The sequence below is a fragment of the Sturnira hondurensis genome, unplaced genomic scaffold, assembly GCF_014824575.4.
Source record: "Sturnira hondurensis isolate 20B ecotype Veracruz unplaced genomic scaffold, ASM1482457v3 Scaffold0022566, whole genome shotgun sequence".
Classification (NCBI taxonomy): Eukaryota; Metazoa; Chordata; class Mammalia; order Chiroptera; family Phyllostomidae; genus Sturnira; species Sturnira hondurensis.
Window position 1 is genome coordinate 5361368 of NW_028095197.1, and position 69293 is coordinate 5430660.

At 44.5% G+C, this 69293-nt stretch overlaps 3 protein-coding genes, 1 long non-coding RNA gene and 1 pseudogene across 5 annotated transcripts; 4 read left to right on the plus strand and 1 right to left on the minus strand.

Moving 5' to 3' along the window:
- Positions 1-5903: 5903 nt before the first annotated feature.
- LOC118979729 (60S ribosomal protein L29-like) lies at positions 5904-6551 on the plus strand (annotated as a pseudogene).
- A 13637-nt stretch (positions 6552-20188) lies between these two features.
- SPINK4 (serine peptidase inhibitor Kazal type 4) lies at positions 20189-27818 on the plus strand. 2 transcript variants are annotated; one of them, XM_037036183.1, is made up of 4 exons: positions 20189-20308; positions 25052-25092; positions 26300-26412; positions 27678-27818. In XM_037036183.1, the coding sequence occupies exons 1-4, from the start codon at positions 20248-20250 to the stop codon at positions 27721-27723; spliced, it is 261 nt and encodes an 86-aa protein (XP_036892078.1). In that variant the 5' UTR covers positions 20189-20247; the 3' UTR covers positions 27724-27818. The 2 variants fall into 2 exon arrangements, with proteins under 2 accessions (XP_036892078.1, XP_036892077.1); XM_037036182.1 differs by lacking the exon at positions 20189-20308 and adding an exon at positions 21232-22063.
- Positions 27819-31673: 3855 nt separating this feature from the next.
- Positions 31674-32429, plus strand: LOC118979880 (uncharacterized). Its single transcript, XR_005065000.1, has 2 exons — positions 31674-32040; positions 32198-32429. It is a non-coding gene; the product is annotated as an uncharacterized LOC118979880 (long non-coding RNA).
- On the minus strand, positions 32390-43292 carry BAG1 (BAG cochaperone 1). Its single transcript, XM_037036181.1, has 8 exons — positions 43207-43292; positions 43116-43170; positions 41632-41760; positions 39052-39134; positions 37059-37172; positions 34420-34527; positions 33341-33403; positions 32390-32650 (listed from the first exon to the last, which is right to left on the minus strand). Exons 2-8 carry the CDS (start codon positions 43150-43152, stop codon positions 32561-32563), a joined length of 624 nt encoding a protein of 207 aa, XP_036892076.1. The 5' UTR covers positions 43153-43170; positions 43207-43292; the 3' UTR covers positions 32390-32560.
- A 425-nt stretch (positions 43293-43717) lies between these two features.
- Positions 43718-59086, plus strand: CHMP5 (charged multivesicular body protein 5). Its single transcript, XM_037036180.1, has 8 exons — positions 43718-44017; positions 44839-44943; positions 46568-46614; positions 49782-49875; positions 50010-50081; positions 53904-54012; positions 56432-56544; positions 58388-59086. Exons 1-8 carry the CDS (start codon positions 43949-43951, stop codon positions 58436-58438), a joined length of 660 nt encoding a protein of 219 aa, XP_036892075.1. The 5' UTR covers positions 43718-43948; the 3' UTR covers positions 58439-59086.
- The last annotated feature ends 10207 nt before the right edge of the window (positions 59087-69293 follow it).

Consider the following 69293-nt stretch of genomic DNA (forward strand, 5'->3'; position numbering starts at 1 on the left):
TTTTCATATCCAGATAGTAATACAGGTTTGAAAAGCTCAGAAGTTTTAGTTCCTAGGCTAGTTACAACACGGAAAGAATAATTTCCTCATGCCTCAATCTGATTTTAGTAACTTAGCAGCTTGATAATAGTGACTTTCTTTTATTTCATCACTCTGTTCCTCAACTGACAAGTACAAAAAGTAAGGCATGAACTTATCATCATTTTGACCTCAATTATGTTGACTATGTACATATATATGAACAGAAAAGAAAGAGAACTTGGGAAGAATTCACCAAATGTATGAACATGTTGTCTTCAGGTGGTCAGATTAGGGTGGTATTTATTTTTTCGCAGGTATTTTTTTTCCAAATGAATTTGAATTATTTTGTAGCCGGAATTTTGTTTGTTTGTTTATTTGTTTATTTATGCAAAGAGAACACACACCTTGTGGTCTGACCACTGTATTGGGAGCAAACCAGACTGACCTTAGCAAGTCCCCCCCAGGGAATGCACCTCCAGATAGGCCTGGTCTTGGTCAGTGTCAGGAACCTGCACAAAGGACTCTTCAAGTTAACTCCTTCCTCAGAAAATAATAGAAGGTGGTGAGGCAAGGACCCTTTTCACCACGGCTTCCTGTAGGAGTGGGGTTGCAACAGGGATGCCCCTTGTCCTGAGCACCTAATGTGGAGATACAGGGAGCTCTTAGTCTTTCAGTCAGAGGTCATCTGGGCCACCTGTTGTAGGCTGCTGGGAAGCGAGTTGAGTCAGCACTATCCGTGTCCTTGGGGAACAAATATGAGACTCTGGCACTGGTGACATGCACTGAGTGGTGACCGTGGAGAGTGGAAAACACAGTAGGGCCAGCTTAACCATGACTGGATGGAGACAAGTAGGTTGATGTCCCTCTTCCCACCCACATGAGAGTGGTCCTGCCTTTTGGCCTTTGCTTGGGCCTTTACTGCCACTTAAAATGCCATCTCTCTTTCCCATTTCTCTCTGCCTGATTCCTGCCTGACCTACTTTTGGAGTATTTAGGTGGAATAGCAAGAAGTCTTCACCTTGGTGGATTCAGGCATTGGGTAGTGGTCACTGGTCTGGCCTCCTCTCTCCTGGCCCTCTGGAGGGCACAGGCAGGCACCCACTGCTGTGGGGGGGGGGGGTGCATCGCACCAATTCTGGGATCAGGGGGGAAAAGATAAGCTGAAAGGCAGTGTTGTTGTTTTCATATTTTGTTTTTGTTTTGCTGTTGAAATTTTCTTCCTACTCTTTTGAGTTCTTTAGCTGAGACCCCTGTAATAAAAGACAAATTGACTGGAGAAAAACAAGCAGAAGTTTTTGTGTTTTTTTTTGTTTGTTTTTTAAGATTTTTTTTATTTATTTATCTTTAGAGGGGAAGGAGAGAGGGAGAGAAACATCAATGTATGGTTGCCTTTTGTGCATCCCCTGCTGGTAGTTAGCCTGCAAGGAACCAGCCTGCAACTGAGGCATGTGCCCTGACCGGGAATTGAACCACGATCATCTGGTTCTCAGGCCTGCGCTCAATCCACTGAGCCACGCCAGCCAGGGCTAGCAGAAGTTTTTTTTCAACTTGTATACTGTTTGTATACATGGGAAATACCCAGGGGAAAACAAGTAACTCCCTGAGATGGCTTAGAATTCAGGATTAAATACCACTTTAATGAGGAAAGGGGTGGGTGATGCAGGCCTCTTAGGGGAGAGGACACGATTTTGGGGAAAGGATCAACAGGCCCTTAGAAAAGTAGATGGGCCATGTGATGGTGTGTGAAAAAGTGTATCTTATGTGGTCAACTTCTAGTGTTCTCTCCTGTGATCATCTTCCCTGGCTGACAATACCTCTGGGGAGGGGACCTATGACAAATGAGTTCCTTTTGGAGGATCTATCTTTAGACAAATGAGGACAGTTCAGAGAAAGCCTCTCCCTGCATTTGCTGTTTTTCAAGTGCCTTCAGTTCAACGTCATCAATACAGTAGACCCCCTTATCTGCGGGAGCACGTTCCAAGGATGCCTGAAACTGAGAATAGTACCAAACCCTGTGTATATACACTATGTTTTTTCCCTGTACATAAATACCATGATAAAGTTCAATTTATAAATTAGGCACACTAAGAAAGTAACAACAATAACTAATAATAAAGCAGGACAATTATAATGATATTCTGTAACAAAACTTAAGTGAATGTGTCTCTCTCTTTCAAAATATCTCTTTGTACTCACCTTTTCACATATTAGAGGAAGCACTTTATGGCTTCTTTTCGACCTTTGACATACATCACTATCTTGTGCTCTGCGGCTATTATTTAGTAAAATAGAGGCTATTGAACACAAACACTGATACCTTGACAGCTGATCTGATAACCAAGATGGCTACAAAGTGGCTAGTGGGTGGGGGAGCATATATACTGTGGTTATGCTGGACAAAGGGATGTCACACCCTGGCGGGGCAGAGTGGGACAGTGTGAGATTTCATCATGCTATTCAGAATGGCGCACAATTTAAAATGTATGAATTGTTTATTTCTGGAATTCTTCATTTAATGTTTTCAGATGGCAGTTGACCATGAGAAACTGAAACTCTGAAGACAAAACCACAGAAAAGGGGCGACTGCTGTATAAAAGCAGCGTATTTGGGGGCGGTATGTTCTGCTACTCTGCATTGTGGTGATTGATATTGTGGCTTCCTTCCCCTAGTTCTTCACACCTGACCATGTCCATGGGAAGAGCTTTTCCCTGGGTCCTCACCGAGGCCCTCACCCATGCCCAGCCTACCTGCCATCTCACTGTAGCCTGAAAAACTCACCCCACAAGTGCCCGGGGCACGACCTGTTGGAAAGGGAAGAGATTGCAAAACTAGACCATCTATGCAGCCTCTAGGTGCACTTACCCCAAACGTCTTTGCTTCCCGATGGGTGTGGCTGCCGTGAACCCTCCCTCTACGCTCTTGCTTGACCATTGCTGAAGATCAAGGGAAAGGAACTAAAAGCTCTCCATACAGAGCCCTGGCTCTGTGCCCTGTGGCTGGCCACGTGCCTGGTCCAAAGCAGAAATGGAGCATCCTCCTTGCCTGGTCCAGAGCAGAATATCCCTCTCCTCTCTAAACCCTGCACATTCCCTTTTCCCCAGTCATACCCTACCCAGTTGTGGCAGACATCTAGGTGGGAAGGATCACAGGTCTGGCCTCATTACCTGTCCTTGACCCCCTGATGACATACCTACCAGCTTACCTGGCAAATCAGTCACTGCTAAGTGAGGACTCAGAGAGGAAAGAAGGCATTTGTTGCCTCTGCATCTTCCCTTCCCACTTGTTCTGCCGGCTCTAGCCTGGAGGACACTCGGTCAGCCTTTGGCCGGGACACCACACAGAAACGCGTTTTCCTTCTGTTTACATTCTTGTCAGAAAGTGTGCTCATTTTAAGGCTGTGCTTCTCAAATAGTAATGCACATAGACGTCACCTTGGGATCTTGTTAAAGCACGGGTTCCTCCTTGGTAGTTCTAAGGGGGAGCCTGAGATTTTTCCTTTCTAACAAGCTCCTGACACTGCAGTGGTGTAAGGACCCCAGTCTCATATTCCAGGCTCAGTGACGTGCCACCTCATCTGTGAAGATGATCAGAATTCCAGTGTCCGAATTAATCACTGGGTTCCACGTTTCCTTAACACCTGACTAAGACCATGCCGTATCTGCTGATTTACCCATCTGCCTGCTAGCCTGGGGGCTGCTGGGACAAACAGTTTTTTAGCCCTGATACCTAGACTGATAGATGCTCCACATTTTTTTTTTAAAAAATAAATGAATAAATATTTTAATGGCTTTTGAAGGCAATTTACAAATGCAGGTTGTTAATGGCTAAGACAACATTTCCCAAGCTGTGTCCCTTGGGATACTGGTTGGGGGTGGGGGGTGGGGGGGCAGGTGTTAATAGATATTTGGTAAACAATGCAGGGAGGGATGGGAAGATTCTGTAATCACTTAATCTGGGAAATACTGGATTAAAAATAGACATCCAAAGGGTTTCTCAAAGTTTTTAATAAAGGAATGGTCATTGCCCATGTCCAAGAGAGGAATCCAATAGGCAGCAGGGCCCTCACTGATGTGATTACAGAGAACCTTCCTGAGAAGCAGCTCACAGTGCTAGTACCCGAGGAATATAAGGACAGCTGTCACTCTGGGTGTTCATCCAGGGCCTGTAGATAAAAAATGAACTCACAAAGGGGACCTAGAGGGGAAACAGCTACCTGGTGAGGAGAGATGATGTGAGAACTGAAAAGAGAAATCCCCTTTTCTGTTCCCCCTTTGGACCAAATCATCAGACTTTTAATATTTTATTAGCCACTATGGGGCTAATAGATGTCTGGATTTCTCAGGGAGGGGACACAATGGTGAATTCTGACTCCCTCTCCTTCCTCTGACACACTTTAGTGGCTGAGAGAGGGAGGCCAGGAAACCAAGGGAGAAGAGAACCTGGAGGATTGCTCGGTGCTCAGTCGACTGCAAGGAGGCTAAGGTCGTGCAGTAAGATCTAAAATCGGGAAGGAAGAGCTTTATTCCCGCTAGAAAGCAAGGGAGTTGAGGTGCAGGGGGGCGTGAAAAGGACCACAAAATGCAAGTGCAAGTCTAGCTGAGATTAGGGTTGAAATAAACTGACAAAAAGAAAGGATGAGTCTAAAGAAAGGCCCCAAGCGAGTCTCAGAATTCATTTACCTTAAAGCAGTGGCTCTCGTTCGGAAGCAGTTTTGTCCCCCTTATCAGACATTTGACCATATCTGGAGACGTGTTTGGTTGCTACAACTGGGGAAGAGAAATGCTACTACTGGCATCTACTGTGTAATCACCAGGGATGCGCTTTTTTTTTTTTTTAAGATTTTATTTATTTTTAGAGAGAGGAGAAGTGAGGGGGAAGAGAGGGAGAGAAACATTGATGTGCAAGAGATACATCAATTGGTTGCCTCTTGCATGCCCCTGACTAGGGGCACCAACCCAGATGTGTGCCCAGACGGGGAATCAAACCAGGGTTCTTTCATTTCACAGGCCAGCACTCAATCCACTAAGCCACACTGGCCAAGGCTATTTCTTCTCATTTAAAACTTTCAGATATTGCTTTGATTCAGCTGTTTTAGCACAAGGAATTTGGGAGAAATTTATTAAGTAGAAGGATTTTTTTAAGTACAAATAAATAAATATGAGTAGAGATGGGAAGGATCCCAATCCTGGCTATATAATTAGAGAAATTTTGCACAGATCCACAGAGAGACATATACGAAGGTATTTTAGCCCTGGCTGGTGTGGGTCAGTGGATCCACTGCTGGCCTGCAAACCAAGGGGTCACTGGTTCAATTCCCAGTCAAGGCACATGCCTGGGTTGTGAGCCAGGCCCCCAGTAAGGGGCGTGCAGAAGGCAACCACACATTGATATTTCTCTCCCTCTTTTTCTCCCTCCCTTCCCCTTTCTCTAAAAATAAATAAAATCTTTAGGAAAAAAAAAAGAAGGTATTTTATCTACATTTATTTGTGATGGTTGGAGAGCTAGACCCATTGAGTCACTTACTAATTAATCACTGGAATATTCCATGACAGTAATGAGCAATGAACTAGATATCCACGTAACAGTGTGAATAGATTTTTAAAACACAACAGTGAATCAGGGGTAGAGAGAGAGAGTAAGGAACAGAAAGAAACCTCCAGCATAATGCAATTGATTGAAATTAAAAATACATGCACACAAAATAATGCCTCAAGCTTTCAAAAACACTTAAGAATCTTAGTCATTGCAAACTTCACAGTCTCTTGGGCATTAGGCACTACTGCCACCTAGTGGTGGAAATATAAAACTGAGGTGTTACTCAGTTTTTTAAAGGGGATATAATCGGTTGTGCATACTATGAAATGTACACATTTAGTTTCTTTTCCAGTCTCAGGTGCTTCAAGAGCCACGGGCTTGGGTTCAGAGATGGCCAAGTCCAAGAACCACACGCACAACCAATTCCAAAAATGGCACAGAAATGGCGTCCAGAAACTCCGATCACAAAGATACAAATCTCTCAAGTCCCTAGGCCCCAAGCTCCTGAGGAACAATGTGCTTTGCCAAGAAACACCACAAGAAGGGCCTGAAGAAAATGCAGGCCAACAATGCCAAGGCCATTAGCACACGTGCTGAGGCTATCAAGGCCCTGGTCAAGTCCAAGGAGGTCAAGCCCAAGATCCCAAATGGCCATAGCCACAAGCTAAGTCGACTTGCTTACATTGCTCACTCCAAGCTCGGGAAACGTGCTCATGCCCACATCACCAAGGGTCTCTGGCTCTGCCAGCCAAAGGCCAAGGCCAAGGCCCAAACTAAGCCCCAGACTGCAGATGCAGCACAGCTCAGGCTGCAGCTCAGGCTGTCTCAGGCTCCCAGAGGTGCCCAGGCCCCTGCGAAGGCTCCACAGTGGAGGCCTCTGTCTGCTGACATGAGGACGACTGTCTGACCACATGAGGACAGAAGGACTGGTGTGCCCTGGGGGCTGAGGTCCTCCTGTGGTTTGTGCAAATAAACCTGAAGCAGGGTCTGTCTGTTAAAAAAAAAGAAAAGAAAAGAAAAAGAAAGAAAGAAATGTGCACATTTAAAAGTTTAATTTCATGAATTTTGACGATTGTATGCATCAGTGTAGTCATCACTCTGAACTATATATAGAACATTTCCATCACCCCCGAAAGTTCCTCCTGCCCTTTCTGGGAAACCATCCCCCCCCACACCACCCTAGAAGCAACCACTCATTTGTTTATATCACTAAAAACAAGCTTTGCCTGCTGTAGAACTTCACATACACAGAATTGTACAGTGTGTACTCTTTGTGCTTGTCTTCTTTTGAAGATAACAATGTTTTTGAGATTCATCCATGGAGCACACATCAATAATTAATGCATTTTTATCGCTGAATGGTGTTCCATTCTGTGGATGTTTCACAGTTCATCTATTTGTTCACCAGTTGATGGATGTTTGGATTCCTTCCACTTTTTGACTATTACAAATAAAGCATCTATGAATATTTATTTTTAAGCTTTTGTATAGACATATGTTTTTATTTATCTTGGGCGGGATTGCTGGGTGGGCAAACAAATAATTTTTTAAGAAACTGCCGAAACAATTTTCCAAAGCAATTGTATTATGCTACACATGTGCCAGCAGTGCACTTATATCAACAGTGAAAGATGAACAACCAAATTTATTTAAATGGGCAAAAAGACTAGAACGGAATTTTGAAGGTACACAAATAACCAAAATGCACATGGAAAAATGTCTAGCCTCATTAGTTTTTAGGAAATTGCAACTTTAAATCAAAATGAAATATCCCTTTACACTCGCTGAAACACGAGGCAAAATGCTGAGTGAGGATGTGGAGGAACCGGAGGCTGTCAGGCCGCCACACAGGCGCACGTGCACAATGATGTCACACAGGCGCACGTGCACAATGATGAATGACAACGGCTCTCTCGGACCACAGGCTCCGTTCCCGGACAACACAAGGATTCAGTGTACGATTCGCACCCTTCCACAGGCTGTTGTTGTTCAGGAAAGCTGAGAAGTCAGAAGACAAACTGATGCTCTCTGTCAGTTGGGTGGGACCGCTGACGGTGCCAAAAGCTGTGGGCAGTTACTGGGGCAGGCCCTTGTAACCCTTCTTTACCTCATGCTATAGACTGAATTTGTGTCCCCCCCAAATTCGTATGTTGAAACCTAACCCCCATGTGATGGTATATGGTGGTGGGGCCTTTGATTATGTCATGAGAATGGATTCCTCATGAATGGAACTAGTACCCTCATAAAAGAGACCCCAGAGAGCTCCCTCTGGGCCTGTGAGGACATAGCAACGAGGTGGACCATCTATGAACTAGGAAGTAGGCTTTCACCAGATACTGAACTTGGACTTTCCCAGCCTCCAGAACTATGAGAAAGAAATGTTTTATTTTGTTTTGTTTTTAAAGATTTTATTTATTCTTAGAGAGGGGAAGGGAGGGAGAAAGAGTGGGAGAAAAATATCAATGTGTGGTTGTCTCTCAAGCTCCCCCTACGGAGGACCTGGCCCACGACAGAGGCATGTGCTCTGACAGGGAATAGATCCAGCGACCCTTTGCTTTGCAGGCCAGTACTCAATCCACTGAGCCATGCCAGCCAGGGCTGAGAAATAAATGTTTGTTGTTTATAAGGCCTTCAGCCTGTGGTATTTTTGTTATAGAAGCCTGAATGGACTAAGACACCTCAGTTTCGCATTCAGGAAGCAAAGCTTTCAGAAGGGCATATTAGCAGAGACCGCCCCTTGACCCTTCTAAGGTGGATAAGAGTATCCTGAAGTCAAAACAAATTGGAGCTGCATGGTGGGTCCAGGAGGGATGTGGGCAGTGTTTTCTGGACCCACGTGCTGCCAGGAATGGCCCAGAATGTGGGTCTGCTGCAGCTTTGCCATCCAGCTCCCCTCCTTTTCCTGCTTCTCTTCTCTCTCTTCCTCCTTTTCATAACAGCATATATTATGTTTTATCATGAACCAGGCTTTTATTAGGTACTTTTTCTAATGCAACAACACTGCAAAGTAGGCTTTATCAATCCATTTCCCAGAGGAGGAAATGGAGGTTTCCAGGGTTGAGGAACTTGCTCAAGATCGTGTAGCTAGTAGATTGGTTTCCTGTGGCTTCTGAAACAAATGACCGCACACTCAGGGGCTTAAAATGATGCAGATTTATTATCTTACAGTTCTGGAGGTCCACAGGCCATCAGAGGGCGTCAGGGCTGTGTTCCTTCTGGAGGCTGTAGGGGAGAATCTGCCCCCTGTACTTCTGCAGTGTCTAGGGGCTTCCTGCATTCCCTGCTTCACTCTGACCTCTGCTTCCCGTGGCACCTCTGTCTCTCTGATTCTGACTCTCCTGCCTCCCCTTATAACGACACTTGTGACCCCATTCAGCCCATCCTGATAATACATGATAATATGGTATCTCCACCTCAAGACTCTAACTTAATCTGCGAAGTCCCTTTTTGGCATGCAAGGGAACATATTCACAGGGTTTGGGGATTCCGAGGTGAATGTCTTTGGAGTGGGCATTACTCTGTGTACCATAGCTAGTGATTGGCCACACCAGGATTCAAATACAGTTCTGCCTTAGTCTTAAATCAGTGCTCTTTCTGTAAACCACACTGACCCTTCAGTTCCTCCTTTCCGCAGAGCAGCCCTGGATCCTTCACAGACAGAGCGTCCCGGAGAGAAAGGTATGGCAGAAGACCCTAGAACTGGACACAGGAGGAGGAGGAGCTCCTGGTGAGTACCCAAGGACCCCTCTCCAAAGCTGGGGAGGAAGAGTGGGACAGGAGACTCCATGGCCAGGGCATGCTCACTCAGAGGAAGGGCAGCAAGGGGAAGGGCGGCCTGCAGGTCCAGGCAGGAAAAATTCATTGGAAATGGGACAGCACAACCCCTGGGGCCTCAGCTGTCAATACTCCGAAGCACAGAGCACTAGAAGCAGCTCATTTCTCTCTGCCTGTGCTTGGGCAAATCCCCAAAGGCTGCTGCAGCTCCGAGCACTCTGGAAAGACAGGCCACTTGCCTCCAGTCTCAGCTGTGTAACCGGGATCAAGGTACTCACCACTCAGGACCTCAATTGCCTCAACCATAAAACTTATTTCATAGGGTTTCCATAAAAATTAAATGAGTTAATCTGTGGAAATGGCTTAGAACAGTGCCTGGCACAGCACATATATTATGTAAATATTGGGGAGCCTGTGCAGGTTGCAAGGGGGAAGGGCAGTCTTGTGGGTCCTCAGTATCTAAATTTAGCTCGGTGCGGCAGGTGGTTATTTCTAGGAAAATATCAGCAGGGGTCACGTGGGTCATGCATGCTGAACCTGGCCATGCTGCAGAACACGTGGGGCGGTGCCTCCCACCCTCTGTCTAGACCCCTGGATTGATCACCTTCTGGAACAGTCCTGTTTGCAGGGATCTCTGGACCTCAGCAAGGCTCAGCTACAAGAAGGTTCCCTCCACCTGTGCTCTCCACCCAGCAATTTCAAGGAGTTTCTTCCAGAAGTCTCACTTGAAACCATGTATTTCTTTCTGTCCATGCTGTTTTAGTTTACTGGGCCAGGGATGAGCTGCTGGACATATACATTGGAAACCAGAATCTCAGGTGGGCAGGGTAGAAAAATATGGTAAAATTATGAGATTTACAGTCAGACTGATTGAAGGCCAGCTCTGCCATTTACAAGCCTTGGGACTTTGGACATGCCACTGCATCTTCCTGAACTTTGGTTTATCATCTGTGAAATGGATATAATGATAGGGCCCACCTCATAGGGTTTGGGGAGCATTAGTTAGTACATGTAAAGTTTTTAGCAAATGCTTGGGGTAGATAGTAGTAAACTCCCAACACATAAGGACCATTTCTTCTGGCCTGTCTAGGCGGGCAAACTGCACAATTTTCCCATACCAGCCCCCAGTGACAGGGACTGACAAGCTTTCAGAGTCATCCATTCAGCTCCTCAGGGGAAGGAAAGGCCCTGTGGGAGGCTGGTGGTGTCTCCTCCATGACAGGCCTGGTCTGAGGAGGCCAGGAGTAGGGCAGGGTTGACAAGAAATCTCAGCTCCTAGATCTGGGAGAGTCAACAGGCAGCGAGAGAGTAAGAACAGGATACAAAGCCCCAGTGGACCTTCGGATGTATCTGATGGCCCAAGGGTTTGGCCCCGGAGGATGGTGGAAACCTCTGTCCCAGTGAAAGCGAAAGTGAGAAGCTCCCTGCCACCTGGGGATGTTTCTCAGGCTTTGCAGGAGGTGGCACTGCTGGGGGGCGGGAACCTCTAAAGATTCCCTCCTCCACCAAACCAGTCCACAAGACCATGACAGCCACCATAGCTGAAATTGCAAAAGCTGGTGTTCGTGCTGCCTGACTCTACCAGAATCGATTAATAGAGACGAAGATTGAATCTCTGGGGGCGCTGTTTTCTGATGGCTGAAGATCTGAGAAGATGGCAGGTTATGTACCCTCAAAAACCATCTTAATATCTCATCTCAAGCAGACCTTTTTATAAGGAGAAGAGAGGGTAAGTAAGGGGTTTGGGGAACAGGTTAATTCGTCAAGAGTTGCAGTCCAGGGGAGATTTTCCCAGCACCTCTTTGTCTGTTGATCCACAATTCTTTACCTGCGTCACAGGAGTTCCCTCCTTGGAACACAATGGCTCAGATACCATCTCCTTGGCTTGCAGATGCCCTGGACCACAAAGACTGGTTGCTGGTTGACCTCCTGGAGTCAGGCATCCCAGTTCTTGGGATAATAGCTTTCATTGATCACTTAAGCCTATCACCCACATCCATTGATCACTTAAGCCTATCAACTAAGGTTAAAAAATCTTTAACTCTTGAGTTCCCCTGTCATAGCCACCTGTGAGGAAGTGCTTTCTGTATGCCAGAAGCTTGGTTATAGCACTTAAGAAAAATTATCCCCTTAATTCTGTCAAGTAGCTATTGTTTGTTATCCTGCTTTATAAGAGAGGCAACCAGCCCTTGGAGAGATTCAGGATCACCCAGGGTCACACAGCTGGTGAGTGGCAGAGCCTGATAAACACAGGGGCAGGCCTGCTCCAGAACCCTGCTTTTTCTATCTTGCCAGTGTCTCTCTTTAGCCTTGCCCCTCCTCAGAGGGACCCCAAATCCTTGTAGGGCCTTGGAATTCTAGAGAGGAAGGGGAAGAAAGGGAGGGCCGAACAGCATTAAGAGGATGCTGCCCCAGTGAGGGTCCAAGGACTCCTCCAAGCTGGGAAGGAAGAAGCAGGCAGGACAGGCCCAGGCCACACTCCCCACAGAGGAAGGGTAGCAGAGCTCTTTGGGTAGCTTGCAGAGCTTGGCAAGAGACAGTCACCAGGGAGGGATAGACAAAAGCTGAGGCCTCACCTGTCAACACTGATGCATAGCAAATATTTATCAAGTGTCTTTGAGCCTAAGAACTGGACCCTCCCTCACTTGTCTGGACCAACACCCACAGGCTGCTGACAGCTCCCAGCTGGGAGTGAGCACAGCTGTCTCCAGAAGGTGTGAACACCATGAGGGGCACACTGAACACAGAGGAGGGAAAAATTTTGAGGACTCCCACGACCTGCACTGAAGCCTTCAGCCTTTTGGGTTCTTAGGTCCTACCTTTTCCCAGGCCACACAGTCACTGACTGTTATCCTGCTGCTTTGGCCCCAGCCTGGCCAGTCATTGAAGTGCAAGCCCTGGCCATATTGATTGATCCAAGAGATGAGCACACAACTTATCAGTGCAATCAGAGCCTCCCCTTGGGTCTTTTGTACATTGAAGAGGACTGTGGAGGAGCTCTCTCAGGTTTTTCTGTCCACAAAGTTGGGGTGATGCAAGCTTGCTGCAATCTGACTGAGGGTAGTAAGCCTGTTTGTAGCAGGAGACGGTAGGAATACATCTGGGACTGAACGCGACCTCAGGAGAGTGTGACAGCAGCCCCCAAAGGGATACACAGGGGTGGGAGTTTGGGAACAAAGCTCTAGATCCTATGAGCATGTTGTGTGGCCCGTAGAGGTTGCTGCTAAGGATGCCGGATACCTTGCTTGCCACCACTCCAATTCACTGGACACTACAGTGTCAATTATGTGTGACATGGACTGCATCCCCTGGAGATGAGCACATTGCACACAACCACCTGTGATAGCCCTGTCACTGAGGAGGAACTGAGAGGCTCAGAGGTGAAATGAAGTCACCAAGTGTCACCAGAAAGGGGCTGGGCCGGGAGTGGTTCAATACCTCTGGCCCACAGGTAGTGTGTGGGTTCCTGACTGTGCAGGGAAGATTTCGCAACATGAGTCCAGGCGATTCTGAGTACGTTTGTAAAAACTCTGGACAGTGAAGCAAAGGAAGGGTGTTACGGTAGAAGTAGCAACAGGGAAATGCCTAGGCAGGGTTGTTTTGGCTCCTTAGAAATGTTGTAAGAACTGAGCCCAGGCAGGGCTGCTCTTAGCTCACTAAAAAGTCAGGAAAAAAGGGGGCCTTGGAAATAAAAAAAAACAAACAAAAACAAAAAAACGGGGGGACCTTGGAGGCAGGTTCGGGGTGAGACAGCCCAGGATGAGCCACTGCTGCCCATTGCTCCCCTGGTTGCAAGGCTCATGGGGACCCTTAAAGTTTAATACAGAGAAGAGCAAATCCAAGCCTGAGAGGGAAAAAGGTTGTAGGTATGATCCAGAGAAAGCCTGCACTGGGTCTTTTTGTTGAGGGTCCTTATCTGTTTTCTACAGATGGGAATTTTAGGGAAGAACCGTAAAAAAATATTCATCAGCTTTATGCTGATGTGCCAAATGTTATTCCCCTGATGTCATTTGTTCTTGGGTATGGTTGGTGCAAATGGCACTAATTGGATTTCTGTTACCTATTTCCCTGAGTAGGGTGATATTTACTCTCTAGTTGGGGAGAAAAAGTGTCAATCATTTACTCTTAAGTGTCCTTGGTTAGGGAAGATAGGATTTTGAGGTTTACTAGGTGGCTGTAAACAGCTTGGCTGTGTAACTGTCTGTCTTGGTTTCCTTAGTCCACTTGTTCCAGCTTCCTAATCTGTCTCACGAGGTCCCACAGGCAGGGTCTGCCGGCTCCAGAGCCCAGAATCTGATGGCACCACTCTCTCTCCACTGACCTCTAAGGCACTGCCCAGGCCAGAGGGCAGCCAGCATTCTGCACACCAACTGGCCCACATGAGCCTGGGCACCGTTACTCTGAGTAGCGCTCCTGTATCCAGGCGAGTCCATGGGTCCCTAATTGGCCCAGCCTAGGAAGCCCTGGGCTCCTGTGAGTGAATCCATCCTACAGGTGAGGGATTAGCACATGGGGAAGATTTTGTGATATCGGTGGCTTTTGTAGGACCAGCAAGGTTGACCCTTCTCCTGGTAACAGTGTGCTTTGGAGACCTACTTTTCCCCATGGAATACACTCTTTGTGGGACTGTCCATGAAAATGTATTATCTTCCCTACTCAGGAAGTAGACACATGACTCTTGCTATGCTTTGGAGGCCCAGTTCTTTCTTGGGCCTAGTTCTTCAGGTTTTTATTTAACTTTTTGTGCAGCCCTGGCAGCAGGCCCTGTTAGTGCCCCACCTGCATCTCCTTGACATTCACCTTTCCTGTGCATACCTGCACTTCCAACCACAACCCTTGAAGTCCTTTGGTTGACAGCTTTCTCTAGATAACCAGGGACACCAGAGAGGCAGGCCGGTAGTGCCGGGAGCTGAGGGCCTCCCTCCAGCAGCTCTATGAGTGACCGATGGAAGTCAGTGGCTGTATACCCCAGCTCCCTCACCCCTCGGTGGGGATAGCTGAGATGCGTCCCACACAGTGTCCCAGCCATCCCTGGTAGGACTGCAGCCAGGCTTCCCACAATGGTAATCTCAGAAATACACAATATTGATTCCCTTCCCTTCCCTGACTTACTTATTCTCACTTCCCTACCACTGCTTCCTGGAAGCACCTCTCAGAAAATTACTTGGACTCTAATATATCAGGGTCTGCTCCTGAATGAGTTCAACCTAAGACAACTACAGACTTTTCTGGAAAGTTCCTATCCTGCTTAAACTGGCAAGATTCTGTGTCTGTTGCCGGCAACCCATGAACTCTATCGGAGTTAGTAGTTGTCTATAGGCTGGTATCACATTGCACCTGGCCATAATGACCTATGGTCATTTTTCTAGACCATCAGAGCTCTGGGAGGAGAAAAAGAGTATCTCATGAGCCTTTTTTCTATTTCTTTCACGTGTAAGCCCAGAGGACTTGAGCTCTGAGCTATGCCTATGAATGGAACTGCTTGGATGACACATGGCCCCAGAATACCAGATCTCTCGTGATCCCAGTTCACTCCTGGGGTGAAGAACGGCCTAAGAATCCCTTCTAGTTGATGATGATCAAGCCAGGACTCCATGTACCGGGATAGAAGTTAGGTCCTAAAGCTGATGTCTTTGAGCCCTACAGATGGGCTCAGGATGGCTTTGGACCGAAGCATCACATCTAGGTCTTGGAGAAGATGCTGGATTCTTGGGGTCCCAACCAGATGGGCCAAAAACTAGAAAAATGTGGTCCTTGGAACAGAGTGCCACCTCTGCTCTTATATGGACAGAGCGTACATAAACTAAGCAGTGATTGGACCAACTGGGCCAGCCGAAGCCCAGCCTGGTCCTCAAGTCCAGCTGACCACGAATCTGGAGTTAGGCTCCTTCCTGTCCTGCAGTTGTATTCAGCACAGGATGTATTTGTATAGTCAACACATGTGGGCTGGCTTCTTTGCGGAGTACTGGGGACATGTGGTGAATCGGATGTCCTCTCTCTCTCTCCAAGGAAGTGTGGGAGATATTCACACAAGCAAGAAAAAGCCACAGAGCCTTACAGGTGCAGATAGGATAGATGAGGGGCCCCAAATGGGGAGGGCTCAGGTCCCGGGAAAAGAACCCAGAAGAGGGGACAGAGGGGCAGGCCAGGCAGAGGGTGCAGCACGAGCACAGGCTGGGGAGCATAAAGGCCTGGTGGGTGGTTCTGTCCAATCGAGTGAAGGGTTAAGTGCCTGGAGATGAAGTTAGAGGCCAGCAAAGGCAGAGCCATAGAGGAATGTGTCGGCCAAGCCAAGGAGTTTGGTTTTCATCCTGAGTCAACAGAGATTGAAGAATTTAAGTGGAATTGACCAATAATATAATAATTGAATAATATTAAGCAGAGGGATCATCAGTTATTTTTGCATTTCAGAAAGATTGCTCTGGAAGTGGAATGGAGGATGAATGTGAGGCGGTGAGACCTTAGATAGGGAGACATTATGAGTAAGGAAGGAGAGAGCAGTGTAGGAGATGATGGATATGAGAGATGGAGAAGAGGTGAAATCAGTACAACTTGACTCCCCGAATGAGGAAGTATGGGAGAAGTTCAGGTTGATGCCCAGGACATGCGGGTGATAGTGGCGCTGTCCACCCAGGACACTCGGGAGATAGGGAATCTCTGGGGGGGTAAGTTGACTTATGGACATATTGAGTAAGCATCTGTGAGTGTCCATAAATATCTCTATCACAATTTCTGTCACTGCTCTAACCACAGCATTTTATAAATACCTGTTCAAGCATCCATGTGTCCATGCCTCCTCCCCACCACTGTGAACTGCGAGCTCCTTGCACACAGGGGTCTGTTTCTCACTCATCTCTATGGCCCCCAGGACCTGGCACACTGACTGGTACCCAATAGTAGGAGCTCAGTAAGTGTCACTGAATAACAGAGTGGGTATCCCCATGGAAGAATGACCAGTCTTTTCCATCCCTGAGTCCTCCTTGTAGTCAGATCCCAGACAAATAGATGATATCGGATTAGAGGGGTGCCCCTTTCTCTCACTGCCATCATGGGGCCCTGCAGCCTTGGACCAGGCAGAATGGGAAGTGTCCAGAGCTGGGACATGGAGTGGGGTGGCTGAGGAGCCCAGAACAGCACAGGCTGTGGGACTCGCTGTGCCCCGACCAGGCCTCCCCAGAGTGGGTGCCCACACCCGGGCTGCTCATAGCAGGTATATACGTGGGTGGGGACACTTATGGCTGGAGGAAGGGTGGAGCAGAATGTGGGCTGAGGGGCCAGGCACAATCCAGGGTCAAGTTGACCATGTTGTCTCTGCCATCTGGCAGACCCAGGCCTGCTTGAGCCAAAAAAAAAGGCCACTCTTCCCTCCTCCTATCAGCAGGGCTTGTGACTCAGACCTAATAGATCCTGCATCATCCTTATCAAAGAGAAGCTGTACTTCTTGGATGAGTTTGGCACCCGTCCAAGTCTTAGCAGGCAGCATGAAGGCTACTGGGTGAGGCTGGGGAATGTTGGCTTTGCCAGCTCACACGTCCCACCCTTTGCTCTGACGTGGAGCCAGAGATGGAGGAATCACCTGCTCCCCTGCTCCAGCCCAGTTTTAGGGTGTCTCCGTTTATTGTATTGATCCTGGCACTCTGCCTACTTCCAGGAAGAATGGGGGAATCAAGGCACTTTCTTGGCATCACAGTAGCTGCACACATCTCACCTCACATCCTCCTTGCCCCAGCCCTCACAGTTGCCCTGGGAATCAGGCTGGTGTTGATCAGTAGGCACATCAGAAGTAGCGATGTGCCCACTTCTCAGATGTGGGGAGCACATGGGCAGGCCCAGAGAGGGAAACGACCCACCCAGATCATCCAAGTTGGTGGCGGGGCTAGGACCTGAGCATGAGCTGGCCCTCACCTCCTGCTACTCAATTCCTTGTTCACTCTAGTCTAGACACAATGGACTCTTTGATATTTGCTTCCTGAGCATGCCAGGCTTGTTCCTATCCCAGGGCCTTTGCACTTGCAGTTCCTTGGCCAAACAGGCTCTTCCCCCAGGTCTCTGCAGGACTTGCTCCTTCCTGATTGTGGGTCACTATCTAAAAGAGCTGCCGCCTCCCCTTTTGCCACTTTCTCCCCTTCTACCACTTCATTTCTCTTCTACACAATATACTATGTGTTTATCTTATGTTTTCTAAATATTTTTTAAAGATTTTGCTTACTTATTTCTAGAGAGAGGAAGGGAGGAAAAAAAGAAAGAGAAACATCAATGTGCAAGAGATACACACCCCCAAGTGGCGACCTGGCCTGCCAACCCAGGCCTGTGCCCTGACTGGGAATTGAGCCGGTCACCTTTTGGTTTGCAGGCAGGCACTCAATCCACTGAGCTACACCAGCCAGGCTCATATGTTTACTTTATATTTATTTGTTGTCTGTCACTAGAATATAAGCTCCTTAAAGGCAGGGACTTATTCACAGCTGAATCCCTGGTGGCTAGAACAGTTCACAGAATAAAGTAGACTCAATAATATCTGGTGAAGCAACGACCGACCCCAGATCACCTCACTTCCTGTCAAGAACCTTCTTCTTGTATTTCATTCCACCCCAGAGATGCCAGGGCAAGGAGATAATAAGGGAGGGCTTGGCTCAGGCTAGAAGGAGGTAGCCTTGCCCCTTTGCCAGAGACACACCAGGCACTCCGGGGTCTGGCACGTATCAGGGGCCTCTCTTGGGCTCTCTCAGCATCCCAGAAGTGTGGACTCTCAGGGAAGCCAACCTCTTGTGTGAGGAAGGGCTCTGTTCAAAGCCACCGAACAGTGCAACTGGCAGGTAGGGAGCTCCTCCTGACCGGAGGATGAGTGACTTCCTTGGTGGGCCTGCTAGAGGAAGACCTGAGTAACAGACAGGAAACAGGACCTTGATGACCTTTACAGTTCTCACCTCTTTATCAGATAATGTTCTTGCTCTAGGACAGGAAATTATCATTAAATATTTGCTATGCCTGGCTAAGTAATGGGAGGATAGCTGCCATCTGCTTCTGAGGCATCTGTTGGCTGCGTAGGTTCCTGAGGGGCAGGAGGACCTCGAAGCTGACTCGTGGGCTTTGGGCTGGGCTGGGCTGGGCTGCAGACCTGGGGCTTCAGTTGGTCGGCAGGGGTGACTGTCTGGCTGCTCAGGCCCCCCAAAGCAGGTATTCTTGAATAAGAATCCTTCCCATTGACTCATTTAACTATTCTCACAACTTACCTGTAAGCTTGAAATCTTTCTAAATAAAAAGGGTTTTTTTTATTATTAACTTTAGAAAGAGAGAGGAAGTGGGAAGAGACAGAGGAAAAGGGAGAGAGAGAGACATCGATTTGTTGTTCCACTTCTTCACGCATTCACTGGTTGATTCTTGGATGCGTCCTGATGACTCACAACCTTGGCACATCAGGATGATGCTCTAACCCACTGAGCTACCCAGCCAGAGCTAATAAAAAGATGTTTAAAAAATACCGAAATTTGTATTAAAATATTTTTTAGGGAAACCCTGCTTCTGTAGTTCTAAATTCTTCCCTGGGAAGTGTAATCTGCAAATGGAGCTGATAATCACTGATCTAAATGAATTAGAGAAATACACATGTAAATCTAATTTTGTTACTCTTCTAACAAATCAGAAATTATTTGAAAGCAGACAACCAAATAGCTCATTCACATATATTACATAAATAAGGGGTGGTTTTAGGTATTAATTTTTCTTGAAAAGAATCTTCTCAGCATTTAATCCATTAGAATGCAAATGGACAAACAGTATGTGCAAACCATGAGGCATCTTCCTTATAATGTATTTTATTTTGCCCTTTTCCCCTCCATCAGTTGTACCTTCCTCGTGATGAAAAAAGGAAGAGAGAAAAGCAAAAAGAAATAAAGAAAACATTTCTGTTTACCTTTATCCCTCATTTCACACTCTGCAAGATATTTTCCCATCTACCATCACCACTCTCATCCTCCCAGCAGCACTACGAGGCAGACAGAGCCAGAATCATCACCCCCATTTTCGGCCTGGATACCTCGAGGCCCACTTTACAAAGTGGCTTTTCTTTTCTTTTTCTTTTTTTTAAATACAATCATATTTATTCCAGTTTCCAGACTCCCATATGGCACATATCTAAAGCAGAACAATGCAAACTGACGTCACTAGCAGCGATCCTCCCTTAAACAGGAAGGGGTTAGGTGAATTTAACATTAGGAGTAATTTCAAGACAAGATTACAAGTCACAGTTTTTCTTTTAGCAGCTGGTATATGAAGAGAAAAACTCTAAATTCAGAGTCATCCAGGTTTAGTCCTGTCCTGAAAAACAGTAACAGGTCAGGGTGCAGTGGAGTATCCCCAGGGGAGCCTCGAAGGCTAACGTCTTACAGCGTCAGTATGAAATAAGTAAGTCACTTTCCGAAGTGGCTTTTCTGAGGTCCCAAAATTGGTGGGTAGAAGCACAAGGAAAGGACTCCATGGCTGCAGCCCCTTTCCTCTGCCTCCTGCCACCTTCCAGTTGCTGCCCCTTTTTTTCTTTCTTTCTCATCTGCCTTTTTTCTCTCTCTCTTTGTCTTCTGACTTGGTTTCTCTGTTTTTCTTTTTCTACTTCAATTTCCCTCTTCCTCTTGCTCCAACTGCCAGACTGGTGTTATCTTTGTAAGTTGTGCAAACATCTCCTCACTTTGAAAATCTGCCAGCTCTGTAGTCCCAAGTCCCACCCCAACACAGCACAGCATCTCTGCCCAGAGAAAGCTCTCTCCAGATGCCAGGGTGCAGAGATTACCTCTGGGTGACGCCCCTGGCCTCTCCATCTGGCCCCAGATAAGATAAAGGTAGGGATCAGCACTATAAATAGGCCCTCACTTCCCCCCTGGCTCAGACTGCAGCTAGCTGAGCCCACATCAGCCCAGGAACAGCATGGCCATCCGTCTGTGTGTAGTTGCCCTAGCCTTGGCTGCCCTCCTCATTGTGGACAGGGGTGAGTTGGCAGAGCTTGGATTCTGTGGCTTGGCATTGGTAGGTGAGCTGGGAGTAGGGGCAGAGGCTGGGCTTAGGGTACCCTGAGTCCTCAGTTTTCTACATACGACTTTTTTCTGCACCCCTCCACCATGTGGGGGGGGGGGGGGAAACCCTGGATTAGGAGAAAGGAAATCTAGGTTCAATTCCTGACTCTGGCCAAGAATTGCAAAAATCCTTTCCCCTTTTGGGCCTACATTTTTCCATTTGTAAAGTAGGAGATTGTTCTAGTTCAAGGCTGCACCGAGAAACTACTGGGCTAGAGATCAGGGAGGCAGAAAGGAGCAGGCCTATCATTTCCAAGATGGTAGGAAAGTCTGCTGGCTGCAGGGTGGTGGGTCCTGAAAGAAGCCTGGCCTAGGTCCTCTGAGCTTTCAGCTATTCTGGCAGGCTAGTGCTGCGGGACTGACAGCAGCAATGTGAGTGCATGGGAGCCCTCTTCCTGGGGGTATTTGCCCTGGATTGAACACGTGCAGCTGGAGTGGGGCCTCCTCAGGGCCTGGGTCACCTCAGCAGTCCCACATGTGCTGAGTATAAGGCATTGTTCTGGGTCTTTGAGACAGATCGGTGAGCAAAATGAAGAATGAACTTCTATGATGCAGCTTAAATCCAGTGGGGCGATGGTGGGGGGAATAGACAATAAACAAGATAGGTGTAATATATGTTAAATAGTATGTTAGAAGATGATACAGGCTAAGGGAAAAAATGTGGAGCAGGGTGATGGAGACTGGGAGGGGGTTATAATGATAAATCAGCAGAGTTTTCCCTCAGAGGCTAATGTTTGAACAAAGCTTGAAGGAAGTGAGGGAGTGAGCCGTGTGAATATCTGAAAGAAGAAGGTTCCAGGCAGAAGAAACAGGCAGTGCAAAGGCCCTGAGGTAGCATGTTTGAGGTCCAGCAAGGAAGCCAGTTGCTGGGGAGTGAGAGGCAGGGTTCAGTGTGATGGGAGGGGAGATAATAGAGGCAACCAGCAATTATAGTGGGTACAGCCTTGAAGGCCAATGTGAATTGGCTTTTCCTCTGAGTGAAATGGAAGGCACTGAGGGTTTTGGGCAAAGTTCTGTGGTAAAAGGATCACTCTGGTTACTATTGAGAACAGACTAATGGGGGAAACAGGGAGACTACTTAAGACCCACATGGACAAAGCTATGATGTTACAGGACAAGGCCTGGCAGGACATCTAGGCCCAATACTGACCTGATGGCCAGTCCCAATCCCATTTCCCAGCTGGGGACACAGACTCAGAGGCTGGGACCTCAGAGAACGGGTCTGGGCCTCTGGTCAGGCATGGCCTGCTTACTCCCAACCTGGCTTCCTTTCCCTGAGAACTTCTTCTGCAGGGAACACTGAGGAGGCCTGACCTGAAGACCATTTCAGGTTCCTGCCATGGCTGAGTGAGGAGGGATACCTTGGGCCAAGGTCAAGGTCAGCCTGGGGGTAAACACAACTCCTTCCCACATCCTCCAGGAAAAAACTCTTGACACCACAGGGTTCTGAACTCTCCCTCACAATGTACTCGACATTGCCATGTGGGGGCATTGCCACATGGAGGCGAAGACAAGGGAGCCCAAGGAGCTCAGGCCCATAGGATGGCAGGAGTGACCCACTGGAACAGCACGTGGTGGCGTGGAAGCAGCTGATATGGTCTGAATGCTTGTGCCCCTCACCTCAAACTCATATGCTGAAGTGCTAACCCCCAAGGTGACAATATTAGAAGGTAGGTCCTGTGGTCGGAGCCCTCCTGAATCAGATTAGTAGCCTTATAAAATGAGAGACCCAGAGGGCTCCCTAGACCATCCCACCGCTGAGAACACAGTCAAAAGGCATGGGCTCTGAGCCAGGGAGAGGGTTCTTACCAAGCACCAGATCTGCTGGTGCCATGATCTTGAACTTCCTGCCTCCAGCACTGTGAGAAATGTTTGTTTTTTTATTGTTAATTTAAAAAATGTTAATGAGTATATTTGAGCCAAACTAACAACATAGGCCAGGGAGCAAGGTCTCAAATGCTCCCCAGTGTTTGTTTTTTATAAGTCACCTAGTATGTGCTGGTTTTGTCAGAGTAGAGCAAACAAACTAAACAGATGCCTGAATCTAGGCCTGCTCAGGAAACCCTGGGGGGCATGAGGGAAGGCTTCTCTGGAACGTGCATCTGAGCCTTGAAAAAGGCTATGAGTCAGTAGGAGGAGAAGGGGAGCAAGCACATTTAGGGCAGAGGGAACAGCCGGAGCCAAAGTAGGGCCTGTCCCAGGACGAGCAGGCTGAGAGGAATAGCTGGGGTGCAGAGCCAGGGAGAGGGGAACTGCGAAGTGAGTCTGGGATGAAGCGTGGCAGCAGCTCATGCAGTGCCCTAAGCATGAAACAAAGGAGCTTAGTGACCATGACAGGCAGCCATGGGAGGGCTTTATAGTTTTTAATGCATTTTTTGGTCCCCTAAAAGTTACTATGAAATGCACAATTCTTAACCTCTCAATGAATTTTATTTGATGCTTTTTTTCCCTTTCCTTTCCTTTTTTTTTCCTGAGTCCAACCACAGGAAGTTTGCTTTTCTGATAGTGGCTCTGAGGAAGGTCTGTGAGGCAGTGCCAGACTTGTTCAAGAAGCAGAATCAAGAAAGACAGTTGCCTTTGAAGGGCATGTCTTCCTGTGAGCTCCGACTCCGTTCCTCACGCATCTCTGTCAGACTCACTCCCTCTGAGCTCCAGCACAGGGACAGCAGCTTGAAAGGCACCAGTGACATACTGGGAGGAACTGAAGTGTCTGGCATCAAGGCCAACAGAGGCCACTGTCCCTTCTCTGAACCCTCCCCCTAGAGAACCACAGAACTGGCAGGGGTAGGCTGGTGCCACATCTGAGACTCTCACCCCAGCTAACACAGTCTGTCCTGCCCTGGAGATTATTATTCAATGATTTTTGACACTGCATGTAACTGTATAACCCAGACCCCTATCAATATATAGAAAATTTCTATCTTTCTGTCAAAAAAAGGGGAAATTTCCACATCAGTCAATCCCCACCTCTACCCCATCCCCAGAGGCAACAACCATTGCTCTTTATTCTACCATAGATTATTCTAGAATGTCACAGAGAAAGTTTCCTTTACCAAGGCTGCCCTTGACCTTGGCCCAAGGTGCCCCATCTACACAGTATGTAGTCTTTTGTATCTGGCTTCTTTGGCTCAGCATGTTTTGGGGATTCAGCCATGTTGTTGCATTATCAGTTGTTTCCTCAGTTTTATTGCTAAGTTGTATCCCACTGTATGTGTGTATCATAGTTTATCCATTCTCCTGTTGAAGGACATTCGATCATTTCCAGTTTGGGCAATTATGACCTGGAAGGGTTTGGGGGCAGAGTGGGGACAAGGTTAGATTTGCATTTAGATGCCCCAAGAGCAGGCTTAGAGAGCACACCACAGGTCACTCAGTCTTAACTCCCTTTCCCCTCTCCACCTTGGAAATCTCTTGTAATTGCATTCCCAAGAGAAGGTAAAACCACAGTGCCTTATACACCTCTAGTGATGGAGAACTCTCCACTTTGAGATGACCCCCTTTACTGAAGCATAGCTGCCACTGAGAGAGCATTCTGGAACCCAACCTGCCTCCGAGGCCTCGTCGTATAAATGGGCTCTGCCCTAGGAGGTTGAGAAGCACTCATCTCTCCCTTGGCCTCAAGGCAGCCCCTAGAAATTTGAGGAAACATCCCACCCTTTTCCAATTTACATAAACACCTTCCCTTCCACCTGTGGGGGTTACAATATGGCTCCTGTCTCCTCATGCATTCATCATACTGGCCAGTCACAGCAGGATTTGCTCAGGTCCTGTAAGCTATTCGTCCAGAACTTGAGGGGCCATGGGGCACATCCGTGTATGTGTAGAAAGAGCCTGGTTGGGGAGTAACAGCCCCATGTGCAAATCCCAGCTCTGCACCTTAACAAAACTGCATTGCTTTACCTCCCAGCCTCCTTTATAGGTTAATTGAACTCCCCAGGAAACGGACTCAGATCTGCATGCAGTTTATGGGGGAGTACGCATGGGGGTAATGACCATGAGGGAAGAGAGAAGCTGACTGCAATGCAGAGCAACAGAGGCCTCCAATGATCCTGCGGGGAGCTTTGAAGCTGGGGAGGCCCTTCAGCATTGTTCTGAACAGAGATGAGGGGTTTGGGCATTGTACCTGGGCAGGGGACGTGACCTTGGGTGAGGAAGCTCCATTCCCTGAGGGTAATTCCTAGGGAGGGACTCCCTGTGAGTGACCAATGCTCTTGGTAGCTGAGGAAATGATTGCCTCAGCCCTGCGGGTGGGATCTAGGTAGCAGACCACAGCATCCACTGCCCGCTCCTTTACTCCCTGTTGCATACCAGTGAGAGAGGTGTGAAGAGCAGTAAGATCATGTATTCTCCATGCTTGACACATGCTAGCAAACTTATTTTTATTATTACATGGGCTGTAATTCCACTGGAATTTAACTAAGGAACAGGCTGGGCTGTTCCTAATGCTGGACTTGCTGTCTCTGTTCATGTAACCCAGGGTCATGTCAGTTTTCTGGGAGCCCCATTGTCTGGTTACTTACCATCTTTCCTTGAAGAATTTGAGATTGGATAGTGGCTGGAACAGGTTCTAGAAAAGAGTGCATCTCAACAGGTCCTCAGATGCTTAGACCTGGGGCCTAGAGCTGATATCACCGAATTCTCGCTGTTTTGCCTTTCAGAAGTGCCAGTGTCGGCAGAAGAGCCTATCTTCTTCAGAATGGTAAGGCAGCTGCTTGCAGTTCCAGCCCGGGGCTGCAGTTCTGGCTCTCCCTCTGCAGAGGGGAGCCCTCCTATCCACGCTGGAAAACTAGCAGTTTTTTCCTTTATACCCCTGCTCAGATAACCCCCAAGCCTCCACAGTGGCCAGGGTGGTCTCCTGAGCCTGTATGTTCCCCAGTCAGCCCTTCCAGGCTGAGCAGGTCCAGCCCCTTTGCCAAAGTCCCAAACCATCAGAGCCCTTGAGAGATCTGCCCTGACCTGATTTCCAAGGTCCCTGCCATCAGTGAGAGCCCCCTGTCCAGGTGAAGCAGGATCAGGTGCACTCTGTGCTTTGTATGGTGCAGACGGACAGGCCGCGGGGTTCAGGCCGAAGAGGTGACCCTGGCACATTGAATGGCCCTGTACAGATGCCAGCCTCCCCCAACCACACCCCACCATCCATCCCTTCGCTCTGATGTGTAGACACCAAGTTGTCCTTGAACCCTGATTCCACCTTGGCCATGGGCCTGATGTCCCCATTGATCCCAAGGCAGTGGTGTTGGCCTTCTTGAGACCCTCAACCTTCCCTTCACATAGAGAGAATAAGAGGCTCAAAGCCACCTTCCCATCCAGCAGCCTCGGCATCTTCACTGTCACCCATAAGAATCCAGCCCCACTTGCTCTATGACTGAAACCCTTTCAGACTGAGCCGCAGTTAAGTCCCAAACCCTGTCTTTTTCTCACCCTTCCCACACCAGAAACCAGATAGGTCTTGCATGCTAAGGTGAGCTCAGGAGCCCCAGGGGAGGAGGAGCCTCCAGGGAATGATGGGTGATTCTATCTCCTGGGGTCCTCAATGGGGCCAGCAGCAGAGGTTCCAGTGAGATCCCCTGAGGAGTATATGAACACATCCCCAGGAGCTTGAGGGCACATACTCTCTCCACACACATAAATACAGGCACATGCTTGGATGTCTGCATAGTTGGGCTCAGCAGACACAGGTACACACTACTGTACACATAGCCACAGCCACACACAATTAAGGATGCACACATGGGCAGTCATGCCAAGGGGCCCTGAGTGGTTGGTTTCATGCTCACTGGATCCACACTGGGGCCTTCTTGAATCTGGCTCCTCCTAGAGGCCCCTCTGGCTCCAAACAGAGCCCCTGGGTTCCTGCTCACTGCCTCTGAATCCTGGTGCCCTCCCTCCCGTCTTCTCTTTCACAGCCCATCTGTAATCATATGAGGGAATTTCCAAAATGTCCCCAGACATTCAACCTGGTCTGTGGCACCGATGGGATCACGTATGACAATGAATGCCAGCTTTGCTTAACCCGGCTGTAAGTCCACTCCCCAATTTCCCTGTGCTTGCTTGTGTGGGTCCCATCACTGAGACCTACACGTCTGAAAGGAATGAGAGTTGACCTGCTTTCTCCTTCACACGCACTTGGCCTGAGTAGAACCCTCCAGTACTGGCCCCTAAGAGAATGGGCACAAGTGTAGCCCATGCACATGGTTTCAAGCAGAAGGCTTAGCTTGTGGGGGGTTGTGAGGGCAGGAACCCTGGGTTCTTTTCCTTGTTCTGACCCGACTGATTAGGTGGCCTCATTTGTTCATTTATTCATCCAGCTAACAATGATTTATTGAGCACCTACTATGTGCTAGGCACTGGGGACACATAATAAGCTCAACAGCACAACTGGCCTCCTGGGGCATATAGCTGGTCTAAGGGGGGAGCCAAGCTGATGGTTAGCCAACTGCAGCCTAGAATGCTGCAGGATCAGATGGGCATGCACAGGGTTTTGGGTACAGGGCAAGGGCAGGGAACACTTCCCAGCTCTGATGGAGGAGAGTCAGCTAGGAAAATGAAGAAACAAGGGAAGGTAATTCCAAGTGGAGAAATGAGTGTGAAAAGTTCTAGAAGAGAAAGTTTGTATATGAGGAAATACAACTTGGATATGCTAGAGTACACAGTTTAAAGGACAATAGGGAAAAAGCAAGAAATGAGTGTAGAGAGGTAGGCAGGGCCAAAACATGACCTTGATATGTCTGATCATCCTTTTGCTCTCATGTCTTCAGTAAACAAGATGCTTGAGCAGCCCAGGGCTACGTGAGATCATGGAAGAGAAGAAAGCCTTAGGAAGCTACAATGCTCTAGACATGCAGGAGAGCAGCAGGACAGGCCTAACTTAGAAAATGCTGGTTTCTAACTTGTGGGCTGGGGCGGTTGGTGGTGCCATGTCAAGATGGGGGGGGGTGTAGCAGGTTGTAGGATGGTGATGTGTGGACAGTTGAGCCTCTGGGACATCCTAGTGGAGATGTGGCTGGAGTTTAAGACAGAAGTCTGGGCCAGAAATAGATTTTCAGCCATTAGCACACAGTGGGGGTTGAAACCCTAGCAAGCTGAAGTCTCCCAGGGGAGGGTGTGCAAGAGAAAAAAGCTGTAAAAAGATGCATCTAGGCACCCCCAGGGTCCACCTTGCACCATACACTGAGTGGGTGGGTAAGGCTCAGCAAGGTATTTGGATGGATTGTGCCAAGGTCCCTAAAGGGTACATTACAGTTCCGGAGGAGGTGGCCTCATTCCTGTCTCCTGTGATTCTAGAAAAACCAAACAGGACATCCAGATCGTGAAGGATGGCAAATGCTGATCCCACAGGAACCTAAGCCATGAAGCTTCAGGCTGGAGAACAGTGGTGGGAGTGGAGAGGATGTGACATGAAATAAAAGATCCAGCCCAACCCCATCAAGTGGGCCAGTATGTTTGGGGGCTCAGGGGAGGTGGTTGTGGAGGCGGTTTGGTGGAACTGGCCCCATCTTCCTCACTCCGAATCAATATCCTCTCCATCGCTCCGGTGCTCAACTATGTCAAATGTCCCCCTAGAGATCCCAGGTATTTTTTCCCTTTCTGAGGTCAGGGTTCTAAGAGGCCAGCCCCTGGCCCTTAGGACTCTTGTGTGACTGAGGTCCAGAACCTAGGTGAGACCTATACCTTCTGCCACTGCCAGGGTGCTTGGACCAGCTTCAGAAGCCTTTGTGAGGGTCCCACAACCCCTCATGGCTTTTCCCTCTGGCACTCCAAGTTCTCTCTCTCTCTCTCTCTCTTACACATAAACACACAACCACAGCTGATATCCAAGTAATGCACACAGTACAACAGAACTGCTCATTCAAATACTGAAATGGGCGTGTAACAGTTGAAACAGGTGCGGTTCCAAGCCCTTGATGTCCCCCGCACCCTACCCACCCACAGCAGGATGATTCCAGACCCGACTTTCTTTTGGTCAACGTCCACTCTGACTGGCCATTAGATATGCTGACATTAGACACAGCCCCTTGCACACACAGCACACATGCACTCACACAACAGCCCACAGGAACACAGAGCATGCAGAAATCTGCCCACAGAGGCCCCGGCCTATGGTATATGTCAAGTGCCCAGCTCTTTAGGTCAAAGCCTACAGGAGGAACCTCTTGATAATGCTCGTGGGGGAAGAGTGTGGAGAGACTTGGCCAAGTGGAAGCATTTTCACATAGGAGAATGCATGCCAAGGTCCAAAAGGAAATTTGGGGCAAGGAAGGCAGGAACCAACATTCCCTGAACCACAGAAATGGGAACCTAAGCAAGAACTGCTGCTTACAGATTCACAACTATTATGGGAGGTCATCTATAGGCCCTTCCATTGCTACGGACAAGAGAATCTCATTTCCCACCTGCATATGAATAATGTAAGATTAATTTTGGCTGTCAGAGACAGAAAAGCTGAAACAACTGTGGCTTCAACAGAAGTTCATTTCTTTCACGTAGACCAATCTAGTAAACCAACTCCAAGCTCCTATATTTACTCTGCCCTCCTCAACAGTTTCTACCTCAAGGTCCAAGGCAGCTGCTCCAAATCCAGCCATCATGTCTACATCCAGCCTTCAGAAAGGAAGGGTAAATTACTGCCTCTGGAAATGCTTCCAATATGATGTACATATTAGTCCTGGCTGGGTGGCTCAGTTGGTTGGAGCATCATCTCATACACCAAAGGTCGCAGGTTCAATCTCCAGTCTGGGCGCATGTGGGAAGTAACCAATCAATGTTTCTCTCTCACATCGATGTTTCTGTCTCTCTCTCCCTTCCTCTAAAATCAATAAACATATCCTCGGGTGAGGATAAAAAAATGGAGTCATCTCTTATTCAAGTTAGTGCAAGGACACTGGGAAATAGTTTTTAGCTGGTTGTCCATGTGCTAAGCTGAAAATTGGGTGTTCACTTATTATAGGAAGAGTGGATATTTGTGACATCTGAGTCTCTGCTCTACGTGGGATGCCAGTGGCATAGCTCAGCCACGCTTCTCAGTGGCCATTCTCTCCCAGGCTTCCACTCACACAATGAGGAGTCACAGATTCTGCTTGAGCAATGTACCACAGTGGAAAAAATACCTAACTCCCTACTTTACAGATGAGGAAACTGTGGCCCTGCCTCTGAGAACCACACTGAAATCTAAGTGTGGGCCCCTAAAGGCCCTACCTGTAATGTAACTCTGCTGCTCCAGGCATGGCTGATTTGGCCAATGATTCTTCAGGATTTTTCAAATTGGAAACAAGAAAACAAAGCTAGGTCCTCTGACAGTGAAGCTGTAGGGTGTACAAAGTAAGGACTGCTGGCAGCTATGTTTCCTACTTCATGGAAGCAGGACTGAATGATGCTGACATACAAAGAAAGGTACAGAGTGATTCCAGGCAGTGAGTGTTGAATTCCTGGAGCTCAGTTGTCTTTGAACTTCCCAAAGTTACATGGGATATCTTGCCATCCTGACAATAAACTTTCCATTTTGACAATGTCCCTGAAATTAAGTTTCTCATTCTTTCAACAAGAGGCATAACTACTAGATAAAGAAGGGATTCTCACAGGAGGTAATCTTTAAGCTATGCCTGAGGATAATTAGAAATCATTGACTAAATAGTCCATGTGTGGGAGAAATCTTCTGGTTCTATGAGGCTGAAGAAAGTTTTTGGGATCACAGAGCTCCATGTACTCCCCTGCAGTAGGGCTCATCATGTCCCAGGAAAGTGGGCAACCGAGAAGCGATGTTCTCTTGCTGTTCACAGGCAAAGCCACCCTGCATTGGTGAGCTGTGTGACCAGGCCCCAGTTACCATCCTTGTACATCTGCCAGGTACCCCACGCCTTAAGACCTCTCTTCTCAACCCTTAAATAAAACAATGGTTGTTGCTGCTGTAAATTTCAGGGCTGAAAGAGCTTCAGTGGCTGAGTGCAGCTGTGGGACTTTCACTGTTGGTATGTGCGTTCAACGTTCCTTCATTCATTCTCCAAATATTTATTGAGCATCTACTATAAACCAGACAATGTGTTTGAAATACACTGTTAACAAGACAGAGAAGCTCCTTAATCCAAGGAACTTACAGTCAAGTATAAAAGGCAAATATTAAATCAAACAATCCCATAAATAAATCATCACAGACTATGATACATGCTGGGAAAGAAAAGTTACGGCAAGCTATGACAGGGGCCTTGATATGTTCTCAGTCCATGGAAAAGGCATTGAGTTCAGTTTTGAAAGATAAATAAGAGTTACCTAGGAAAGGGATGGCAGTGGTGGAAGGGTGACGTGGAGCTGTCCCAACAGGGGAAGAGTGTATGCAAAGACCCCAGGGCAGCAGAGGGTACAGAGCATATGAGGACCTGGGCGAAGACCAGAGTGGCCAATCACAGGCAGCAAATAGGAGGGTGGTCTGAGATGAAATGGGAGAGGGCAGAGAGTAAGGACTTTGGCCTTTATTTTCAAAGAAATGGGAAGTCATTGGAGGTTTTTAAACAGGGGACCAACATGATAGGACTCGTACTTTATAATTATTCACAATGCTCTGTGGAGAATGAATTGGAGAGGACCAGAGAGGAAGTGGAAAGACCAATACGGGAGGAGATAAGGAGGGCGAGGAAGAGCAAATGAGAGAGAACATGCAACCCTGTCGATGGGGAGGTGGCACAGTAGAGATTAAGAGCATGCGCTCTGAACCAAACTGCCCAGCTTGGTGTCCTGGCTTTGTCAGTTACTCTATGATTTCAGCAAATTACCTAAGCTCTCTCAGCTTCCTCACCTCTAACATGGGTTAGTATCTGTCTACCTCCTAGGTTGTTTGAGGATTAAACAATTAATGCATCTAAAGTACTTAAAATAGTATCTGGCACACAGTAACTTTTCATTCAATTTGTGACACAAGGCAACACAGCGACTACATAAAAACACCTAAGTACTGAGTTGCTCTGATTGCAGTTGGTGGTGGGCCGGGCTGGGCCAGGCCCTGAGCCTCATCCACCTGTCCACCCCGTCATCACCTTGTCCTAGTCCCACCCATACAGTCCTAAATTCCTGGGACTTCACTGATGCCCTCTCTGCCAAATAAGGTTGACTTCAGAGTTGTCCATCAAGAGCCCATCTGTTTCCTGGGCACTATGTGAAAAAAATGGGGTGACAGCAGTTGACCAGTTTAAGAGTTCTGGCACGCATGGCCACTCTTGATTTTATTAAAGTTACAACTAGAACCACAGGGGCTTTTGCCTTTTACACTTCATTTTAAAAAAGAGTTTAAACACTCTTCTGCTTGCTGATATGTGTACAAACTGTTTTGTATACACAGTAGGTGGAGGGTAGAGAAGGCCATAAGACAAACAGGAACAGCTTTGAAGGAAACATAAATCTCAGGATGGCACAGGTAACAGAAATGCCTTGGAAGGAACTTCTGAGAAGTTTATGGCTGTCTTCCCCATCTGCCTGCTTTACTCATTCTGCTCCCCACTCTGCCCTTCCTAAGCTGTGATTCTGACCTGGTTTCAAGCAGAGACTCCATCAGCACTGGGTTCTAACCTTCTACAGATTTGTTTGGAGACATCAACCACAGGCCTCACCCCAGGAATAGCCCCCTGAGACCTACTGGCTGTGGCTTTGCAGGCACTGGGAGGTAAGGACAGGGTATGTGAACCAACATCCAAGCCAGCTCTTCCAGAATCAGGTCACGACGAGAGATACTTGGACTACTTTGTACCAAACACCTGTTTCAAGCCATTCCCAACATTCTTGATGAGACACAACTCTGATTCACATCTGTGGGACTCCAGGATCACAAGGGCAAAAAGTCCTCATGTATCTGAAGTCCAAGGTGGCCTATAAAAACCCAAACTACCCCAGGACAAATGAAAGCACCCAAAGGTCAAAAGATCTGGAAAGACTTGGGCCCTCTCCAGACGAGGTGAGCTGGTGGTCAGCACAGTCACACAGAGACAGAATGGGAAAACAGACAAGCGCTCTACTTAGTACTGTAAAGATCATACTTGTTCTTTGAGAACAGATGTAGGAGAAGGAAAACTGTCAACTGGCCAATTGTCCCCAGCAACCCTGGAGAAATCAGGTAACTTCTGTTCCAGATGAGGCAGAGCTGGTGGAACTGTCTTCAGGGTAGAACAGCCTCTCTCCACCTCACCTCACTTGGCCAGGGCCAAGTTTGTGGATTGCAGCCGCTCCGTCTCCTGGCAGATGTTCTGCTCCACTGTATCACACTCAGCTAGGAACGCCTGAAAGATCCATGCATGACCATGAGGGTCCACCCAGAGCTAGCCAACCCCAAGGCTCTGCTCAACCATTCTGGAAAACCCACGGGTGACCGACTCATGCTGAAACAGGCTGTGCAGGGATGGCCTGGGCTCCAAAGTAAGGACAGGAGGAGGAGGGACACATAGGACCAGGGTTTCTGAACATGCTCTAGGCCCATAGCCCCCAAGAGGGTGGTGACAACAGAAGTCTTGATGCTGCAACTGTACAGTTTCAGAGGGCACTGTACATATGAATGTGTTCACCCCATCTGCTCTCCAGTGATCTTCCTTCCCAATTAGTTTAAATTCTAATATTCTGGGTTCATGCTGAATGCTGAGTAACAATAAAAAAAATAAAATAAGCCCTGGCTGGTATAGCTTAGTGGATTGAGCGCGGGCCTGCGAACCACATGATCGAGGTTCGATTCTTAGTCAGGGCACATGCCTGGGTTGCAGGGCAGTTCTCCGCAGGGGACACACCAGAGGCAACCATACATTGATGTTTCTCTCCCTCTCTCCTTCCCTTCCCCTCTAAAGATAAATAAATACAAAATATTTAAAAAATAAAATAAAATAAAATAAAAAGCTGCACACACTTCTATATCCTTCGTTGAACAGATCAACACAGTCACCAACATTTTACTCTTTGTAATGCTCTACCACACAACTCACCTGAACCCTTTTCACCAAACCCTTCCTTTTCAGTCTACTGTCTTTGAAATTTTCTGGCAGAATCTATGGAAGAATAAGTTGACACATAAATAATTATCTTTGAAAATGACATAAGAACACATCAGAAATACCCAGAGTACTAGGTCACCACTGTGAATGAGACATGCATTCTCAGGAATCATTTCTCTGAGTCTATATCCTCCACCACCCTTCCATGGCTCTTGGCCTTATAAAAGCTCCCTTTTTTCTCAGTGTCTGGGACACAGAAACTGATCTTTAACACAGACTTTGTTCTTTCACTCTTTCCTATGTACGGATACAATGTTGTGGCCATACCATGAGTTCACTGTGGCAAGAAAAGCACCTTCTGCATCTTCTTTACAACCTTCCTCACCCTCCATGCCGAATCCCAAGCAGAATAGCTCACCCTCAAGAATGTGGCATCAGCCCTGGCTGGTGTGGCTCAGTGGATTGAGCACCAGCGTGCAAACCAAAGGGTCACCAGTTCAATGCCCAGTCAGGGCACATGCTTGGGTTGTGGGCCAGGTCCCCAGTAGGAGGCACATGAGAGGCAACCACACATCAATGTTTCTCTCCCTCTCTTTCCCCCTCCCTTCCTGTCTTAAAAAAAAAAAAAAGAATGAGGAATCAGGCTAGAAATATCATCATCATCACCATCATCTGTAAAAGGGAACATGGCATCAATAATTCCCACAGCCTCCCAAGAACTGGGTCTGATTAAATTCTGTACAGGTAATGAGATAAGTGGAATATCAGTAAGTGAAGCCTATGTTTCTCTGACTGAGAGACCATGGACCATTTGGAGCCCAGCTTCATGAGGATTGGGTGCTACTAGCACACATTAGTAAAAATGACAAAAGCCCTGTGTTGGCGGGATGTAGGTGCCTAGAAATCAGGACCTGTCTCACCCTTCTGTGCATTCACCCTGGACCTAGCCATGTCTGACACATAGCAGGAGCTCCATATCCTAGGACAGTAAGACTGCGTTGCCGAAAGAGTAAAACTGACTAAAACATAGTCAAAGGAAACTAGTTTTTCTCAGGTGAATATTTACTCACTAGTGTGTCAATCTCCTCCAAGATCTTCATAAACTGCTCGATTGTGGCTTTTACTCTCTTATTGAGTCTGCCGAGAGCTTCAGCTTGCAAATCCGTGGCCAGAAAGCCCTGTGGAGAAATAATGCACTCTTTCGAGGGTTCCTTGAGGCTAACGGAAACTCCCAGCTGAGGCACTGATGGAGCAGCCACACCCTGTGTCCACATCCCCCCCGACAGGCTGGGCCAGCCCTCAGACCTACAACTTCACCTCTGGGAAAAACAGAAAAACTGGCCCTGGGCTCCCCAAGCGCTGTAATAGGCCCCTCTGTAATAACCTGCAAATGCCTCCTGAGCCCCGGCTCTGGTGAAGCCAGAAGAGTATACCTACATACGGGAGGCAGACACGGTAAGAGCACAGGGTTTAGAGTCTGACACCCCTGGACTTGGATTCTGCTGCCCTTTATTGGGTTGTGACCTTCAGTAAGTTACTTAACCTATCTGTGCCTCCGTATCCTCATTTTGAAAATGAAGATTACGATACCCATACCCCATAGGGTTACTGTGGGGACCAAGGGGAATATATGCAGGCCCTTAATATAACTCCTGACACAGACATGTGCTAACAAATGGCAGAACTTACATTATTTTTATAAATGGTCTGACTGTTTATTCACATTACTTGGTCAAATGACCAGTTAGCTGGTGACAGCAGGGATCTCCGGGGGTGTTTATCAAACCCAACAGTTACAGATGCAAATCTGACAACATGTTGTACACATTAGCCAGAAATGCCAACTCAAGGAATTTATTCTACTAAAAAAATCAGAAATAGTCAAAAAAGATCTATATCTAAGGATTTCAAAGAAGCATTACCCAAAATGGTAAAAGAACATTAAGAGATGAACAATAGAGAATTGGTTAGGTAATAAACCATGCTACATTCACATGTGATGAATGTTATGCAAGTTTTGACAAGTATGATTTTTTTTTTAAGATTTTATTTATCTTTAGAGGGTAAGGAAAGGAGAGAGGGAGAGAAATATCAATGTACGGTTGCCTCTCATGGGTCCCCTGCTGGGACCTGGCCTGCAACCCAGGCATGTGCCCTGACTGGGAATCAAACATCGATCCTTTGGTTCGCAGGCCCACACTCAATCCACTGAGCTACGCCAGCCAGGGAAAAAGTATGATCATTTTTAATGAACAATTTACAGTGTGCATAACAGCATACCAATTTGTTTTAAAGACAGAAAAATAGATTCCAGGCTTTAATAATGGCTGTCTTTGAGCTGGGGCACTACCGGTAATTTTTATTTTCCACATTAATGCCCATATATTTACTTAAACATCACATACAATCAGCATGTATTACTTTTGCAATTAAAACACAAGCATACATCCATTAAAGTTATAAAATGATGCCAAACACAAATGGTTTGGGACTGTTTCTAATCCTTATTGATTTCAGTACTCCATCTCTAATATAAGAAATTGACCCTGGCTGGTGTGGCTCAGTGGATTGAGTGCAGGCCTGGGAACCAAAATGTTGCTAGTTCAACTCCCTGCCAGAGCACATGCCTGGGTTGTAGGCCAGGTCCTCAGTAGGGGGCGTGTGAGAGGCAACCACACATTGATGTTCCTCACTCTCTCTTTCTCCTTCCCTTCCCCCCACAAAAGTAAATAAATAAAAAATTTAAAAAAGAAAAATTGAATTGGATGACTACTCCTCTAAGATCCAGTCAAGTTGGACCTTCTATGAATCAACAAAATGTTCTTTGCTTTGCTAAACATATTATAATCAGCCTAGACCAGCAATTTTCAACATTTTTTACATCATGGCGCACATAAACTAATCACTAAAATTTTGGCCCTGACTGGTGTGGCTCAGTTGGTTGGGCATTGACCTGCAAAGCAAAGAGCCACCGGTGCAATCCCTGGTCAGGACACATGCCTAGGTTTTGGGTTCGGTCCCTGGTCAGGCATGTGAGAGGGGCAACCAATCAAGATTTCTCTCCCCCTTTCTTCCTCCCTTCCCCTCCCTTAAATAAACAAATGAAAATGAAAAATAAAATGAAAGTCTGTAATATGAACCAAGAAATTTATTTTTTGCTAATCTGAGCAAAAAATAGGTATAATTTTGATTTATTCACACCTGACAGCTATTGTTGTGTTGGCTGTTGCCATTTTTTTATTGGAAAAGCTAAGGAAAAAGATGTCAGTGCCCCTGACTAAATAGTCAGACATTGCATGTTTTAAAAATTCTTGTGGCACACTGGTTGAAAATTGCTGGACTACAGTGAGAGAAGTTACCTTTTCTATTTCAGACAGTACGTGATCCTAACACGGCAGGTGCTCTCCCAGACGCACAAATGGATGCTGGCTGGGGTTTGAAAATAACAGTGATAACTCTTACAAAGCACTTAGCGTGTCTCAGGCTCAAACTACATTATTTAATCATCACAACAACCCTAAAAGGGAGAAATCATCTTCTTTCCTTTTTGCAGATGAGGAACTTAAGACAAAGGTAGAGTTGCCCACAGTGACAGAAAGGGTAGAGCCAGGATCTGAACCCAAGGAGCCTGACTACAGAGCCTATCATAAGTTTGTATCTTCACAAATTTCTTAGAGAAGATAAATAGTCAAAGTCCACCAAGAGTTACCTGCTGGATTCCACTAAGCTCTTTATTCAACTCTTCCAGTTGGTTAGCTATCTTCTCCACAGACTTCTCCAAATCTTTCAACTTCTTTAGTTCAACTTCTTCCTCTGGACTGTTCTAAAATATTTAAGAATAAAACAAACAAACAAATAAAACACAGCCCTGTCCAGTGTGGTTCAGTTTGCTGGGCATCATCCCACAAGGCAAAAGGGTGCTGGTTGGATTCCTAGTCAGGGCACATGCCTGGGTTGTGGGTTCTGTACCAGGTTAGGGGCCTGCAAGAAGCAACTGCTTCATGTTCCTCTCACATATCAATGTTTCTTTCTCCCCTCTTTCCTCTCTCCCACCCCCTCTCTCTAAAAATAAATTGTAAAAGTCTTTTTAAAACACAGAATGTTTAAGAAGAGTATCCCCTGTCAGGAAAAAAAAACGTCTGGCCACAAATGGGCTAAACCACTCACCAAAACAAATCTTAACAATGTTGCTTCTTGGAAAACAAGCGATGGGATACACCTTAGGTTTTCTATCTACAAAGACTAGACTAGAGAGAGGGTATGTACAGACTCCAGACTAGAGAGACGGTAGTAATCATCACAACAACCCTAAAAGGGAGGAATCATCATCTTTCCTTTTTACAGATGAGGAACTTGAGACAAAGGTAGAGTTGCCCACAGTGACAGAAAGGGTAGAGCCAGGATCTGAACCCAAGGAGTCTGACTACAGAGCCTGCCCTTGTAACAAATATTTGTTACAAAGTTAGTTTTCAGGCAAAACCCGACAGCTTGGATTCAGAAAATGGAGCCAAGCTCAACCTCATCCTGGGGTTGATCATCAACAGCCAGTCTGATCCCTGGAGGGCGAATCCATTACAGTGAACACCTGTGAAGAGTCCCGAATGGCTACGTAGATGGAATTCTACTATTCCTTTACATAGAATTCCAAAATGCCATCCACCAACATGACAATAATGAGTACTTTTATTGAGCATTCCCTCTATGCCAGGCACTATCCTGAGCACTTTACCAGTGCTACTGTTTTAAGGTCACACAGCCAAAAAAAAAAAAAAATAGAGCTGAGATGAGTCAGATTTGGCTCTACATACCCCAGGAGAGCTCCAAACAGGGGTCCTATAGCTTCTTCAACCTCAACATTTGGGTTCCGCCATTGCCCATCACTATTCTCTCTGACCCTTGAGCAAGAAATCTCAACGATTTCCCCATCTCTTACCTAAACAATTGATAGCCAGAGCCAGCATCTTCCTGCTTTTATACTATTCCAAATTATTCGCATTCTTTTTTGTGGCTAAATTCAGAAGTTAATCTCCAGAAGTTCCAAGTCTGGACCACACTTTCTTCGCCTCTACTTTGCTAATCTCACCCTCTTCCCACTCTGAATCAGCCACCTCACTCAAAGTAAGGGAACTTCATGTAACCAACAATTCCATTGGGTCACAATGCAGGACAGGCCAGGGCCCTCTCATCACCCAGGAGGCTATTGTTCTCACCTGTCACCAACTGGCTCTTTTTCTCCCTCCATTCTTTAGTCTAAACCTTTCTTTCCAGCCAGAGAGTTTTTTCCCTTGTGGGAAACTTTAGAAAAAAGGTGGTTAAAGGGAGAGCGCCTAAAACTTGTATTTACTTTTTAAATCTACAGGTTTATTTTACCAAATGTTCTCTTGCAAATCCCCTCCAAATGAAATGAGTAAGGCCTGTCTTAGGTGCTTTTTAACCACACTGAGACTCCACCACCAACACAAAAACTTCTACTGAGGCAGCACAACTGTGCCTAACTGCAGAGCAAGAGCCCACACCGACAGAAGCCAGAGGGCATAAGAACAACAAAACTGAGGGCCCCATCAAACCAATGGAGACTACATTTGTTCAGAGTGCTTCTCCAATGCAGAATCTGGTCCCCAATTTTGCCTTCTACACAGAAATATGCATAAAAGACCTCGGTCATTTGATTTGGTTGTATTCTGGTGGAAAAAGCAATTTACCTTTTTCCCAATTAACATGACCCGGCAACCATTTTGTAGTCCAAGTGCAGACAAAGGTTTCTCCATTTCCTTCAGAGACTTTCCTGAAGAGAAGAAAGTTATGCCAAGTTGTAACAATTGTACAACATTGAAAACAGATTTCAGCAAGGAGACAGACAAGTGTTTCCACTAATGAGAAGACGGTAACTTGGTGTAACCTTCTTAGAAGGGTCTTGACTCAGTAACTTCACTTCAGCTTTTATCTTAAACAAATAACAGAACATGTGCCTGCAAAATAACTGTTATATAATAATTTTCTTCCTTTTAAAAAAGATTTTATTTACTTATTTTCAAAAAGGGGGGAGGGAGGGGGAAAGAGAGGGAGAGAAACATCAGTGTGTGAGAGAAACAAGAGAAATATCAATCTGTTGCTCCCCATAGGCCACCAACTGGGGACCTGGCCTGCAACCCGGGCACATGGCCTGACAGGGAACTGAACTGGTGACCTTCCAGTTTGGAGACTAGTGCTCAATCTACTGAGCCATACTGGCCAGTACAAACACATAATTTTCAGTGCGACCTTATTCATTACAGTAAGAAACTGGAAAGAGCCAAAAATTCAGGAGTAGGAGCCTGATAAACTATACTTCAGAACAACAGAAGACTTTGGAGGTATTAAAGGTCATTTTTTCAGCAAACTTCAAGGCCACAATAAACATTGATGACCCTCTGTTTACTGGAAAGAAAGTTACAAAAACTGTATAATCAATACGACTATAGTTTTGTCAACTAAAAACAAATTAAAAAACAACAACAACAAAAAACCCCTGAAACCATTGCCCTGGCTGGTGTGGCTCAGTCAGTTCTAGCGTCGTCCTGTAACCAAAAGGTTTCAGGTTTGATTCCCACTCAGGGCACATACCTAGGTTGCAGGTTCAATCCCCAGTTTGGGCGCATATAGGAGACAACCAACTGATGCTTCTCTCTTGCATTGGTGTTTCTCTCTTTCCCTCTCTCCCTTCCTCTCTAAAAGCACTGAAAAAAAAAATCCTCACAAGAGGATAAAAAAATAACAACAAAAGCCCACAAACAAGAAGCTGCACTTCCAGATGTTAGAACAAGCAAACTAAAAAGCTGAACAGAAATTCACTGAAATGTTATAACGGGTTTTATCCAGGAGAACATTTTCTTTTTGTGTTTTCTCTATTTTGAAATGTGCCTTTTTAATTTTAAAATGAAACCTTTATTAAAGTGAAAAAAATAAGAAATGCGCAACCCCCCACCCCTGCCAAAAACAAGGAGTTACACTGTGAAATAGAAATAAAAATGCTCTACATCACTAAATACTTTATGATGGGCACTAAATGAGACAAATCTGGCCCCACCAGATACCAAAATAATGGGTTCCCATGGAATGGAAAGACAGAACATGGGGGTATGGAGAGGACAGGTCCTGGCACAAATTGGCATCACCCAGTGGGCTGTCCCAGCCAGACTCCTGGTAAGTTTGTTCATCCATCATCCTCTACGTCAGCACTATGCGGAGCATTGGACACACAGTAGTATCTCTACCCACACAGAGTTTGTTATTCTAACAGAAAAATCATACTGAGCAACTCTGAAAACAATTATTTTAATAGTAATTTCAATACAAGTTATGCCAAAGTGGTAGTGAGTACTATGTGAATGCACAATGGAAAGAGGATCTAACTCAGCCAGGGTAGACTGTGCTTCATCACAAATGTAAGATTTCTGCTCTATGAAGTCTTCTATTGCTCTAATGTGTATTTATCCGGCCCCATTCCTTAATTTTTGGCTCTTCCCAGTTTCTTACTATTGTGAATAAGGTTGCACTGAAAATTATTTTGTTTGCCCTGGCCAGTGTGGCTCAGTGGATTGAGCACTTGCCTGCGAACTGAAAGGTCACCAGTTTGATTCCCCCTCCAGGCACGTGCCTGGGTTGCAGGCCTGGTCTCAAATTGGGGGCCGAGGCAATTGATTGATTGTGTGAGAGGCAATTGATTGATTGTGATTATCTCTCTCACACATTGATATTTCTCCCCCTCTCTTTCTCCCTTCCTTCCCCTCTCTAATAATAAATAAAATCTTTTTTTAAAGATTTTATTAATTTATCTTTAAAGGGGAAGGGAAGGAGAGAGGGGGAGAAATATCAATGTATGGTTGCCTCTTGTGTGTCTCCTGCTGGGAATTGGCCTGCAACCCAGGCATGCGCCCAGACTGGGAATCGAACCACAGTTGTTTGATTCCCAGGCCCATGCTCAATCCACTAAGCTATACCAGCCAGGGCTAAAAATAAATAAAATCTTAAGAAAAGACTGAACACCTTTCCCCTAAAATTAAGAACAAGACAAGGGTATTTGCTTTAAGGAAAAAAAGGTAAGATTCTGCCACCCTCATATGGCTTCAACTCTAATACCTGTCCAAATGTTTGGAAGTATCCAGTACACAGTAGGTCCTCAATGAATATTTGCTGAAGAAATAAATAAATAAACAGCAAACAAGAATTATCCAATTTTGAGAACTGAGAGTTACTCAGTTCCTTTAGTCATAAAGGCTTAAAGCTGGAAGAGAAATGCCTACCCTTAAAGATGAGTTTCTGAAAAGGTAGTGGGACCCCAGTGGCCTCTTCAACAACCTGGGCCAGGTCTTGGACAGTTGGTTCACTACAGCCTTGCTGCGGGGTAACATGTAGGTCATACTTCTCATTGCCTGGGGAGAGAGAAAAGCATTTAATTAAGAAAACTGTTCCACATAAACCAATGTAGGCTGATACTATTATATATAAGTACAGAGCCTTCAGCCCTCAAGGCCCAGTTTTTATGCAACCTACTCCAAACAGCCCCTGACACCATTTGCCCAGCTTAAGGATTTTTGTTTCCTCTATTATAACTAATGACATTAGTAATATCAGCTAATATTTAAGCACTTAACATGCACAAAAGGCTAACTAGGCTCATTTTAGGCATTACCTTATTTAATCGTCAGAACAACCCTATGAAGTAGGTTCTACCAATTATTACCCATTTCACAGATAAGCAAACTGTGAGTTCAGTCAAGACCTGTCTCTGAAGACCCAACTGTGGAGTCATAACTTGACCTCAGATCTGATTCTAAAGTCCACCCTTTTAATCACAAGCCATCTGCCTATGTGGCCTGATTGCCCTATATTCTGTACTGTACTGACCTTTGTATCCTTTTCTATAATGGGCAAAGGACTGTTTTTTCCCTCCAGGTCTCTCCCACTGGGCACATCTGGGCACATACACAGTTGGTGCTCGGTAAATAGGCAAATGAGTGAATAAACTCAAAACAGCAAAAATTTTCTCTTTTGGAGCAGAGGTGCCAATTCCTTTCCAGGCAGGCAGTAAGGGGGTAGCCTGTCTACCATGTATTAGGCGAAGCCTTGAGCCTGCTCAACAGCCATGAGGTCAATGGGACAGGTGTTAACAACTCTAATTCACAGAGAACAAACCAGATGCCTACCAAGGAGACATCCCAAGGTCACTTAAAATTGCAGGATCTAAAATCTCCAGATTCTGAGGCCCTGTGGTTTCCCACCACTGGTCTTGAGGAAACCTCATGGGCTCAGCCCTCCGCTGAATTGATCATTTTGGTCTGTGTGAACTTCTACAGCAGGCAGAGCCAAAGTGTGCCCAGGGTGCGTGCTTGGACCCACAGCTCACTAAAACAGTGTACATGGGTTCTGACTCGACATCCACATAGGTGTCCGGACACACAGCAGTCATACGCATGGGCCAATACAAGCCTGACACAAAGACCCACAATAACTGTGCAGGCACAGGTTTACATACACAACCAGGACTACGACGTGGAGTACGACATCGAAGAGCAAATAAATGACCTGAAACAAAATACTGCAGGCATAGAGAAAGGTGTGCTGACAGAGAACCACACAAAAACCCATTTGGCGGACACAAGCAAGAACCCACACTTCCGGACGCCAGGACACACACTCGGACAAGGGCTTCCAAAGAACACGTGCCAAATCCTTGGACCCTGCCAGACTTTCGCGGCACGGAACCAACCCGGACACCCGTGCTCACTGTGGGTGACGGTCACGCTGAGTCCAGCTGCCGCCATTTCCTCACTCTGGACCACCTCTTCGCTTAGGGCCACCTCTTTGCTCTCGGTCACCTCTTCGCTCTGGACCACCTCTTCGCTCCCGACTACCTCTTCGCTTCCGGCCACCTCTTCGCTCTGGGCCGAGTGAAGTCGCACTTTTTTCTTCACCCGCGGCCTGCGAGCTCCGGCGGCGGCGCCCCTGGTGGATCTGACATGCCCCCTGGCCGCACTTCGGACGGATGGCCGCTGAAAGGGAGGCGGACCGCGCTCGGCCGAGGGCACCGACTGACGCGACTCTCGGCCCGGCCGAGGGGCGCGCCGCCGGGGGCCCAGCCGCTCCCGGTCGCCTCTCGGTCTCCGCGCGCCTCCGCGCTCCGCCAGACCCGCACTTGTTGCTCACCCAGCGGTGGGAGGTGAGCACCGTTCCCTGCAAACCGGCCGCGTTACTTCCCTGTCTCTCCCCACTCCGGCCTACCGGCCACGCCCCTCGGAGCAAGCCCGGCTTCTACCCCGCCCAATACCGGGGAAGCCGCCCCTGGGTCCCACCCACTCAGATGAGGCCCCGCCTTGCTGATTTGAAGCCACGCCTCCATACCATCAAGCGTGGCCACACCCCACGCTGACTCTCTATCTAGTACTGGAGCTCTCCTTCCCCGGACCGCCGAGCTGAAAACCCGGAGAAAGGATCGGGAAACTCCGATAGGCACATTGCATTTGCGCACTGGGAGCCGGAAGTCAAGGCAGAGGCGGAGGTTCTCTACTTCCGTTTCTGGTCTTTGCTCCAGTGTTTGGATTTTCTTCGCGGCCGGTCAAGATGAACCGAATCTTCGGGAAAGCGAAACCCAAGGCTCCGCCGCCCAGCCTGACTGACTGCATTGGCACGGTGCGCGCTTAACCACTTATTTAGGCTAGGAGCCTCTGAAACTCCTCATCCCACCTACCACCCCAGCTCCCGGCTCCTACTCCTCCACCCCATTCCTGGTCCTGGGCCCATTACACCTCGGCCCCTTTCACTCCACCTTCGTTCTTACTACTCAGGTCATTCCTGACGCCACAAACCAGGGACCCCTGACCCGTCACTGTCTTCCCTAACTGGCCCCCGACCCCTTCTGATGGCCACTGCCGTGCCCACTTGCTCGTTCCTTATCCCTTTAAACTAGCTAGCCGTAGGCCCATACATTGTTTCCACTTCCTCCAGCCCGACCCCTTACCCCTCTCATCCCTCCTCCTCTCACTTTAGGACCCATAGCTTGATATCCTAGGCTGACAAATCTGTGTCCGGATCCTGAATCTCAGTAACCAGATTCACAACCCTGGTCCTCCACATTAAGCCACCAGCATTAGATCTACAGCCCTAGCCAGGGTCCACTGGACACTAACTCGTTTCACATACCTCCTGGTTGCGTCCCCAGCCTGACTGGTTTCTGATTCTAGAGAAATTGCGGCTTAGCCTAGTGAGTCTCAAATTATTTTTCTGCCCAAACGTACTTGAAGGAGATCCTGGAATATAAGAATCTAGGGGGTGGAGTATAGTTTAGAAAAGTCCCCCAATGTTTCTGTGGGAGTCCCACCCGCCTTTGGGAATCACAGTTTTCCACCCTTCACCATGTAATCTTCTTCATTTTTCTTCCTCCGTGTTTTTTCCTTTGTTGCCCCTTATGTAAGTATATAGCTACAACTGCTTTTGATTTTTCCCCCCTCCAGGTGGACAGCAGAGCAGAATCCATTGACAAGAAGATTTCTCGACTGGATGCTGAACTAGTGAAGTACAAGGATCAGATCAAGAAGATGAGAGAGGGTCCTGCAAAGGTAAGTAGTCAGCAGCTGCTGTGACAGCCTGACTTCAGCACCTGTAGGAGTAGGTGCTGGTATAGAAGGCAGCATTGTCTGGTAAAGAGAAAACCTACATGAGGGTGTATCCTTCAGGGAAGAGTTTGCAGCCAGATATGAGAGGGAGACTGTGGTTTGACCTTTTGGAGAGAAGACACTGATCACATGTCCAAAAGCATGTATGTGGGAATTAGGATATTTTATTGAGAAAGTGGCAATCAGGAGAGAAGGGCTGGGCCATGTTCAGGAATAATGAGTTGCCAGGTCATGTTAGTAGATAGGTGTAATAGACTGATCAAGGAGTGGCATACTGGGAAAAAGAGTACTAAATTAGGCATCTAGAGACCAGTGTTCTATATATTTATTTATAATTAATTTAAAACATTTTTTTAGAGAGAAAGGGGGAGAAAGAGAAACATCGATTTGTTGTTCCATTTATTTATTCATTCATTTGTTGATGTTTGTGTGTACCCTGACCAGGGATTGAACCCACAACCTTGGTGTTTCGGGATGACACTCTAACCAACTGAACTACCCAGCTGGGGCCTGGAGACCTGTGTTCTATTAACACCTTCACTACCTACTAGCTACACCTTGATAAAGTCACTTAGTTTCTTATTTTCCCTTTCTGTTGGGTAGAAACATAGAGTACTGTATTAAAGTGTATGGACTGTGGATATGTGGATACTACCTTCTTTGCTTCCATCTTTATAATTTATTAACCATTTGAGCCAGGGAAGTTACTTAGTATCACTGAACCTCAGTTTTCCCAACTAAATGGGGATAAAATCTACATTATAGTGTGAGGATTAAATGAGATGATTCATGTAACCTACATAGTACTGTGTCTAGTACATAGAAACATTCAGTAAATGTTTGATATTATTATTGTCTGTGAAGTAATATCTGCTTTCACTTCTTCAATGAAGGAGACAAATAAAATTATTTAGGAGCAGTATAGAAAGGAAAGTGACAAGAGGCTTTTCTCAGCCATCTTAGTTGATGACTTGGAATGAAGAATGACCAGAGGCAGGAAAGCTCATCTAGACTTGAGATGAAAGCCGAAACCATGGGGTAATCTTGAGAATGACATGAATCAATATGAAAGTGAGTTCTGAAAATCAGTAACAAGATGACTGGTCTTGAAGAGATAACAGAGAGAGGAAAGGAAAGGATGATGTAAAGGTTCTAGTCCTAGAAAAGTGAGAGATTGATAGGACTGTTGATAGTAATCTCTAAGGAGAGGGAAGGTTGAGGAGTTTGTACACGTTGAGTTTGAGTGGTTAGCAGGATGTCCAAGTTGGGAATCTCCTAAGGCAAATGGATATAAAAAATCAGCACTGTTGGAGCTGGGGGTGGAACTAATATGCTCCAGGAAAAAGGCAGGCAGTTCATACACTGAGGTGTAGGATGCAGAGGCAGAGATGAGCTGAGCTGAGGCTTAAAGACTGGGCTGGGGAGGTGAAGAACAATCCAGGAGCTACTACATCTGCTGCCTTAAAGAAGAGAGTACATAGATAAGTGCATTTGGGGATTTGGGAGATTTCTTTCACTATACGTATGTTTTCTAATTCTTTTCATTAAAATCTCTTTTTCTCCTCAGAATATGGTCAAGCAGAAAGCCTTGCGGGTATTAAAGCAAAAGCGGATGTAAGTTATAGGCATAATCATTCTTTCACAGGTTTGCCCAAAAGAGAAATGATCTTCCATTCTTCAAGTTTTTATACCATTTTATAAGCATTCTTCATTTAATTACAAATTTTGTTTACATACATAGTGAGATGGCCCCCCCCCCAAAACCACCCCGTGCATTCAGCAACATCTGTTTAAACAGAATTTTTGCTATGTTAGTGGTGTTTGTAATTATGCTGTCCAGTTAGTTCAGTAGCTCTTATCCATGGGTGGCTGTTGAGCACTTGAATTGTGGCTAGTATGACTAGGAATTGGAGCTTTAATTTTATTCACTTTTAACAATTTAAGTTTAACCATATGTTGCTGGTGGCTTCTGTATTGGACTGCCCAGATCCTATAAGGTTTGGTTTTCCCATCATTTATTCATTTATTCATTTACGTATTTATTTATTTATTTTTAAAGATTTTATTTATTTATCTTTAGGAGAGAGGGAGAGGAATATNTTTGCTATGTTAGTGGTGTTTGTAATTATGCTGTCCAGTTCAGTAGCTCTTATCCATGGGTGGCTGTTGAGCACTTGAATTGTGGCTAGTATGACTAGGAATAGGAGCTTTAATTTTATTCACTTTTAACAATTTAAGTTTAACCATATGTTGCTGGTGGCTTCTGTATTGGACTGCCCAGATCCTATAAGGTTTGGTTTTCCCATCATTTATTCATTTATTCATTTACGTATTTATTTATTTATTTTTAAAGATTTTATTTATTTATCTTTAGGAGAGAGGGAGAGGAATATCAGTGTATGGTTGCTTCTTGTGCATCCCTTCCTGGGAACTGGCCTGCAACCCAGGCATGTGCCCTGACTGGGAAGCGATCCTTTGGTTCTCAGGTCTGTGCTCAATCCACTGAGCTAGGCCAGCCAGGGCCCCATATTTATTTTAATCAGAGTGTACCTTTTTAATTTTTGTTTGTCTGTAAAATTGGGAATCTTGAATATTTGTTCCCTCCCACCAGGAGATTTAAGGGTCCTTAATTTGTTTTAGGTGACCATATCTCAGTGTTTTAGCAGAAGCCAAATACTATGTTTCTTGCTTACCTTGTGAGCTTCCAGCTGAAGGGATTTCTGCAGGGCTATAGAGGTCAGATGTAATCAATTACTAAGGAACCAGAAAGAATGTTAATACTATCTCTTTCTCTATTTATGAAGTGACTTTTGTAAGGCATCAGATGTCATCTTACTCCTAGGTTAGATAAAATTGGAAAAAGAAATGGTAATGCCTCATGTGGTGGTAGTGTGGTCAAATTGTTGCCTCCTTGATGGGTAGCATTGCAAGTTTTAAGTAATTTTTTTTTTAAGAAAAGAATACAGCCCTGACCAGCGTGGCTCAGTTGGTTGAGCAAAGTGAAAGATCACTGGTTTGTTTCCCAGTCAGGGACATGCCTGGGTTGAGAGCCAGTCCCCAGTTGGGCCGTGTGCGAGAGGCAAGCAAATGATGTTTCTTTCACACATTGATGTTTTTCTCCCTCTCTCCTTCCCTTCCCTTCTCTCAAAAATAAAATCTTATAAATAAATAAATAAATACATGTTCATTGTGGAAACTTGGAAAATACATAAACATGAGTAGAAGAAGAGAAAACTTATCTAGATTCTTACAGTCGGGAATAACTACCTTTAAAACAATGAGTTCTTACAATGTCTTTTCTGTGCTTGAGCACATGATATATATGAACATGATTTTTTTTATGCACATGATTTTTAAGAAGAAAACAAATGGTGTGTGTACAGGTATCCTTTTCCACTTAACTTTATATCATGAGCATTTCTTTGCTCTTTTAAATATTCTTTGGAAACTATACTTTTTAATACTCCACCACCATTTTCCTGCACTGTAATTGACCATTTTTCTCCTGGTTGGATAGTTAGATGGTTTCCAAATATTGTGTAAGAATATAATGACGTCCCTGGCCTGGGTGGCTGAGTTAGAATGTCATCCCTATTAACCAAAAGGTTGCTGTCAGGGCATTTACCTAGGTTGTGTGTTCAGTCCTGGGTCTGGGCGTGTGTGGGAGGCAACCAGTTGATGTTGCTCTCACATTGATGTTTCTCTCCCTGCCTCTCTCTAAATAACAATGAAAAAATGTCCTTGGGTGACGATAGAAAAAGTAAAAGTTTATTAATTATGTAAGTTTTTGAGGTAGTGTTATACTTTGATATAAAACTTTATTTTATTAAAAAAACATTTTGAGTTCCAGACATCATATTAGATCAGATTAGTTACCCAGTTGTGGATACAAGATTAATAAAATATCTGTCCTAAAGGAGTTCAGTCTCCTGGAAAAATAGTTTCACTTTATATATGAAGAACCTCTGCCTTAGAATTTAGTATAGGAAATAACGTAAAACATTATAAACATACAAACATTGAGACTTTGTAGCAGTAAGTGTTATAATGTCAAATGGAAAATAGTGTTGTAACTGAAGTACACACAAAAGAAGAAAACTGAAGGGCTACATCAAACGGTATTTGGTTAGAGCAGTGATTTCTGCCAGTGTGCCACAGAATTTCTTTTATCCTCACCCAAGGACATGCTTATTGATTTTAGCGAAAGGGGAAAGAAGGAAAGAAACATCAATGTGAAAGAGCAACATCTATCGGTTGCCTCTCTTATTCATCCTGACCAGGGACTGAACCTGCAACCCAGGCATGTGCTCCGACTGGGAATGGAACCTGTGACATTTTGGTTTACAGGATAGTATTCCAACCAACCAAGCCACACTGGCCAAGGCAGGAATTTTTTAAAATATGTAGTACCTGACTATTTAGTCAGGGGCACTGACCTCTTTTCCCTTAGATTGTCAAATTTAAAAAAAGGCAACAACCAACACAACAATAGCTGTCTGGTAAGAATGAAATAAAATTGTACCTTTTTTTTTTTTTTTGGTCAGATCAGCAAAAATTGTATTTTTTGATGTGCTGCAGAATATTAGTAAGTAGTTTATTTGTGCCATGAGACGAAAAAAGGTTGAAAAATCACTAGCTTAGTGATTGTTTTGGCCAGTTTTCCTGTATTTAACTTTAAAACTTTTTTTTAAAGAAAATTCTCTTATTTAGAATTAGAGATACTTTCTTCTTGAGGATCTCAGTCTGGCTCACATTTGCTGTTCTCAATTGACTCTCAAAAGGTACGAGCAGCAGCGGGACAATCTCGCCCAACAGTCATTTAACATGGAGCAAGCCAATTACACCATCCAGTCACTGAAGGACACCAAGACCACGGTACTTGCATAGCACCTTTTCCCATGATTTTATTTTACTTTTGTATTCTTGTGCTCTTTCCTATGGTTTTTAAAAAGACAGTTTAACCAGCATGGTGCCTTCAGACATTGTGTTTTCTCTTAACCTTTTTTTAGGTTGATGCTATGAAACTGGGGGTAAAGGAGATGAAGAAAGCATACAAGCAAGTGAAAATTGACCAGATTGAGGTGAGACATATAATGGTTTCTGCAAGAGTGCACTGGTTTCTCAAAGAATCCAAATCAATGTGTATGTGAGCGGAAGGGCAGAGAAGAGGAATGGAATCTTGGGCCCACTGTTTACTGATAAGTAACTTTGGGACAGGGTGCCAGAGGTATTGCTTTCAATGTTGCAGGGCTCCTAATACCACACATGGTTGTTAGGAAGATGGAATAAATGAGCTGGTATATCTACACACTCAATGCCTATCACATAATTAACACTGATAACTAAGCACTCGATTTCCTGTTAGTCCTAACTCAGTGACTTTGGAGTCTGTCTCCTCAATTGTAAGTAGTGATGTTGCTGCCCGTTTCCTAGGATTGTCATGTTAAGTGAGCATATATATGTAGAGCACTTAAAACAGTTCCTGGTGTGAGGTTGGTTTTCTCTTCTAGTAATTCTCTAGATTTGTAATAATGTCATTAGGTCCTTAAAATTAGCATCTCTTTTGAGATTGTGTTTTGACTGGTAGGTGAGCCCTAAGAGCTCGGCTCTTCTCACCTCTCGTGTGATCAGCCCAGGTACAAGTAGAGGTACAGGGGAAGGAGTGATAACTGGTCAGACTTGAAGAGACTTTTCTGAAAATACAGTGGTGCCCTCTATGTCTGCCACCTGAGTAGAATGTCTCTTTATATGAGCGCAGGAACTTGATTTTGTTCACTGTTGTATCCCCAGTGCCTTGAACGATGCCTGGCCACAGAAAGAATTTGATGGTTCATGAACAAATGAATAAGAGTCTATTAAAGGACATAAAATAGTTCCGTGCAATTCAAGAAGTGTTGGTTGAGTACTTACTACATACCCAACATTTTACTGTCTCTGCAGAGGTGTTGTCTGGCAGTGTCGGTCTTTCAGTCTTTTGTAAGAGTGAGGAGTGACAGCATTCTTCCTTCTTGCTGCTTTTGAGCATTCCTTCTTAGACTGCCTCTGGCCATCCAGCTAATTCTTCACCAGTCTCTGCTTCCAAGGAATTAAGCTTAGTGATATCTTCCAGGAGATTTACTGAGAAAAATGTTATCTGTGTGCTTATCTTATTTGTATACTACTACTTGATAATAAAATATAATGAAATTGAATTTTATTTTTTGCTTTTAAGGTTCCTTGTCTTTAATTAATTGGAGCTATGTAATGAAATAGAAACTTTGGTTTTTCGGGGGGGGGGGGGTGTATGTTTCTCCATCTTTCACCTGTGGTTGTCTGTTTCCCTGCCAAATTATCCTTTACTTGTCCTGTAATAGATATGCCCACATGTCAGGTGGAGAGCTTCTTTCTCTAACTCTTTTGTGGGGTGTGTGTATGTGTGTGTATATTTTTGGTTGGGTTACATACAGGGTCCAGCCAAAGTAACACCTGCCTGAGTGTGGTTGCTAGGGTAATAATTTGGGTGTAATAATTTATAGTTTTAATTTGAACATTTCACCTAAAATGTCATATTGTGTTCTTGAGTGTGATATTGTTATGTTACAGAAGGATATGCTTATGATTTTGTAATAAAACAGGCATTATTTGTGCTGGACCCTATATTTTAAATTTCATTTGGTTTCTTAAAAATACTGTGAAATATTTTTATTGTCTTATAGCCCTAATTTTATTTTAAAAATTAGTTATTAGCTGTGGCTGCTGTAGCTCAGTGGATTGAGCACGGGCCTGTGAAGCAAAGGGTTGCCAGTTCAATTCCCAGTCAGGGCACATGCCTGGGTTGCAGGCCAGGTCCCCAGTGGGGGACACATGAGAGGCAACCAAACATTAATGTTTCTCTCCCACTCTTTCTCCTTCCCTCCCCCTCTCTCTAAAAATAAATAAATATATTTAAAAAATTAGTTACTGACTTTTTAAGAGAGGGAGAGAGGAATATCGATTTGTTGTTTCACTCATTTATTCATTCATTTGTTGATTCTTATATGTACCCTGACCAGGGATCAAATTTGCAACGTTGGCATATCAGGACCATGCTCTGATGAACTGAGCTGCCCAGGCAGGGCCTGTAGTTCTCATTTTTAAATTTTGCCTCTCTGTGTGGGTATGTGTATAGCTCTGTTTATTTTTCAATTTCTGCACATCTGGTCTGGTGCTTATACTTGTTTATATTTCTTTTGTTTATCCAGTACTGAGTCTATCAGTTCTTTGAGTGATGACTTTTTTTCTGGGTCCATCCTAGAGTCTGTTGCCAGGAAGGCTATTCCTAGATGATTTGGGGAGAATATCTTGTATTGGTGTGTAATAGCATAGTATTAACTTGACTTGATTAGTTTACATTATTTTGTTTACATTATTAGTTTATATTATGAAGAGAAGCCAGTGCTTCTCTTCATAGCAAAATGTTACATGTGTACTTTGTGGTAGTTTGGCACTTGGAAATGCAGGAAAGCCAGGTGTTTTCTTTTCTTAATGTTTTCTTCTATTTTACTTTCTGCCCTTTATTTGGAAAAATAAACCTCTGATTTGGGGCCAGCAAGGAGTTTTCAGATGTTTTGTATTGCTCTAGAAATTCTGAGGGATAAGTGATGCTGATTTGGGACTTCTGCAATATCAGCACTACCCCGTTATGTGGAATTTTCAGTATGTGAAGAATATATTGTTGTTCTGCACATCCTTAGCATAGTAGAAGGTACATAATATGAAGTGCTTAATGTTTGACATATTATTGCAACAAATCTTTGTATAACCTATGAGATGTGGCTATTAATAATCCCATTTTACAGATAAAGAAACTAAGGCTTAGAGACATTACTTTTCATGGGGTAATGAAAAAATTTTAGCTTGGATATGTTTGACCACTAACTGCCCTTTATTGTGCTATTTCACTTCTCAGATTCTTCTCACATATCAAGCCTACCCTGAATCCGCTTGTTTCCCCAACCGTGGCAGGCCCAGTATAACTTTCTGTACAACCCAGTTGTTTCTGCTGCTGCCTCCTTTCTTGCAAATGTAGGCAATCTTTGGCTAACTCAAGAAGAGTCATTTGCTTGTCTCAGTTACTTCTTTTTCTCCATTAATTGGAAAAATGTTGATAATGTAACTGTTGCTTGATGTAATGTTTCAGGTAAACTTTCTGTAATGACAGGGAGATAATGGACATTTATTCTTTCAATAAGACTTTGGATTTCGATGAGGCACCTTAAATTCAAATACAAGATCACCAGTTTTGTCCCTTTTTATTTTTAAGTTAATATTTTTACCACCAAAAACAGGAGGAGAATTACATAGGTTGGTGGCATTTACAGTTATTGTTAGGGAAATTCTTCAAACATGTGATTTTTAAGTAATTCTTTAAGCTCACTTTCTTGTGCTTTTAATTAGAAGGGACATTTAGGAGTTCCTTGAACTTGTCCATTAGAGGATCCCCTGTTCAGCTATTGACTAAAAATAGTCATTAGCCAAAGACTGGAGTAAAAGAGGGAACTAACAGTTGTTGAGAACTTACTATGTGTTCTGTACTTTTAAAAAATATTTTTTTTATTTATTTTCAGAGAGAGGAGAAGGGAGGGAGGAAGAGAGGGAGAGAAACATTAGTGTGAGAGAGAAACATCAGTTGGCTGCCTCTTGCACACCCCTAACCAGAGACCTGGTCCTCAACCCAGGCACGTGCCCTGACTGGGAATTAAACGGACGACCTTTCGGTTCATAGGCTGGTACTCAATCCACTAAGCCATACCAGCCAGGGCTGCATTTTTTTGTACATCATCTTTTTAAGAATTACTCCTTTCTAAGATTTAGAGGAGAGTAGGGGCAAAAGGTAGAGGACAGTGGTAAGAAATGAATAAAAATTCTATAATACATTTCTATAGGATTTACAAGACCAGCTAGAGGATATGATGGAAGATGCAAATGAAATCCAAGAAGCACTGAGTCGTAGTTACGGCACCCCAGAGTTAGATGAAGATGACCTGGAAGCAGGTAAGTTATGGGTATCTAGCTTTAGAGTCTGAAAGGAGCAGCCGCCTAGCACCTTTTTTCTAAATAGTAGAGAAAATTCCTGTGGGGGTTCCTTGAGAGAGAGTTTATGGTACAGTCTTTGGGAAGAAAGCTTGTGAGGCAGCCAAATTGAATTTACATATTCCACCAGCAATTCTGGGAAGGATAAGTTCTGAAGGAAGGTCTTCACAAAGGCCTCTGCTGACCCAGTGCTTGGTGTCTAAACGCTGCCTTTCCCTGCTGTTTTCCTTTTGATTTTGTTCCCCATTTTGCCACTTGGAGTCCTCTCCCTCAGAACAGCAGTGCAGTTCAAGAAATAGTAGTTGGCAAATTCTTGCTATGCATCTGCTATCTGCCAGACACTATTAGGTGCTGGGGATTCAGCACTGGGAAAAAAACAGATATAACCCCTTCATTAATGAAGCTTCTAGAGCAGGGTAAGAAACTGCTTCTTTCAAGTAGTTAATTACAGGAGCACAAATGGCTGGAGAAGTATGGGGTACTATGAAGCACGTAATTAGGGAATCTTAACATACAAGGTCTATCTGGAAAAAGTCCAGCCATTATTACTCTAATGAGAATGGTTTGCATGACATCTATGTGACCTGGCAGTCAAGGAGAGTGGACTGGAATGCACATGCGTGAACAATGGTGACTTCACTGTATTAGTCAGTGGGGGTGGTAGATGCCATTGAGTAAGCATGTGCACTGTGTGGCTGACGCATTCAACATGAGTGAGTAGAGCAATGAAGCTGCATCAGAGTTTTGCATTAAGCTTGAACATTCCTCTGCGGAAACTATTCAGGTGATTCAGAAGGCTGCAGCTATGGGCAATGGGTGATTGGGCAACTTTATCATGACAACACGCCCATTTATGCCATCCTGTCTCATGCAGAGTTGGCCAAACATCAAATCACCCAGGTGACTTGGTCCCCCTACAGCCCAGATTTGGCATCCTGTGACCTCTAATTAAAATCACCTTTGAAAGGGAAGAGATTTCAGACCATCTATGAGATTCAGGAAAATAGGATGGGGCAGCTGATGACAACTGGAAGAACTGTGTGAGGTCCCCAGGTGCCTACTTTGAAAGCTACTGAGGCACCATGGTCCTATGTACAGTGTTTTTGTATCTTTTATCTTCTTCAACAAGTGTTTTTATTTTTCTTTTTACATGACTGGATACCTTCTGGACAGACCTAGTATTTGGGAATGAGGGGCAGGCATGGGACTTGAAGGATGAGTAGGAGTTAGTAGGAAAAAAATGAGAAGGGTTGTTGGGTGGCCTCAGTGAGAGTTGTTTAGAAAATATTCATGCAATCTGTTTAAGAGATGATGGTGTCTTGGACTAAGGTTGTGGTAGCAGAAACAGATAAGTGAACAGATTGAAGACATTTTGCCCTGGCTGATGTGGCTCAGTTAGTTGGATTGTCATCCTGTAAACTGAAAGGTCACAGGTTCAATTCCCAGTTAGGGCACATGGCTGGGTTGTGGGTTTGTTCCCCAGTTGGGGTGTGAGTGAGAGGCAACTATCAGTGTTCCTCTCCCTGTCTCTCCCTCCCTTTCCCACTCTCTAAAATCAATAAGCATGTCCTAGGGTGAGGATTTAGGAGGTTGAGTGAAGACATTTTAGGAGGTTGAGTGGACAGACTTAGTAATTGATTGGTTATGGAGGGAGAGGAAGGTATCAAGGATGTCTTGTCAATTTCCAGCATGAGTTACTGGGTAGATGGCAGAACCACTACACTGGATTTTCTGTCCCGTGATACCCTTGTAACATTACTGTTGCTCCATTTTTCTCTCTATTTTCTGTTTTTGTTAGAACCTCCTTCCCACTCATTTCTTTATTTTTTATTTTCCATCTAGAATTTCTCCTAATAAGTCTCTGCCTGCTATTGTCTTTCCTCCTGATCGCTTTCTACTCATTTTACCATAGAATTTTTTTTAGAGGCCTGACTTTGTGTAATGATCACTCTGTGTACCACAATTTCTGCCTACTTTCATTGTCTTCTTTCAAGTTCATCAATAAATGAGAGAGAATTTTTTACATTCATTGTCAGGATTTTCTAATTTGAACTGGCCAACTGATAACTCCAGAGTCTTCTCGTGAAGACTGGGGTCTTATAAATCCATAGGGAATGATTGTTTGTTTGTTTGTTTTATTTTGATTTTGACTTTTCATAGATTTTTACCACATTAGTTCCCTTGAAAATTTCTTACAATGCTAATCTTTTATTTTGGGTTTTTGGGGGGGGTTTAAAATCTTTTATTTTGAAAATAGAAATTAATCATCCCTTACCCTTTGTTTTCAAACATTCATCTTATAAGTAATTGGGCTTTCTTAACATGAGCTGCTAGTTTTTTTGTTTACATATTTTTGAAATGTTGACTATTTCAATTTCAGAGTTGGATGCACTGGGTGATGAGCTTCTGGCTGATGAAGACAGTTCTTACTTGGATGAAGCAGCATCTGCACCTGCAATTCCAGAAGGTGTTCCCACTGACACAAAGAATAAGGTGAAAGTTTTTTCTGTTTATATTTCCTATGCAAATTATAAAGGTTTATGCTTGATCACCAGTCTAGGAATCTAAAAGTACTCCTAAGGTAGAACAAGGAAAGACTACCTTAGTCATTATTTTGGGTACCCTTGAAAGCCCAGTTTTCCTGCATCAGATTATGGACAGGCTGTGTAAATAGTGTCATGGATATGCAGGAATGTTTTTATACAATGACAGTTTGCATAATATTACAAATTTACTTTGTTGTGAACTTGTACTGAGTGCCAGTTATAGGGTTTAGACATTTCCTGGGAAACCATCAGCAACCCATGCGGAACCATGCTAGGCAGCAGTATAAAAGGTTCTACTCTCCAGGCACACTGGTTAATTGTAGGGTGGATGTTATAAAATAGGGATTAATAATTTTAACTATAAAACTTAATGTAGAAAGATTCTAATTCAATACAGTAAAAGAAGCAGGACACCTAGGTTTAAATCTCTGCAATTGACTGTGAGACCTTTGCAAACCACTTAGCTGTTTTGGACTTTTGTGTTTCTTGCTTCTGTAAAATACAGGTGTGATCTCACGTAATTGTTGTGTAGATCAAATTAGATCTTGTATATAAAAGGGCTTTGCCCTTTATATAAGGCCAAGAAAGCCCTGTCCAGAGTGACATGATTATCATTATTATAAGTAGATAAAATTTTGCTGCATATGAAATTGTTTTCACTCACCTTAGTTGCTGGTATAATGTGTCATTTTTTTGTTGCCACTGGATATTTACGGTCTTGGTGTTTGCCTTATCTCTCAACATGCACAATGAGTATGCATAATGTAGTTGACAGAGTCCGTGAATGGGAGCCAGTCTCAGCTCTGCCTTTATTCACTATGTCACTTTGAGCAAATTAGCAATTCATGTCTTCTCTCTGAATCTCATCAGTGTTTTTTCCTATAAAATGGGGGCAGCAAAAAGTGGTAAGTAGGTAATTTCTCAGGTCCTTCATAGCTGATTTTTAAAAATATTTATTTATTTTTAGAGATGGGAAGGGGAGGGAGAAAGAGAGGGAGAGAGACATCAATGTGGTTGCTTCTCGCTCACCTTATACTGGAGACCTGGCCCACAACCCAGGCATGTGCCCTAGACTGGGAATCAAACCAGCAACCCTTTGGTTCATAGGCTGGCACTCAGTCCACTGAGCCACACCAACCAGGGCTATAGCTGGGTTCTGTGAATGTTTATCCTCCCCTACTATACCCTTCCTGTCTGCCCCATGCCTCTGGCCATTTCAAGGTTCCAGGTGCATAGGGTACATTTTCTCAGCACATGTGAAATTTTTATTAATAGTACCATAGCCCACATTTTTAATTCCCTGGAGCATGTATGTTATGTCCACATCCAGAAGGTCACAAGTTCCTCACTTAAAGTGCTCTTGAGATATAATTTCTTAATTGATAGTGGTATGACTGCCTATAAGTTGGGGCACTGCTGCTTCAAGGATTTGGGAGGCTATAAAAGTTAGTTGTTCACTTTCGAGAGCAGAGTGAAAATGGAAGTCTGTAGGCAAGGACTACTGCTCCCAGCCTCATTTTCCTCTTCCTAGATTTACACTAAAGTTTCTCTTTCTCTCTTGCTCTTCATTTACCCTGTAACGATCACCCCTTTTAATCTCTTCCAGTTCTTTTCCAGGTTCATCACTTCCATCTTTATCTTTCATAAAAAATCTCATTCTCATCTTCTGAGTGGGATTATGATTTTCATTGATTAAACACTTGGAGATGAGTTTTAACTACTAAGTATTTGTAATCATTTTTTTCATCAGTTGAAAAACATTGGCACTAAACATTGCTCCCTTTTTACAGGATGGAGTCCTGGTGGATGAATTTGGATTGCCACAGATCCCTGCTTCATAGACTTGCATCATTCAAGTACATGGTGTAAAATAAATTACTTATTCTGGGACTAGGAAATATATATCTTTCCAAATTTGCCATAACAGATTAAGGTTTCTTTCCTTTCTTTAAAGGAAAAGTTAATTACAGTGCTCTTTTTTTCCCATTAAGAGACTCAATGTTTGGGGGATGCTTTCTTTGTACTAAATTTTTATTCCTTTTCTCTTATGAAAGACTAACTTACACAAAAATATTGGTAGGTATATATGATTTCATTCCTTACTAATATTTTGAAATGAAATCAAGGAAATGGGAATCTTTAGATTTTATGATAGTATAACTCCACAATCTCAAATTGACCTGATAAATTGATAAGGCATATGAGCTTACTGGGACTGTTCATATTATGATTCAAAATCATTTTCTATTGTGATATTCTAGGTTGGCAAAGTGATGGTCTTTTTTGATGAGTTTTGTTGTGTCTTGTGAGTAATCATTACTGTGTCCAGTATGGGAATGGCATTATCACTGTGTCATGATGTCATGAGTGAGTGTTTTAAGTCCGTGGTTCCCTCAGTATTACAGCCTGACCTGTAATCAGTACTGAGTATTTCTTGATATTTAATGTATAAGACATTTATTTATATTCAATAAATATTTTCAAAAGGATATAATTTTAATACTATCACTTCAGCCTAAGACCTCCACTTCAGAAACCAAATTTAATAGAATTTTAATGTTGATTCAGTCTAAAAACTTCACTAAAGAAAGAAATTTACCTGGTGGCATTGTGGTATAGAAGAGCAAGGAACAATCCAGGCCTTGGCCCTGGGTCTGTCATTTAATAATAACTACTAAGTAGTCTCCTCACTTCTCTAAATTTCCGTTTCCTTGTTGGTAAAATTGTGCAAGGGCTTCAGTCTTTTCTTGGGAGTACTACCACAAGTCCAAATTCCTGCCTGATTTTCAGGGTCTTTATATCCTGCTTTCCTCACTCAACCTCACAATAGCACATGCACCAGCCTTTCATGAGTCAGGTCAATCAGTAAACATGTATTGAACACCAGCTCTGTAGAGTCTCTATATTAACCCAGGGGATGTCAATAGCCAGCAGTTCCTCTTTTCAAAACTTCACTGTTTAGTTATAGGTGGGAGTGAGACACATGTAACTTTCTCCTACCCCTACTAACCTCACTCTCCCAAGAAGCCTTCCAGTGGGAGCGAACATTGTATTATTCATCATTACCTTCTTGAAACCTTCCTTGACTTTCCTACAAGTTCTCACTCAGCCCTTTAAATATTTCTTCTATTGTAGTTCCAGCCTTGGGACTTTTCACCCTTCATGCTCTCCTTGAGATATCTCACACCCATGACTTTAACCATTACCGACACAACAATGATTCAAAATAACTCAATAACCTAGACCTCTTATTATTTTCAGTTCTGGGCATTCCCAATTAAATGTCTCACTATTACCTAAAATATAACATCTGTCAGCAAACACTCCTTTATTTTTATCTTGCCAATGTTATCTGTGACTCATATGCTGCCCATTTTAATAGGTGCTAGTCCTCCAGCTGGACCTCTTTAATGGATTGGATGCTGTTACCAGCATTGGGGTTCTTGGGTTCCCCAAGGTAGGAGAGGAGATCCCAGAGAAATTTCCATATGGACTTGGTTAAGCTTATGTTCTGCTCAGGGGAGGCACACAGAGGAAAGGAAGTTCCTCTGAACTGATTTGGGGGCTACTTCTGCCTTTATAAGCTGAGGATAAAGCTGGTGGGCTTTTTAAAAAAAGGCTGGCTTGAAGAATTTTCCATTTCAGGGTCAGGTGACTTCTTTTCCCAGCCTTAGTGCCTGAACTTTGTTCATGCCTACACTGCAGGGGCAATACGGTGAACTGCTCATTACCACCATCCTAGCAAGGTGGTAGAGCAGTCAAACCTTGGTCAAATGTGCATACAGGTCAGTAGTTTAAGCAGGCAGTTAGAGGGAATATAAAATCAGCTACGTCTGTGTTTTTCCAGTAGGAGTAGTGACATTTTTGCGGTTAATTTACCCTGTGTTCCTTATGACCACCTGGTCTGGACTTGGCCTCCTAGCCACCCAGTATTTTCTATTCTTGGGTCCAGGTCCCTATGCTGTCTCAATCACTCTATCACAATATCCATTCTTTCGGCGTCACTGGTTCTCCTGTCCTCTGACTATTCCATTTAAGACTCCTTTCTGAAATCTGCATCTCTCCAACCCTGGAATGTTACTCTTCCTCAGGTTTGTAACCTTTATCCACCATACTTCGCTCTGCTCATGTACATTTAGTGATGTCAGCTATTTTCATGTCTTTTACCTATTGACCTCTAAGTCGGTACTTCTATCCCTGATCTTGTCCCTGAGTTTCAGAATCCTAGTTATATCCAGCTGTTTGCCTAACAAGTACATGGATGTTCCAGAAGCCCACAAACATTCCCCATTCAAATGGCCAAGACAACCATCACCTTTCCCTCAGACCTGAATCTCCTGTTTTCCCTGTCTCCGCTAATGGAACTGTTGTCCTCCACCCTTCAGAACAGAAAACTTATGAGGTGTCTGACCCTGCATTTAGCCTCACCCTACACATTCAATTAATCCTTAACCCCTGCTTTTAATTCCTTAGTGTTTCAACTCCAACCCCTCCTTTCCTCTTCTCATCTCTCTTTGACCTAGACCTCCTTCACATAATCTTTTGGAATAAATTATTTGCTTCTTGCAAATAATGGTTTCACTCCCTTGAGTTCATTCATCACATGCAGCTATACTTACCTTTCTTAAATCTCTGACCATGGTATTCAGTAGGGCATAAAAAGCTCTCTGTGACTTGGTCCTGCCTGTTAGTAATGGTATATTGCTTAGTCCTTTCAGAACAGAATTCTCTTTCAGAGAACTGGTGACTTCCCCCATTTTCACTTTGATTGTTGGAAAAACACCAACAAGAGTAACCCTGCCCTTCTCTTTGGAGCTAAGGGAGTGGGCGTGTGACCAGGCTGTGCCCACTGAAGTTTAACTCTCAAGCTTTCTAACTGGAACTTGGGGAAATGCTTTTTTCTTTAAAAAAAAACACACAAAAAAACAAAAAACCAAAAATCTGCCAGTACAAGAACCCTAAGAGATTGAGAATGGAGAGGAGCCAAGGTAAGAGGCAGAATGAAAGAATCCTCGTGGCACTTAGTGCTGACTGCTAATCCTTGATATTCTCTGAGTGCTCCAAGTCTCTACAACTTTTTTAATTCTGTGAGCTATTGGAGAATTCTGCCAATAAATCCCTCTTTTTGTTTAAACTAGTTGGAGTTAGGTTCCTGTCGTAAGAGTCCTGAAAATTTTCTCTGCAGCCTCTCTCCATGCCATGTCCCATTTTTCAATTTTATGCTCTGATAATTGCCTCTAGTTCCGTCACATCCATCCCACAGTCATGATTCCTGGCCTGTGCTCATGTAGTTTCCTCTCCCTGGAACTTCTTTTTTTTTTTTTTTTTGATTTAAAAAAAAATTTATTTATCTTTAGAGAGGAAGGGAAGGAGAGAAGTATCAATGTATGGTTGCCTCTCGTGAGTCCCCTGCTGGGAACTGGCCTGCAACCCAGGCATGTGCCCTGACTGGGAATCGAACCGCAATCGTGTGGTTCACAGGCCCACGCTCAATCCACTGAGCTACGCCAGCCAGGTCTTCCCTGGAACTTCTTAACACCTCTGGCATTCTGCTAATTCTTGCTACACTGAGAAAAGACCAAAAGCCAAGCTCTGGGCTGTCAATCCCAGTGAGATTAAGGGAAATAGGACGACTCCTGTGGTAGAGAGCCCCAGGCACCACATAAACTCTGATGATCACTCCTGTAGCTTCCACCAGACAGCATCTCTGGTCAGTGTCTCACCTGTTAACCATTAGAGAGGAGCAGAATTGAGTGCAGGTAGTCTCCTTAGGTTGTCATCTATCAGCCCTGGAAATTTAGCAAGGATAGAGGGGACTGGAATGATCCAGCTAAAAGAAATTTGGCACTTCTACGTCTATTAATCCATACTCCTCCACTTTCCTTTCATATTTTCTTATATCACCTAGAAAATCTGTGTGTGTGTGTGTGTGTGTGTGTGTGTGTGTGTGTGTTTACTGCTGGGATCTACCTCCATACACTGTGGACTCTTAAATTTTTAAAAGCTCCCCAGGTAGTTCTTACATGTAGCCAAAGTTACATTCTGACGGGTGTGAGGTGATATCTCACTGTGGTATTAATTTGCATTTCTTTTCATGATGATTATTGGCATTGAGCATCTTTTCCTATGTCTATTGGCCATCTGTATGCTTTGGAAAAGTGCCTATTCAGGTCCTTTGCCCATTTCCTAATGGGATTATTTGGGGGGGTTAGTGTTGAGTTTTATAAGTTCTTTATAAATTTTGGATATTAACCCTTTATCAGATGTATTGGTGAATATGTTCTCCAAGTCCGTGGGTTGTCTTTTAATTTTGTTCACAGTCTTCTTTGCTGTGCAAAAACTTTTTAGTTTGATGTAGTCCCATTTGTTTATTTTTTTTCTTTTGTTTCCTGGATTGGCTTCTTTCACTTAGTAATATGTGTCTAAGTTTCCTCCATGTGTGTTTCATGGCTTGATAGCTAATTTCTTTTTAGCACTGAATAATGCTCCATTGTCTGAGCTTCTTTTTAATGTAATTATTTACAGCTGTAAATTTCTACCTGAGCACTACCATTGCTTGTCACAAATTTTGGTGTATTGTGTGAATTACTGTTTGTATTAGAAAGGCAGGATAAATGCTTGGTTACTTCCACTTACTTTACAAGTTCTGAAAATAATTAGTAGGTTCCCTAGTGTACCAGTAATAAATTATTGCCCTTCAGTTCCAGATTTGCCCTTTTAGCCTGCTCTGGGAAATGGATTTGGGCAGTTTATTTCTCCTTTGCCAGCTCACAGGTATTAAACTTTGTCAGTAGAGGGCACCAGAGACATATCGAAGGAAAAAAGGGTGTTGCTTCCTGTTTCTAGTGTTCTGGTTAGGCTGGCTTCCATGCCCTGCGCAGCTTCTCCAGTTTCTGGCTCCTACAACACACATGGTTTCATCAGCAGCTGGCTTTTTCAGTGTATGATGGCTAGCAAGTATCCAGAGACTTCTCGCATTCCCCCTCAGGTGGTTTGTAGTAGAATGCCTCTTGTGAGACACCTCTGTAAATGACTTTCCCCAGCAACCTTCAAGGTAGATTTTTGGCAATTTCTGCCACTGCAGCACCACAGTGGCTTCCCTGACATCTAGTGAGCCACAGGCACATCCTCTCTAACAAGATCTTTATTGGACACTTTATCTCAATCAGCCTTACAGGTAGTGGGTATTATATTGCAAATCCTGTATTCTTTTAGAATTATCTTTTGATTCTTTACTAGCTAATCTTTATTACTCCAATCCCCTGTTATAGTTAATAAGACTTTTTAAAAGTGTATTTTATTGATTATGCTATGACAGTTGGCCCATTTTTTCCCTCCACTTCATTCCCCTCCACCCTATATGGCCCCTCCCACCAGCATTTCCCCCACTCCCTTAGTTCATGTCCATGGATCATATAAGTTCTTTGGCTTCTCCATTTCCTATATTATTCTTAAATTCCCCCTGTCTATTTTTACCTACCACTTATGTTTCTTATTCCCTGTACCTTTTACCCCATTCTCCCCCATCCCCTTCCCCACTGATAACCCTCCATGTAATCTCTATTTCTGTGATTCTGTTCCTGTTCTAGTTGATTGTTTAGTTTGTTTTTGTTTTGGGATTTTTTAGGTTCATTTGTTGATAGTTGTGAGTTTGTTGTCATTTTACTGTTCACATTTTTGATAATCTTTTTCTTAGATAAGCCCATTTAGCATTTCATATAATAAGGGTTTGGTGATGATGAACTCCTTGAACTTGACCTTATCTGGAAAGCACTTCATCTGCCCTTCCATTCTAAATGATAGTTTTGCTGGATAGAGCAATCTTGGATGTAGGTCTTTGCCTTTCATGACTTGGAATACTTCTTTCCAGGCCCTTCTTTGTTGTTGTTGTTGTTGCTGGATGTTTCTTGCACATTTTCTTTTTCTTTTTTAATAATATATTTTATTGATTATGCCAGTACAGTTATCCCATTTGCCCCCCCTTCATTCCCCTCCACCCTACACACCCCCTCCTACCTACATTCCCCCCCCCTTAGTTCATGTCCATGTGTCATAAGTTCTTGAGCTTCTACATTTCCCACACTACTCTTGCCCTCCCCCTGTCTATTTTCTCACCACCATCTATGCTACTTATTCTCTGTATCTTCTCCCCCACCTCTTCCTCCCCCTCCTCTGCTGATAACCCTTCATGTAATCTCCATTTCTGTGGTTCTGTTCCTGTTCTAGTGGTTTGCTCAGTTTGCTTTTGTTTTTGTTTTAGGTGTTGTTAATAATTGTCCTTTCACTGTTCATATTTTTATCTTCTTTTCCTTAGATAAGTCCCTTTAACATTTCCTATAATAAGGGCTTGGTGATGATGAACTCCTTGAACTTGACCTTATCTGAGCAGCACTTTATCTGCCCTTCCATTCTAAATGAAAGCTTTGCTGGATAAAGCAATCTTAGCTGTAGGTCTTTGGATTTCATGAATTGGAATACTTCCTTCCAGCTCCTTCTTGCCTGTAAGGTCTCTTTTGAGAAATCAGCTGACAGTCTGATGGGAACTCCTTTGTAGGTGACTGTCCCCTTATCTCTTGCTGCTTCTAGCATTCTCTCCTTCAGTTTAATCTTGACTAATGTAATTATGATGTGCCTTGGTGTGTTCCTCCTTGGGTCCACCTTCTTTGGGACTCTGAGCTTCCTGGGCTTCCTGGAAGTCTATTTCCTTTTCCAGATTGGGGAAGTTCTCCTTTATTATTTGTTCAAATAAGTTTTTCACTTGTTGCTCTTCCTCTTCCCCCTTTGGTACCCCTATAATTCAGATGTTGGGATGTCTAAAGATATCCTGGAGGTTCCTAAGCCTCTCCTCATTTTTTTGAATTCTTATTTCTTCATTCTTTTCTGTTTGGTTGTTTCTTTCTTCCTTCTGGTCCACTCCATTGATTTGAGTCCCAGTTTCCTTTCCATCACTATTGGTTCCCTGTGCATTTTCCTTTATTTCACTTAGTGTAGCCTTCATTTTTTCATCTAATTTGCAACTAAAATCAACCAGTTCTGTGAGCATCCTGATCACCAGTGTTTTGAACTGTGCATCTGATATGTTGGCTATCTCTTGGTCACTTTAAAGTATTGACTCTGGGGCTTTGATTTGTTCTTCTGTCTGAGACATAATTTTTGGTCAGGTCACACCTGTTACATAGTGAGGGTCGGAGCCTTAGGTGTTCACCAGGGTGGGTCAACCCAAGTTGCTGAGTTGTGATGCTGTATGTTGGGGCGGGGTCAGAGAGGGAACAGTGGTGCTTGTTTCACACTCTCGGATTTCAGTCCCCTCTGCTGCTTCCCACAAGCAAATTGGGCCCTCTGGTACTGGTTCCTGGGTGGGTGGGTTTGTGTATATTCTAGAACCCTGTGGGTCTCTCTAACGAACTCTACTGTGAGGCTGGGAGTCTCTCCTAGTACCTTTTCTTTTTCTTTAAGATTTTATTTATTTAACTTTAGAGGGGAAGGGAAGGAGAGAGGGAGAGAAATATCGATGTATGGTTGCCTCTCATGTGTCCCCTGCTGGGAACTGGCCTGCAACCCAGGAATGTGCCCTGACTGGGAATCGAACCGCAATACTGTGGTTCACAGGCCCGCGTTTGATCCACTGAGCTACACCAGCCAGGGCTCCCAGTACCTTTTCAATCAGTGCTTTTCGGCTTTATTTCCTGTCCCTGGGGCCCTGGGTTGCGTGGTCTGTCTTGTTACCCATTTTTGCCTAGTTTATCTGCGTGGGAATGTGTGACCACCAACCTCCTTGCGTGCTCTACTTGTTTCCTCCCCACTCTCGGGGTCTACTAGTCCCGCACCACCTGTACTCCCAGGTCTGGCAGCCACCACCTTTTCCTGCCGCCACCCCCCTCTACCAGCCACTGACTCCACCCTTCTTACTGGTCTGGTTGAATGGTTGTCAGACTTTTATACAGCTCAGTTTTCTGTTTGTTCTGGTTGTGTTTTTGTTTCTAAATCTTTGTTGTCCTTAATTTTGGTTGTGTGAGGAGGCACAGTATTTCCACCTACACCTCCATCTTGGCTGGAAGTTTCTAGCCCCTTCTTGCCAGCAAAGTTTCTTTTGAGAAATCAGTTGATAGTGTTATGGGCAATCCTTTGTAGGAAACTGTTTCCTTTTCTTTTGCTGCTTTTAGAATTTTCTCCTTACTTTAATCTTGGGTAATGTAATTATGATGTGCCTTGGTGTGTGCTTCCTTACATCCAACTTCTTTGGGACTCTTTGAGCTTCCTGGACTTCCTGGAAGTCTATTTCCTACGGCAGATTGGGAAAGTTCTTTGTTATTTTTTCAACTAAGTTTTCAATTTTGTGCTCTTCCTCTTGCCCTTCTGGCACCCCTGTGATTCAGCTGTTGGAATGTTTAAATTTGTCCCAGAGGTTCCTAAGCCTCTCATTTTTTTTCAATTCTTGTTTCTTCATTCTGTTCTGATTGAATGTTTATTTCTTCTTTCTGCTCCGAATCATTGAGTCCCAATTTCCTTCTTTTCACTGTTGGCTCCCTATATATTTTTCCTTATTTCACTTTGCATAGCCTTCACTTTTTCCTCTATTTTACAACCATATTCAACCATTTCTGTGAGCATCCTGACTACCAGTGTTTCGTACTCTGCATCAGATAGGTTGTGTATCTCATCGTTGCTTAGTTCTATTTTTGGAGCTTTGATCTCTTCTTTCATTTGGGCCGTATTTCTTTGTCTCAGCACACATGTGATGTTGTAAGGGGTAGAGCCTTAGGTATTGGCCAGGGTGAGGCAACCCACATCACTGTGTTGTGGTGTATGTGGGGGAGGGGTCAGAGGGAACAATGCTACTTGCTCAGCTTGCTGCCAGCTTTCAGTCACTTCTCCCACTACCCATAAGCAAACAGGGCCCTTCTGGTGCTCAATGCCAGGTTGGTGGGTTTGTGTACATTCTAGGATCCTGTGGATCTCTCCAACGAATTCGCCTGTGAGGCTGGGAGTTTCTCCTGTTTTTTTACAACCAGAAGTTTTGAGGCTTTCTTTTCCTGCGCTGGAACCCTGGGTTGTGTGGGCTGTCTTGCTCCACAGTCGTTCCTCCCAGTTTATCCACATGCAGATGTGGGACCGCCAGCCATGGCTTTGCTACACATCTTCTCTGCCCCAGCTGCCCATCTCCACCCCTCCTACCAGTCTGGATGAATGTTTCTTCTTTAATTCCTTGTTTGTTGGATTTCCATACAGTTCAATTTTCTGGCTGTTCTGGTTTTTTGTTTTTAAATTTGTTGTCCTTCTTTTAGTTGTGCATGGAGGCAGAGTATATGTACCTATGCCTCCATCTTGGCTGGAAGTCTGTTTTCTCCAATAAGTCTTTAAATAAATAAAATCTTCCCTGTACATATTACTGTGCAGTTCCTCACTCCTGAATGGACCCGAACTTATAGATCTGGTAATTTCTGAAGATGACAAGGTTAGTTTGATGAACTAGTCTGTTAAAATTAAGGATTTATGTTTTAAAAAGGACAAAATTAATAAGATTTAATGAAAGATGAAAATTGAAATGTCTAAAACTGACAAGGTATTGCTATCTATAATATATAAGAAATCATCAACAAGAAAAATTGTGCAAGCCCAATAAGCAAATGGGCAATGTATATGAACAAGCAATATAAAAAGAGGAAACTCAAAAGGTCACTGAGAAATGTCAGACTCATTGGTAATCAGAAATACAAACTAACAATGACAGCACATCACACCTATTGTTTTGGGAAAAGTTTGAAAGCTATATAGTGGTTATGTCTTAAATATACCTTAGATCTTTCCTTTTTTCCCCACATTTGCCACAAGACCACCATCATATTCTGCATTAACATAACAAAAATGTAACTGTTCTGCCCAGTTATATTCTTGCTCCCCCACAATTCACTTTTCCCCTAGAAGCAACAGAAATCTTTAAATGTAAATCACATTTCACTTCTTTGCTTAGAACCTTTCAATAACTTCCTGTTTGTCTCGGAATAAAATACATTATCACAATCTGCAGGTGACCTGTGTGATCTCCTTACCCACTTCTTCATACTGCATCACTTGTCTTGCTCACTATTCTCCAGCAAATATTTAATACTTTGAATACTTCAAGCTCAGTTTTTTTCATACCACCACAATTTGAAATTGTTAATTTGTAAATATAAATTAGTTGGTTTTTTTTTAAGACTAATTTTTAAAGAGAGGCCCCGAACCAGAGACCTGGCCCACAACCCAGGCATGTACCTCTACCAGGACTTGAACCAGCAAACTTTTGGTTCACAGGGGGTATGCTCAATCCGCTGAGACACACCAGCCAGGACTAAATTACTTTGTTTTTATCTCCCCTACTAGGTAATGCACTTTATGAGGGCAGGGCCCAGGTGTTTTGTTTTTTTTTAATACTATCTTTCTCTGCAACTATTATGCTTATCAGTAGCAAGATTTTTTATTTTATTTATTTATCTGTTTTAGAGGGGAAAGGAAGGAGAGAGGAAGAGAAACATCAATGTATGGTTGCTTCTCTTGCATCCCCTGCTGGGAACTGGCCTACAACCCAGGCATGTACCCTGACTGGGAATCGAACCCCGATCATCTGGTTCACAGGCCCTCGCTCAATCCACTGAGCTACACCCGCCAGGGCTTCCCCCCCCCACTATTTTCTGCCTGAGACAGAGTATGCATGAA

Excerpts from the sequence above, each read along its gene's own strand:
- CHMP5 (XM_037036180.1), top strand. The coding sequence starts at position 43,949 with ATGAACCGAATCTTCGGGAAAGCGAAACCCAAGGCTCCGCCGCCCAGC. Across the intron at positions 44,018-44,838 it reads TGACTGACTGCATTGGCACG|GTGGACAGCAGAGCAGAATC; the intron begins GTGCGCGCTTAA and ends TCCCCCCTCCAG. Across the intron at positions 50,082-53,903 it reads TGAAAATTGACCAGATTGAG|GATTTACAAGACCAGCTAGA; the intron begins GTGAGACATATA and ends ACATTTCTATAG.
- SPINK4 (XM_037036182.1), top strand. The coding sequence starts at position 21,997 with ATGCTTGTGCCCCTCACCTCAAACTCATATGCTGAAGTGCTAACCCCC. Across the intron at positions 22,064-25,051 it reads CAAGGTGACAATATTAGAAG|AAGTGCCAGTGTCGGCAGAA; the intron begins GTAGGTCCTGTG and ends TTTGCCTTTCAG. Across the intron at positions 25,093-26,299 it reads AGCCTATCTTCTTCAGAATG|CCCATCTGTAATCATATGAG; the intron begins GTAAGGCAGCTG and ends TCTCTTTCACAG.
- BAG1 (XM_037036181.1), bottom strand. The coding sequence starts at position 43,152 with ATGGCGGCAGCTGGACTCAGCGTGACCGTCACCCACA. Across the intron at positions 33,404-34,419 it reads TGGAGGAGATTGACACACTA|ATTCTGCCAGAAAATTTCAA; the intron begins GTGAGTAAATAT and ends ATTCTTCCATAG. Across the intron at positions 32,651-33,340 it reads GTTTGGTGAAAAGGGTTCAG|GCGTTCCTAGCTGAGTGTGA; the intron begins GTGAGTTGTGTG and ends TGGATCTTTCAG.